Source organism: Lolium perenne, chromosome 2 (genome assembly GCF_019359855.2).
Source record: "Lolium perenne isolate Kyuss_39 chromosome 2, Kyuss_2.0, whole genome shotgun sequence".
NCBI classification, from domain to species: Eukaryota; Viridiplantae; Streptophyta; class Magnoliopsida; order Poales; family Poaceae; genus Lolium; species Lolium perenne.
In genome coordinates, this window is record NC_067245.2 from 281,289,049 (window position 1) to 281,351,803 (window position 62,755).

Sequence of the window (62,755 nt, forward strand, 5' to 3'; positions counted from 1 at the left end):
AGAACTTAGCAAGGACGCACCCAAACCATAGTAAAAACAGTCCCAAAAAACTGCTCAACTTTTTTTCCCCGGTAATGTATCTATAACTAACATATATCTGCATATCTCTATATCTTGATAAAATTTAAAAAACTAGACACAGAGGGTGTGCATTTTTTTTGCAAAGTAATATATTCCTTCCGTCAAAATAAGTTGTCTTAGTTTTATTAGAATTTTAACTTAAATATATTTAGACACTATGTAGATATATCTAAATTTAAACAAACTGGTGTGACAAATGAAGAGAGTATTTTAAACTACTCGTAGATAAAGTTTTCGCGGCTTAGGGCATGCCCAATGCACTGCTCTAGAGGTGCTGCTTCACACCTTTAGTTAGGTTCGGGTGGTCCAAAGTAGGTTCGGATGAGAAAGTAGCCTCCTCTTCAAGAAGTGGGATCTTAAGCCCCAAAAGCATGCTTTTTGGAGAGAAAAAGAGATACATAGTGTCATATTTGTGGGGTCCCTTCTCTTTTTTTGACTAAAGTTGTAGCTTTCATTGGAGAGATAAAATTCACCATGTTGCTTCTTACAACTTTTTTACATGAAGCAACTAGTTGTGTATGCCACCATTGCTCATGCCTAGGCGAGATGCCGCCTACAACCCTAGACTGGACCGCGTCTGCAAACTTTAATTGCAGCTTTTGTGGTACTTGATGGGCCGCCGCTATCTTTGCGTTGCATCACGTTCATTTTTATCTGCTTTGTCGGACCCGTGGCAGTAAAGCGAGCGATCCATTTCGAAAAGAAAAATGTTAAAAGAGCATCTCAATCTACATCCCTCAAAGCATCCTCTAGAGGTATTTGAGGTGCACCGGATATTTTTTTTAACCGCGCGTCCTAAAAGCTCTTTCCATCCGGCGCGGTACAATACGGTGTCCAGCGCCGCGAGCCCGTTCCGGTCCACAGAGGATGCTTCGGGCACGTCGGACACAATGAAAAGCAAGACGAGGAGACGCGAAACCGACACGGAAGTCTTAAAACCCGTCGCCTACCTCTGGTCAAGCGACATTAATGGCGCCTAGATTTCTCAGACGATGCAGTGACGCATCTCGTCGTGCATGGCTGCGTGACCATCCGCGCTGGTATTTATTGCGGCCAACGCCCCGCTGCCGCCTCGCCTGCTGCCGCTGTACAATAAGAGCGCTCCTCCTTCCTTCCCCATTCCAATCTCGCCGCTCCCAATCTCGCCACGACCTTCCGCTCGTCGCACCTCCTCCCTCGGCGCTCCCAATGTTGTCCTCCCGCAAGAACGTCACAAGGAACGGCTTCGGCCGCAGCAGCCTCACGGTGGCGGAGGCGTGGGCGTTGTACCGCGCACGGTACCTTGTCCCACCGGACAGGCGCCTGCCAAGCAATGGCGGCTAGAGGATGGCTGTCAAGGGGGTCGGTATCCCACCGCCACCGTCGGCGGGAACGAAACGCTGGAGGGACGTGATCAGGACCCAGCGGGCTCGCGTCAGCACCGAGGACCGAGCCGATCCGACCTGGGCCCCCACCGGTAATGATGACTGGTGGACGGACTTCTTCCAAGCGCAGCACGGCACCGAGATGAACAGCACCGACGCCCTCATCGGCCGGAGGAACACACGGCACCCCAAGGCTGGAGATGCCGCCTTCGCCGCCACCATCTCCTTCGCTCGCAGCGCGTTGGCAGCAGAGGAGGACGTACTCATCCTCCTCGAACTCTTCTTCCTCGGGGCCGACGCGATCGGCGCCTTTCTTGCACCGCGCCACGCCCTACAGCGTGTCGAAGCGCGAGGTGAAGGAAGAGCCGGAGTACACGACGCTGCCCGCCATTCGGAGGCGAGGCGGCAGCAGCGTCAACATCCGCGAACCAGCGCGGCGGCAGCAAAGGCGTGCCGGCGGCGCCCTCCTCCTCCCGAAGCCGGAGGTGAAGGAGGAGCAGGACGACGAGGAAGTCGCGAAGGCTGCGCAGTTGGCGGAGTACGAGCGGTAGCAGCACCTCATCGCCAGCAGCGATGACCCCGAGGACTGCCCTGGTTTGCGTGTGGCGTGCATGGCGTCGTTGAACGACAAGGACGCCTGGAGGAGCGACCTCGACGCGGCGATCGCCATGTCCATCTGCGACGCTGGGATGCCGCGACCTCACCGATGACGCTGAAGCTGAGCCAAGTGACGCGGTGAAGGACGAGCCCGTCGACAAACCCGACGAGCGCGGCAAGCAGGACGTCGTCGTCGACGATATGTACAACTTTCACCAGTATTACGACCCCTTTGGCAGCCGTAAGTACTATTAGGATTTAGGTTTAAATTTCATCGAATTTCGTTTGAACCTATGTAATATATAGCAAGTTTAAATAAATTTAATTATTTTTTATTAAATTTTAAAAATTTCAAATCCTCTTTGGGGGACGCGGCTGAGAAGCGACGTCCCAAAAAAAAGCATCCCCAAATGCTAAATTCGACCGTTTGGGGACGGTTTGGATGCTCTAACATCACGGCCTCGTTTGTTCGCGTCGGGTAACAGTGAACGGCATGTGCCGCCTCCGATCGGATTTGATATGATTTTATTTGTCTGCTCATTAGTTAATTTTGAAGGCTAGCTTTTTCTCTGCTCAATTTTTGTTCCGTTATGCACAGATGGCATGCGAGCGATTTGTTGTTACTCATTTGTAAGTACTCCCCTGCAAAGAGTATATATTGGGATTTGTGTTCCGAGGTGCGATTTGATTTGTTTGTTACTGATTTAAGCAACTGATCTCGCTGCTGAGCGTGCCTTTGCTTTCTTGTCTCTGTACCCGCTTCAAGTTCAGGCCTCGAAAAGAAAAAGGAGTCGTTTTGCAACCTGATCGATTGCGGCGATGCGTGAATGCGTCCCTTCACCGGCCACACTGAAAACAGATGGCCGAAATGGTAGATACACCTTCACAATATGGTACGCTCAATACTCTTGAGTGAACATCCATAGCCCAAAATGTGTGTTAAGTTTTAACCATCTCTTTTGAACAAGAACTAAGTTGAACCACGTTGTATCGTAGGGCAGGCTGCAATTTTAGTGTGAAGAAAAACTGTTCAGTTTCGGTGGGAGGGATATATCATCTAATTAATATACTCCATTCGTTCCAAATTAATTGCCACAGATTCACCAAGATACATGCAAATTTCGACGACGTGCAAATCTCAAAGAATATATATGGCAATAAATTTGAAACGGATGGAGTAACTAGGAACTCGTGGGTGCTTTTCATAGTGGAGCCCGGCCACTAATGGTTGTTCTATGAAAAAGAAAGAACTCAGCACCCCCAAACAACTCAGCACCAGATGCTACTGTTCGCAAATGGACTGGAAATGCATACGTACAGTACAGATCCATGCACTATGAATCTATGATGATGCACGAGTTAGCCGCAGAGCTTTCCAATGGGCGGCGCTGCCCTGGACCCTCTGCTACTGCCACAGCGTGCTATATTACACGACAAAACTGTAGCCATCAGGGTCTCGGGTCTCTCCACCTCCGATATATCACCATCGCCACCTCTTCAACCTTTCCCTCCCTCTCGCCTCTGTCCCGCACTCGCGTTGGCCTCACTGCGCCATGGAAGGAGGGTGGAGCCTGCACTCGCCTGCTCTCGCGAGGATCCACGACAGGCTGCAGGGCATGTTCCTCCTCCACACAGCGGGCTTCCTCGACGATTCGTCAGGTAAACCGATCCCCCGGCTCTTCATTCATACGCAGATTCTACGTCTCCTCTGGCTCCGCGGGATGTCCTTCACCCACCACACCTTTTGGTATTGCTTTTCTGGTTCCTGCAAGCCAATGGATTTTGTTAGAAATCCCGAGTACTATCAGTAAGGGTTTGCGTTTTTTTGTATTGCAAGATGGAGCAGGGCTGCAGAAGAATGTGCATGAAACCATGGCAGGATTTGTAGCCCGGGACAGGGACGTCGCCCATGATTTAGAGTAGCACTCTGTGGTTTTGTGAAATATATGTCCATCTATATAACTAAGTGAGATGTACCCACAGGGTTCAGATTTAGTTTCCAATGAAAAAAATGGCTGCATAAATTTACTTACGGTTTCAAACATGTTCTTGAAAGATTCTTTTTTAGCAAACTGGGATGACAACAGTAAGGTCATGGGCAATTATCACTTTATCAGCTTTCCATCTGCATCCTAGTCCCCTTTATGCAACTCCCAAAAGAAACCAAAGGATACATTTTGTAGACATTTTAACCTGCCAGTATCATAACCTCTCAAGAAAGCATTCATCTGTGTCATTAAGGAACAGTAATATGGAATACCAGTAGAATGTATGTTTTTAGCTTGTGGGGTCGCACTGTTGCTGGCAGAACTAGCCTCGAGAAAGAAAAAAAATCAATGAATCTAGTTTCTTAATATCGGCCAAGAGGATTCCAGTTTCAGTTTTTATAAAAAGATGCTCCTTTTTCTTTCCTTGAGAATTGGTAACATATCTGTAGCTAATGCTTTATATTCATAAGAGAAATAAAAATTGGATAAATAACCTATTATGTTACTGATTTTTGACTCGGAAAATTGCTGTACAACATTGCAGATTCCGTATTATCACAATACCTACGAAAATGGCCAGAAGTATATTCACCTTGCTTCTGGACGAGCACTTTTGCATTGATACAACTGGTATTTGTCATGATTATCGTGGGTCAGTTTCTGTTCAAGCGAATCAGACGGTGCAGGCAGAGATTGAAGACCGCAAGTCCTGAAAGCAACAAGCATTATAATCAGGAACAAAAGAATGGAGATATAAAGCTGGGTGTCTCATATCAAGCAAGCAAAGTTTGTTGTCTGCTTATATTAGCCAGTCATGTCATGAAGATACCGTTTGTGCAGTTACAAGGAAGAATAAGTGGTTGCAAGTACCCACCTTTTGTTCTGGGTGAAGGTTTACAGGTGCTATCCTGGATAATATTGTCACTATCAGTATTCAGTCTACAAAAGACAAAATCTGCAACGCATCCACTCACAATTCGGGCATGGTGGATATTTAACTTTCTGCAATCAATAATCAGTGTGATATTTGATCTCAGGTTCAGTTTATCAGATCATGAATATATTGGCTATGCAGAATTGATCGACCTATTCACACTACTTGTTAGCACGTATCTGTTTGCGATATCCGCCAGAGGAAAAACAGGAATCACCTTAATAAACAGCAGCACAACAGAGCCACTATTGAGTCCATCTGTAGGAGAGCAGGCAGAAAGTAAAAGGACATCCCTTTATAGTAGAGCAACTATTCTGGACCTTGTCACATTCTCCTGGATGAGCCCTATCTTTGCTATTGGATACAAGAAACCTCTAGATAACAATGATGTACCAGATATTGATGGAAGGGACTATGCCGATTTACTCTCTGATTCATTTAATAGGATTGTAGAAGATGTTGAATGCAGACACGGTATAAGTACTTTATCAATCTATAGAGCAATGTTCCTATTTCTTAGAAGGAAGGCAACAATCAATGCAACATTTGCAATTTTATACGCATGTGCATCCTATGTCGGACCATCGTTAATTAATGATCTTGTGAAATTCCTTGGGGGTAAGATGGAGTATGGACTAGAAAAAGGTTATTTTCTTGCTGTTGCATTTTTGAGTGCTAAAGTTGTGGAGACAGTATCTCAGAGGCAGTGGATTTTTGGAGCTCGACATCTCGGGATGCGGCTACGAGCTGCTTTGATATCCCGCATCTATCAAAAGGGACTCCGATTATCCTGCAGTGCAAGGCAGAAGCATACCAGTGGAGAGATCATAAACTACATGAGTGTAGATATACAAAGGATAACTGATGTTATATGGTACGCCAACTACATCTGGATGTTGCCAATACAGCTTTCTCTAGCAGTCTATGTTCTCCATCAAAACATAGGGAATGGAGCATGGGCTGGTTTAGCAGCAACACTGGCAATAATGGCTTGCAATATTCCTCTAACCAGACTGCAGAAAAGGTTGCAATCAAAGATCATGACTGCCAAAGACAATAGAATGAAGGCAACAACAGAAGTACTTAGAAGCATGAAAATACTGAAACTTCAAGCATGGGATACAGGGTACCTTCAAAAGCTAGAAGCATTACGAAGGGAAGAGCACAATTGGTTGTGGAAATCTGTGAGGTTGACGGCTTTAACAACATTCATATTTTGGGGGTCCCCTGCATTTATATCCTCCATAACATTTGGTACATGTATATTGATGGGGATTCCACTAACAGCTGGCACTGTTTTGTCCGCACTTGCAACATTCCGGATGCTACAAGAACCAATCTTCAACCTTCCCGATTTACTATCGGTGTTTGCTCAGGGAAAAGTTTCAGCTGATCGAGTAGCTCAATACCTCCAGGAAGACGAACTGAAATGTGACACAATTACAGAAGTGCCAAGGAATGAAACAGACTACGATGTCGAGATTGATAATGGAGCATTCAACTGGGAATTTGAGACCACATCTCCAACTATAACAGATGTGAATTTAAAAGTAAGGAGAGGGATGAAAGTAGCAATCTGTGGAATGGTCGGATCTGGGAAATCCAGTCTATTATCATGCATACTTGGGGAGATGCCTAAGCTAGCTGGGGCCGTGAGGGTCAGTGGGAGAAAAGCATATGTTCCTCAGACAGCCTGGATCTTGTCTGGGAATATCAGAGATAACATTCTGTTTGGAAACCCATTTGACAAGGAAAAGTATCAAAAGGTAATAAATGCTTGCGCGTTGACTAAAGATCTTGAGCTATTTGCAAATGGTGATCTGACAGAGATTGGAGAAAGAGGAATTAACATGAGTGGTGGACAGAAGCAGCGGATTCAGATTGCAAGGTCAGTGTACGAGGATGCAGATGTCTACCTCTTTGATGATCCTTTCAGCGCATTAGATGCTCACACTGGAGGCCAACTTTTCAAGGTTTGTTTATTAATTAACTTGCTAATTATCTTCCAAAACTTAGTCGCATATGGTATGGTTTAGAGAAACCCCTCTGTAATAACTGCTAATATAGAATGAACTACTATATTATTCTGCAGGATTGCCTAATGGGGATGCTTAAAGACAAAACAATATTGTATGTGACCCACCAAGTCGAATTTCTTCCAGCCGCTGACCTTATACTAGTAAGTATCAAAAACACCTGTCTGTTCGCAAGTACTACATGTATGTTAGTATTGCTAAGAATATGTAGAATAACCAACGGGGTACAAAATAATAGGTGATGCAGGATGGGAAGATTTTGCAGAAGGGAACATTTGATGATCTCCTTCATCAGAACATAGGTTTTGAAGCAATAGTAGGAGCCCATAGCCAGGCAATTGAGTCTGTCATAAGTGCCGAGAGTTCAAGCAGAATTCTGTCAACAGATAGCAAGAACTTAGCAGATAGTGATGATGAGTTTGTGAAAGAAAATGACACTGATGATCAACTTCAAGGCATAATTAAGCAAGAGTCTGCACAAGATGTCTTGCAAGGTATCAATGAAAAGGGAAGGCTAACACAAGACGAAGAACGGGAAATGGGAGGAATTGGCAAGAAGGTCTACTGGGCATACCTGACAGCTGTTCATGGTGGTGCATTAGCACCGGTAATAGTTGCTGCACAGTCATTCTTCCAAATACTCCAGGTAGCAAGCAACTATTGGATGGCATGGGCTTGTCCTCCAACATCAGCAACCCCCCCGAGGGTTGGATTAGACCTTCTTTTCTTCGTATACATAACCCTATCTATTGGAAGTGCATTATGTGTTCTTGGTCGGTCTACACTTGTGTCACTTGTTGGTCTACTAACAGCAGAGAAGTTCTTTAAGAATATGCTCCACTGCATCCTCCGTGCTCCCATGTCCTTCTTTGATTCCACACCTACTGGCAGGATCCTAAACAGGGTTGGTTCAGTTATTCCTGACATCATTTCATACTGTCTTATACCCACTCACCTTCAAATTAATAATTTTGTACTACACTTTGTAACAGGTCTCAAATGACCAAACTATTTTAGATCTGCAAATGGCAAACAAGCTTGGTTGGTGCGCATTTTCAGTTATACAACTTCTGGGGACCATTGGCGTTATGTCCCAGGTCGCATGGCCAGTTTTTGCCATCTTTATTCCAGTGACAGCAATCTGTTATATGTTTCAAGTAAGAGATCTTCACAATGATTCTTTTGCACTAGAGTTAACTTGTCGTAGTAAAATGTATGCATCAAGTAATTCTGTAAAATAAATTAGCAGTAAGCGCGAATTTCCTCCTTGATGATGATTGTTTTCACAAAGCACCGAATACAATGTTCTCCCTGTGCTATGCAGCGGTACTACATACCAACAGGAAGAGAGCTGGCTCGTTTGTCAGAAATTCAAAGGGCTCCAATACTCCACCATTTCGCGGAATCACTTACTGGTGCAGCAAGTATTAGAGCATATGGGCAAAAGGACCGTTTCAGCAAAGCAAACATCTGTCTTGTTAACAAACACTCACAACCATGGTTCCATAGCACCTCAGCAATAGAGTGGCTTTGCTTCAGGCTAAACATGCTATCTAACTTTGTCTTTGCCTTTTCTTTGACTCTCCTAGTGAGTCTTCCCGAAGGTTTTATAAATCCAAGTAAGTATTGTATACACACAAGTTACCGCTGATTTTTTTGGCAGTTCTATGTTCTCGTCACTATGTTTTGGTGGCTCCCAACCTGATATAATTGTATCATGTACAGGCATTGCTGGACTTGCAGTGACTTATGCCCTCAACCTCAATGGACAGTTGTCAAATATAACCTGGAACATTTGCGACGCAGAGAATAAAATGATTTCGGTTGAAAGAATAATGCAGTACTCAAGGATCCCTAGTGAAGCTCCTCTAATAGTTGATGATAACCGCCCCCCAAACAGCTGGCCAAAGGATGGTACTATAAATATAAGGAACTTAGAGGTATGCATTATGTTACTGTGATTTATAATTTATGACCAATGATCCTCTGGGCTTTCTTTTCTCACTTAGGATAGTTAAATAACAGGAAAAATTGGATGCAATTGTCAACCGGTCCTATCGAAAGTAGGATTGACTATGGATTCAAGCCATCGCACATGGTTTCATAAAATCTGTATAATTTGCACATTCTAAATCGAACAGGTTTTCCATTCAGTACATGTATGCGTATGAACAGTGTACAGCATAACATAAATTCTATCGCGGGGGCATGTAAGTCTAAAAATATAACTACTGAGTAAGTTTCAAACGGAATAGACATATGCTTAAAGCAGAGTAAACCAGATTGCACAAACACGCTCCATAACAAGATTCATATCAGTAAAGCTATAATAGTTTATACTACACAGTATATGTTCTATCAGAGAAAAGGGAAGCTCTCAAGTTTTAGTAAAATATAATCTCTTCAATATTTGCATTTTCTCAGAATATGTGCATGCTCAAAAGAAGCCAACTAATGTGGCTATTGGGTTTTGCAGGTTCGATATGCAGAGCATCTCCCATCTGTTTTAAGAAATATATCATGTACAATTCCAGGACGGAAAAAAGTGGGAATTGTTGGACGTACTGGCAGTGGAAAGTCAACTTTGATTCAAGCTCTTTTCCGGATTGTCGAACCAAGAGTAGGAACAATCGAAATTGACAATGTCGATCTCAGCAAAATTGGGTTGCATGATTTACGAGGCAGACTTGGCATCATTCCACAAGATCCAACCATGTTTGAGGGCACAGTGAGAGGAAATCTTGATCCACTGAATGAATATTCTGATCAACATATCTGGGAGGTAAATAAGTCAATTATACATGTCCCAATGATAAGGGAGGTAAATTATATAGCATGTGCAGAAGATAGCTTAACACCTCGTATCATTGCTCATTATTGCCAATAGTCCATGTTGCAAAACAAATGGTTCTGGGTATTTTTTCAACGTAAATATGCATATGCTAATAAAGTGTGATATCGTGATTAGGTATGCCAATCTATGAAAGGTCAAAACTTCTGAAATAGTAACTTAGGAAACATATGTGGTTGGTCTATTTTATAATTGCAATTACCAAACAGAAGGTGATGCATTCTTCATATAGATTGCAAGTTGGTTAAATCCATTCTTCGAAGATATGCATATAATGAATTAAAAGAAAAGGAGGAATTAACAAAAAAGGTAATAATTAAGAAACCCAATGGTATATTTCCTCTACTTGATCAGCAGTATACATTTCTTTTGGACAGGCATTGGATAAATGCCAACTTGGTGATATAGTTCGTCAAAGCCCCAAGAAGCTGGACTCAACAGGTAATAATAGCATTGTTCTTGTGTAAAGCAGCAAACATATGATAACTTGCCTAAGAGTGTTTGGATGTGCATTGAGATGATCAAATGAGATTTCTTCTGCAGTTGTCGAGAATGGGGAAAACTGGAGCGTCGGACAGAGGCAGTTGTTTTGCCTGGGAAGGGTTCTACTGAAACGAAGCCATGTCCTTGTCCTCGACGAGGCAACTGCTTCAGTTGACTCATCTACCGATGCAATCATCCAGCAAACACTCCGCGAGGAGTTTGGGAACTGCACGGTGCTGACAGTAGCACACAGAATTCACACGGTTATCGACAGTGATCTCATTCTTGTCTTCAGCGAAGGTAAGCCACATCATTGACTAGCACAAACCATTTATCCGCATTTTATTTGACCTAGCTGCCACGTCGCTAATGTTAGATATTTCTACCAACCAACCATTCTCTGATGAAAAGTTGTGCTATAATATACTTAACACCCCCTTTTCACATCCATGCTAAACATGTACTCTTTTGTGATGAGCAGGAAGAATTATAGAATATGACACGCCGTCGAGATTACTTGAGGACGAGAAGTCTGAATTCTCCAGGCTCATAAAGGAGTATTCACGGGGATCCAAGGGCTTTTAACAGCACCACAGACAAATCGATCCGTGGCCGAAGCCAACATGAAGCCAGCTAGGTGCACTGCAGAACCCAGTAGAAATACGACACGCACCATGATCTCTCCACATGCCAAGTAAGTACTGGCAGCAAAACCATCCATATAGAGACGACGGGATTAACAATGGAGGAGACTAGCTATATTCAGGAGATTCAGAAAAACTATTAAGCTATGTAATCTACTAGCACTGTGCAAGCTGCTCTGTGATGTGAGCAATATCAAGACGTGCAATGTAGCTATCCCGTGTAAGCTCTTAAATTTCCTCGGAACATGAGGGCATAAGAGAGGAGGCTTTGCGCGATTTGATTTTCAGTTAAAGTTCCTTAATTGGCGTTCGTAGCGGGGTACTTACACGTGCGGTGTGTCGAGTCAGGCATTCCGTCGAGCATGCGGCGCGCTTGCGCAGGGAGTTGAGTTGTGCAGGATCCGCGAGACTGCGAGAGCATCGCCCGAAGCCGTAGAGCAGCGTTGACGCGTACTGATTCAGCTGGGGCACTCGCTACCTTGCTGGGATTTGGAACGGTGGTAGTGCGCCGCCGGCCGTCGTGGGATCACAGACGACCCTTAAAAAAGCGATTAAGAGCATGTCTAGTAGAGCCCCTAAACCCCTAAAACTGTAAAAATAACCGCTTTTTTACAGTTTTTGACGAAAAAATCGCAAAGACTAGAGCCCCTAAAACTGTAAAACTGTAAAAAATTTCCCAGGTCCGACCTGGGAATCTATTCTTGGCCTGTACAAAACCGGGTTGGAGAGGGGTTGACCCTCTAAACTGCATTTCCAGTTCGTTTCGGGCGGGAGGGAAATTTCCCAATCCCACCCACCCGCCACCGCCGCCCGTCGCCCCGCCCCCGCCCCAGCGCACCGGCCGCCGCCGCCATGGCCGCCTCCCCCGCCCCGCCCGTGCCGCCCGTGGCCGCGCCGCCGACGGCCCCTCGGCCCGCCGCCCGCCCCGCCGCCTCGTCGCTCCCGCCCCACCCCCGCACCGGCCGCCCACCCGCACGTCGCCGCCGTGGTCGCTGCGACCCACGTCGGCGCGAAGCGGCGGCGTGCGGGCATCACCGTGCCGGCCGTCGCCCCCGCACCGGCCGTCGCTCCCGCCCCGCCCGCACCGCCGCACCACCCGCACGTCCCCGGGCACGGGCGAAGGTGTCCTCCGGTGGTCCTCGTGCGCCAAGGCCAAGGCGGCTTCCTCCCCGGCGCCGAGGAAGGCCGTGGCCAAGAGGAGGGCCCCGGCGAAGCTGCCGGTGGCCGCCGCCGTGCCGCCCGCCCGGCCGCCCGGAGGTGTTCGACGAAATGGCCACCCCGGCCGCCGCCGTGCCGCCCGCCCCGGCCGCCGTCGTGCCGCCCGCCCCGGCCGCCGTGTCCTTCATGGACATGCTCAATGAGGTGGAGGTGGACATCAACGCTCCACCGCTTGATCCCTATAGGGATGATGATTTGGAGGGAGGAGAGGATGCGGAGGGAGGAGATGAGGAGGAGGAGGATGATGATGATGAAGACATCACAGAGATACAAGAGGAGGCGTTCACCGCCGTTGCTCGCCCCCCCGTCCGCTCGTCGAACTACACCGACGCGGAAGATATACTCTTGGTTCGAGCTTGGGCGTCGGTGGGGTTGGATGCGGGCACCGGTACCGACCAAACCGGTAAACGGTATTGGCAGCGCATCGAGGACGCCTACCTTAAGATGAAGCCGAAGAGGAGTGGGTTCGCCTCTCGCTCATTCCGGTCGCTTCAAGGCCGGTGGGACTTGATGAAGCCGGCATGTGCGCGTTGGAGTGCCGCCATGGACCAAGTGATGGATGCGCCGCCGAGTGACTATGTAAGTTTGCAAACCTCACATCGTATGGTTTCTCTCATGTGTGTTGTATGGTTTCTCTCATGTGTGTTGTATGGTTTCTCTCATTGTAGGAGAAGATTGCCGGCTTGAGGTACAAGGAGATGGCCGGCTCCAAGGGCAAAGAATTCCCATTCAAGCATGTTTGGTCAATTCTTCAAACATATGACAAGTGGAAGTTGAGAGATGATGAAACCGCACCGAAGAAGTCCGCAATGCTTGACATGGATGATCCGGATGTTGAGGAGAGGAACTTGAACAAGCCCGAGGGAACCAAGAAGGCCAAGCTTAGGGTGAAGATGGAAGGAGAGGCGGCTAGCCTAAGGGAGAAGATGGATCATATGATGAAGGCAAGAGAGGCTTTGGCAACCAAGACGTTGGAGACAAAGCTTCTCATCACCGAGCAAAAGAAGGTGGTCAAGCTTGCACACATTGAAGCAAAGCGTGAGGAGGCAGCCCGCAAGGCCGACTTGGAGGAGAGGATGCTCAAGGTGAAAGAAGCAAAGGTATGGAAAGAACTCATGGTGGAAGAGAAGGAGCACATGATGATGTGCAAGAAAGACATGGATGAAGAGCAATTGCAATGGTGGAAGGAGTACAAGGAGGACATCGCCGAGAGGAAGAGGATGTTCCGAGGGTCCTCCTCTACCTTTGTAGTTGACACTACCATGAGCGATAGCGGTGTCGACAACTCGCATGATGGTGGGGTTTGATGGTGGTGGAGTGGCCTAGCATATGGCACCGACGTGTAATTTTTTGGTGATGGTGCCAATGAGATGGGCAAGATGATGATTATGTGATGTAAAAACTACTAAACCATGCATCCATGATTATTACTTTTGTAGTATGTTTGATGATTCATTGTGTTTTTGTGTCATATTGTGATGAATATGTGACAGGTTTAGAGGTTGGGGTTGAGGCAAAGAATAGAACCCCTAAACCCTCAAACCCCTAAAACGGTTTGAGGGTTTAGGGGTTCTATTCTTTGCCCCTGTTTTTCAACCTGTAAATGTGTCCAAAACTTGCAAATCTCGGCCTGTAAATCCTAGAAAACTTTTACAGTTTTAAGGGTTCTACTAGACATGCTCTAACGACCCTACTAGCTCGCCCCAAGCGCCCTTTCGGTATAACACAGTTTGAGCATCTCCAGTCTGGTCCCTAAAACGTCTCCCAAACAGATTTTAACGCGCCGGACAAAAAAAAAAAAAAACGCTTCCAGCCGTGTTTCCAAAGCCGATTTTTGTTCGGCGCGGTCCAATACGGTGTCCGGCGTCCCGAGCCCATCCCCGTCCCACAGGGGACGCACCGGGCACGCCGGACACAACGAAAAGCGAAGCGAACTGACGCGGGCTCGACGCATCAGCGGTACAGGGAAAATTCGTCTTCCACTCCCGCCAAATCCCGCCCTCCCGCCACATCGCGCCTATCCCGCCGCGCATTTCTGGCCTTCCAACACATATCCCGCCGCCGATTCATTTCTCCTATCCCACCGATTTGTTTCTCCCTCCCGCCGTCCACCCGCCGCCGCTACCCTCTCCCTACTCCATGGCGCCGCCGACAGGCCCAAAAAAGATGGCCAAGAAAGCGGCCAAGAAGCCGCCGGGCAATGAGACGAAAGGGGCGAAAGCGCCGTTCGCGAAGCCGCGGAAGGCGCCGACTCCAAAGAAGAAGCCGGAAGGATGGACCGATGATCAATGGCAGCAAGATTATCAGCGCCGGAAGATGGCGACGGCGGAGCGGGAAGGACGGAGGGCGGCGGAGCAGGAGAAGAAGGCTCTGGCGGCGCGCCAGCACCAGCACATGATGGCCGGGTGTATCGCCGCCACCAACGCGAGCCCATGGAGTACGTCCTTGCCAGCGTACGTTCCGGGAGTGATCTCTCCGTCGACATCCGCCTTCTACAACGACGGCCCCTCCGGCACTCCCGGGTGCGTGATGCCTAACTTGTCGCCCCAATACCAGGATGCGCTGCCGCATGGCGACTTCAACCCCAACAACCTCTATTCCCCGGCGTACGAGCAAGCGGCTCAGCGCGAGCCAGGACCTGGTTCGGACGGCACCCCGTTCACTAGCCGCAGGGGGCCGCTCGAATTCGACGGCGCCGGTGCTGAGGAGGAGGAGGAGGAGGAGGAGGAGGAGGAGGAGAACGGGGGTGAGGACGAGGAGGAGGAGGAAGAGGAGGGGGTGAGCGGCCTGGTGAAGGACGAGCCCGTCGACGAGCCCGACGAGCGCGTCAAGCAGGAGGTCGTCACCGACGACATGTACAACTTCCACCAGTACGCCTCCGGCCGCCGCAAGTACTTCTAGATTAGGTTTATTTTAAATTTAGTCAAATTGCGTTCGAATCTATGTAATATATGCCAAATTTGGATGAATCTAATCGAATCTCGCTTACGTTTAAAAATTCCGAAATTTTGTTTGGGGGACGCGGCTGGGGAGCGACGTCCTCCAAATACGACACGAATAAAACACGTCCCCCAAACGCTCAATCCGGCACGGTTTGAAAGACGCTTTGGGGGACGCGACTGAAAATGCTCTTAGCCCATCTCCAACGGATTCTGCATTTCGAACCGCTTCTCTTCTCGTTTGGGTTCGAATGTGGCGGCTCACGGACACAAAACAGGGCGCGATGGTCCGAATGCGGCGGCTCACGGACACAAAACAGGTCACGATCTGGATGCGGGCGGAGGCATTCTCAATGGGTCGAAAACCCTAGAAACAAAAATTAGGCACGGATTTAATTTATATATATTTGAGACCTGAAAGCTCCCAATTTTTCATTAAAAACAAAAAAATGTAAATAATAAATCCCCTCCGCAGGGATGTTTGCCGGCCGCGTCCTAGGCATTATCGTCACCGAGGTCGATGAAGACCTATGGTGGAGGCCACGGTGGAGGCGGCAGTAGGTACTTCTAGGTCGGTGGTGGCGGCGATGCCGCTGCGGCCTCCTGGGAGGCCTAGATGACCTCGTCGAGGAGGGGCCTGATGTAAGTTTAGATCAAATGATTTCCCGCCTAAACTACATGAGACAATACACAAAATTCGAATACTCCCACATTTCCAAACTTTAAATGAACATATATTCGGTGAATAATATAATAATAAATGAAAATGGACATAAATAAATTAAGCTTTACTTTGTTACACTACCTCTTAGGGGCATGTACAATAAGCTGACGTCAAATTCCTTTTAGAATTGGCATGTTGTATTTTTAACTTAGTTGGAGGAAAAAGAAAAGATTGTCATCCCTAAAAATGAAATAAGAGACGGGACTATTTTTTTCATTGCACCATATGTCTTTCATGGCAACATAAATTAAATTTTAATTAATTATTATTAGTTGCTAGGGTTGACAACATTGTACGTCTTGTATCTGTCGATTGCATTCTCTACTTTTGTGCATGCCCTCAAGTTTCATGCAATATGTTTTGGGTAGGTTCATCTAACACCTCGTTCGACGTTGTGGCATGTCTTCTGAAAATTCTTGATGAAATCTCATATTTCCATTATACTTGAGAAAGTTCGACATCTTTTCCAGTTCCAATCACATGAAAAAATTCAAAGCTATATATTCCATTTCTTCTTCCTCTTATAATATTCTCTGCTTTTTTTTCATGTCAGCGGGATTCTGATAGGCTCTACTGCATTGCCTTCATCAACCTTCCTTGTGTTCTATACATCCCGCTAATTGGAGTTAACACATTGCTACATATATATCAGTGAGCGAGGTGAAACAGTGTTCACTGCTCAGCATTCAGCAGTAGGCAAAGCTCTCTTTCTTGTGGCCGAAAACGAATCCTCCTCCGGCTGGATGCAGCACATCGCAACTGAGATAGCACATTTTACATAGACCCTCCACCTTGCTATCTCCACATGCACATGTCCTCTTCAGATCCATATGTGGAACATGAAATTGACGGTAGCATGTCTTGCAAACGCAATCGCCTAGCAAAATAAACACATGGCAGGCAGCAAAGAGACAAATAAGAGAGCAGTTGTACAATGCAACATGATTTTTTTTTTGAGGAACGCAATGCAACATGATATATATATATGTAGGTATACTTCATTCAAGAGAGAGAGAGACGTACATCTGCCATCACGACGAGTACCCCACCCAAGACGGAAACCATGAAAAATGTAGCCTTCAGTAACTGGCTCATCTGAAAACACAAGAAATAAATAGAACGTATTCAGCAGAGCACATGCTTTGAGCAAACTACTTAATCAGCCTTCTTTTATCTATCTTTCAGACAAGTAGCTTAGAAAAATTAGGTTGATCAATATGCAATAGTAACAACTTCTGTTGAATATCCATATAGCTTAGGTCATCGTACTAGAAGCTTAGGCTGTGTACGAAGTATAATGTCAGCAGTATTCCTTTTTGTTTCCAAGGAAATTACACGAGAAATTCTTAATCTCTTTCCCAAACCAAAAAAGAAAAGGAAAATACAATTTAGTTATCCCCATCCTAAAACAAGCGTATCATGCCCTGTTAATCTCTCTGTGTGCTAAGAATTGCAGCGCAAGTGCTACCTGCAATTCAATCACAGATGAATCTAAGTGCACATAAAGGTTAAGTAAAGATGCATAAAAAGGACCAGGGATATCTAGAATGGCTGGAAACAGTTGAAGAAAGACAATGCGAGACAATGCGCCGTGACAAAGTTTGATCATTCCCTCAACTGCTGAACTAATGAAATACAAGAAATGCAAGATAAGGATGAGAATCTTGAGAAGATGGCAGTGCTACAGAATATGGAGGGATCAGCCAGAAAGTAGGCAATTCAGACCAGAAGGACTTGGCGAGGCAGAAAAGGGAACCAATAATGCAGATGCAAGTAATGAGAGTTACAATGTACAGTAGGAAGGGTAGAGAATACGAAAATCATTTGGACCAAGGAAGAGAGTAATTGGTGCTTAGGTCTATTAAGGCAAACTAAGAGCAGGTCTAACAGATCCCGTAAAACACCCAAACCCGTATAATAACTGCCAGAATACGGGTTTGAGCTCTACCCGGCCGTCTAGCAGACCCCGTAAAAACGGTCCCCGCTTCGATTTTTGCTGTTTTCGATTACGGGGCGGGTCTTCGCCCCTTACTTGTACGGGGTGGGAGAGCAAATACAGGGCCAACCCCCCACTCGTGGCGGGCTGAAATTTCAGAAAATCTAACCATTTCGCGATTTGCCTCGCCGGAATCCGGCTAAATTCCGGCGAACTGCAGCCGGGGCGGGGCTGGGCGAGCGCCGCCGGGGCCGGCGCGAGCGCCGCCGGGCCGACGCGAGCACGGCCGGGGGCGGCGCGAGCACGGCCGGAGCGGGGCGGGGCTGGCCGGAGCGAGGGCGGCCGGGGCGGCGCAGCCATGGCCGGGGCAGGCGAGGGCGGCGCGGTCGGGAGCGGGGCGGCGAGGCGAGGCGAGCGGCGCGGCCGGGGCCGGGGCGGGGCGAGGCGAGGGCGGCCGGGGGCGGCGCGGCCATGGCCGGAGCAGGGCGAGGGCGGCGCGGTCGGGAGCGGGCGGGGCGAGGGCGGCCGGAGGCGGCGCGGCCGGGGCCGGAGCGGGGCGAGGAGAGGGCGGCCGGGGGCGGGGCGAGGAGAGGGCGGCCGGGGGCGGGGCGGGAGAGCACGGTGGCAGGCCGGGAGTTGGCTAGAGGAAGAAGATGAGGGGAGTTTTTTTTTCGATTCGGCATATTTTGGGAATATTCCATTTTACAGGGTGAGTTTACAGGTTCTGCTAGATTGGACGCGTTTTTGGCCGGTGAAAAACGAATACAGGGCCCTCTACTCGCGTTTTAAGGGGCGAAAAAATACGGGGCCTGTTAGACATGCTCTAAGGAAGATGGATCAGAGTGCAGAAGACAAATGTTGTGAACACGATGGAGACAGAGAGGAACTCATTGCCATAATCTGTATTATCTTATTGCCCAAATAAACAAGGTAAATGCACATAATCTATCCTGCTCGTAAAAGCATGCATGGGTTATGAATCTCTCAAATTTGCAGTTAAAAGAATCACCTATAAAATCTTGATCAAACTATTAGTTATGTTTCTTTTAGGTAGATTTGCTTGGCAATGGCAAAATAGAACAAGATCTTTCAGCGGAAACATTGTGCATGCAGGTTATGACAACAGAGAGGTATGGGTGCATCAAGCTGCTAGTACTAGCAAGTAGATACGTACATTTTTCGATAAAGGGAATATATTAATATAAAAAAGATATCAAATACACCCAGCCTCTGCAACAACGCACCACCCTAATGGCACTACGGATGCACACAGCTAAAAAAAAGGAAAAGAAAACTAAGAAATAAAAGTCCCGCTACAGCATCTCGGGCCTAACAACAACAATACAACCACCGCCAAGACAACACCTGAAATACAGACTCTCCAAAAACGACGCCTCTAAGAAGGGAACAGTGCTCTAACACCGTCGTCGCCCGATCAACGATCTAAGGTTTTCACCCTGAAGATAGTCCCCACTCTCAAAACAATGCCTCCAACAAGGTCATTGCCAGGCACAACCAGTTAAGGCCAGACATTGGGATTTCACCCTGAAAGGTAGGACTCTGAACTTCACATGTGTTGTCGCCTCCACTATCATACCGCTGTTGTGAGGCCCGGAACACCAAGCAAGTCCCTCAACAGCGCGAAGACTTGAACCTCCCTTAGCTAGTCCTCCCCTCCGGCCTTCATGTACTTCTCTTCTTCCGACTTTCATCATGGATCCATAGTCACTTGATGTCAACACAGAAAAAGAGCTTCGCGCCGCTCCCTCCAGAACCAATCGGTCGGAATAAAAGCATGGGTGCGCACGACCGAATACCACCGATCCAGCAAACTCCAGGCACAAAGCACTGTTACATTCGCCGGCGGAGCCTTCCGGAACTCAACACTCCGGCTAGATCACGAGTCCAGGCCTCCGGTAGGTCTTCCTCTTCACGCAAGAGAGACCCTAGGACCACGCCCGCCACCTGCCACCAGGTCGACGGCGCCACCGCCATCCAGGGCCGCCGCCCTTGGTGCCGTGGTCCCAAACCTTGAGGAGGAGCAGTGCGGGATCCGTCTCCATCATCGCTGGCCCAGCGATGCCGAGGCTAGGACGAAAGGAGAGGATCGCGCCGCCAGGTTCCGGGTTTGCTACGCCGCCTGATACGTCTCCGACGTATCGATAATTTCTTATGTTCCATGCCACATTATTGATGTTATCTACATGTTTTATGCACACTTTATGTCATATTCGTGCATTTTCTGGAACTAACCTATTAACAAGATGCCGAAGTGCCGATTCTTTGTTTCTGCTGTTTTTGGTTTCAGAAATCCTAGTAACGAAATATTCTCGGAATTGGACGAAATCAACGCCCAGGGTCCTATTTTGCCACGAAGCTTCCAGAAGTCCGAAGAGGAGACGAAGAGGGGCCACGAGGGGGCCACACCCTAGGGCGGCGCGGCCCCCCCTTGGCCGCGCGGCCCTGTGGTGTGGGGCCCCCGTGCCGCCTCTTGACCTGCCCTTCCGCCTACAAATAGCCTCCGTCGCGAAACCCCCAGTACCGAGAGCCACGATACGGAAAACCTTCCAGAGACGCCGCCGCCGCTGATCCCATCTCGGGGGATCCAGGAGATCACCTCCGGCACCCTGCCGGAGAGGGGATTCATCTCCCGGAGGACTCTACGCCGCCATGGTCGCCTCCGGAGTGATGTGTGAGTAGTCTACCCCTGGACTATGGGTCCATAGCAGTAGCTAGATGGTTGTCTTCTCCCCATTGTGCTATCATTGTCGGATCTTGTGAGCTGCCTAACATGATCAAGATCATCTATCTGTAATTCTATATGTTGCGTTTGTTGGGATCCGATGAATAGAGAATACTTGTTATGTTGATTATCAAAGTTATATCTATGTGTTGTTTATGATCTTGCATGCTCTCCGTTACTAGTAGATGCTATGGCCAAGTAGATGCTTGTAACTCCAAGAGGGAGTATTTATGCTCGATAGTGGGTTCATGCCTGCATTGACACCTGGGACAGTGACAGAAAGTTCTAAGGTAGTGTTGTGCTGTTGCAACTAGGGATAAAACATTGATGCTATGTCTAAGGATGTAGTTGTTGATTACATTACGCACCATACTTAATGCAATTGTCTGTTGCTTTGCAACTTAATACTGGAGGGGGTTCGGATGATAACCTGAAGGTGGACTTTTTAGGCATAGATGCAGTTGGATGGCGGTCTATGTACTTTGTCGTAATGCCCAATTAAATCTCACTATACTCATCATGATATGTATGTGCATGGTCATGCCCTCTTTATTTGTCAATTGCCCAACTGTAATTTGTTCACCCAACATGCTGTTTATCTTATGGGAGAGACACCTCTAGTGAACTGTGGACCCCGGTCCAATTCTCTTTACTGAAATACAATCTACTGCAATACTTGTTCTACTGTTTTCTGCAAACAATCATCTTCCACACAATACGGTTAATCATTTGTTACAGCAAGCCGGTGAGATTGACAACCTCACTGTTTCGTTGGGGCAAAGTACTTTGGTTGTGTTGTGCAGGTTCCACGTTGGCGCCGGAATCCCTGGTGTTGCGCCGCACTACATCCCGCCGCCATCAACCTTCAACGTGCTTCTTGGCTCCTACTGGTTCGATAACCTTGGTTTCATACTGAGGGAAACTTGCCGCTGTACGCATCACACCTTCCTCTTGGGGTTCCCAACGGAAGCGTGTTGAACGCGTATCAAGCAGCTTTTTCTGGCGCCGTTGCCGGGGAGATCAAGACACGCTGCAAGGGGAGTCTCCACTTCTCAATCTCTTTACTTTGTTTTTGTCTTGCTTAGTTTTATTTACTACTTTGTTTGCTGCACTAAATCAAAATACAAAAAAATTAGTTGCTAGTTTTACTTTATTTGCTATCTTGTTTGCTATATCGAAAACACAAAAAAATTAGTTACTTGCATTTACTTTATCTAGTTTGCTTTATTTGCTGTTGCTAAAATGGCCAACCCTGAAAATACTAAGTTGTGTGACTTCACAACCACAAATAATAATGATTTCTTATGCACACCTATTGCTCCACCTGCTACTACAGCGGAATTCTTTGAAATTAAACCTGCTTTACTGAATCTTGTTATGCGAGAGCAATTTTCTGGTGTTAGTTCTGATGATGCTGCTGCCCATCTCAATAATTTTGTTGAATTATGTGAAATGCAAAAGTATAAGGATGTAGATGGTGACATTATAAAATTAAAATTGTTCCCTTTCTCATTAAGAGGAAGAGCTAAAGATTGGTTGCTATCTCTGCCTAAGAATAGTATTGATTCATGGACTAAATGCAAGGATGCTTTTATTGGTAGATATTATCCCCCTGCTAAAATTATATCTTTGAGGAGTAGCATAATGAATTTTAAACAATTAGATACTGAACATGTTGCTCAAGCTTGGGAAAGAATGAAATCTTTGGTTAAAAATTGCCCAACCCATGGACTGACTACTTGGATGATCATCCAAACCTTTTATGCAGGACTAAATTTTTCTTCACGGAATTTATTGGATTCAGCTGCTGGAGGTACCTTTATGTCCATCACTCTTGGTGAAGCAACAAAGCTTCTTGATAATATGATGATCAACTACTCTGAATGGCACAAGGAAAGAGCTCCACAAGGTAAGAAGGTAAATTCTGTCGAAGAAACCTCTTCCTTGAGTGATAAGATTGATGCTATTATGTCTATGCTTGTGAATGATAGGACTAATATTGATCCTAATAATGTTCCATTAGCTTCATTGGTTGCACAAGAAGAACATGTTGATGTAAACTTCATTAAAAATAATAATTTCAACAACAATGCTTACCGGAACAATTCTAGTAACAACTATAGGCCATATCCTTATAATAATGGCAACGGCTATGGTAATTCTTATGGGAATTCTTACAACAATAATAGGAGTTCACCCCCTGGACTTGAAGCCATGCTTAAAGAATTTATTAGTACACAAACTGCTTTTAACAAATCTGTTGAAGAAAAGCTTGGGAAAATTGATATACTTGCTTCTAAAGTCGATAGTCTTGCTGCTGATGTTGATCTTTTGAAATCGAAAGTTTTGCCTAATGAAAATCATCATAACAAAATTGTTACTACAGCAAATGCCATCCAAGTTAGAATTAATGAGAATATAAGATTAATGGTTGAACTGCGTGCTAGGTGGGATAGAGAAGAAAATGAAAAACTAGCTAAAGAGAAGAATGTAGCTAAAGTTTGGACCATCACCACCACTAGTAATGCTAATGCTACACATGTTGCTGCACCTCCTACTATTACTAATAAAAGAATTGGTGTTAGCAATGTTTTCACTTCTAATGCAAAGCGCGAAAAACTGCCTGAAACTGCTAAAACTGCTGAAACTGCCTGTGATAAAGCTGCTGAAATTTTTTCCAACATTGGGGATGATGATCCCATTGCTTTAGATTATAATGGTTTGAATTTTGATGATTGCCACATCTCTGAAGTTATAAAGTTCTTGCAAAAACTTGCTAAAAGTCCTAATGCTAGTGCTATAAATTTAGCTTTCACGCAACATATTACAAATGCTCTCATAAAAGCTAGAGAAGAGAAACTAGAGCGCGAAGCCTCTATTCCTAAAAAGCTAGAGGATGGTTGGGAGCCCATCATTAAGATGAAGGTTAAAGATTTTGATTGTAATGCTTTATGTGATCTTGGTGCAAGTATTTCCGTTATGCCTAAGAAAATTTATAATATGCTTGACTTGCCACCGCTGAAAAATTGTTATTTGGATGTTAATCTTGCTGATCATTCTACAAAGAAACCTTTGGGGAAAGTTGATAATGTTCGCATTACCGTTAACAATAACCTTGTCCCCGTTGATTTTGTTATCTTGGATATTGAATGCAATGCATCTTGTCCCATTATATTGGGAAGACCTTTTCTTCGAACTGTTGGTGCTATCATTGATATGAAGGAAGGTAATATAAAATATCAATCTCCTCTCAAGAAAGGTATGGAACACTTCCCTAGAAAGAGAATGAAGTTACCTTTTGATTCTATTATTAGAACAAATTATGATGTTGACACTTCGTCTCTTGATAATACTTGATACACACTTTCTGCGCCTAGCTGAAAGGCGTTAAAGAAAAGCGCTTATGGGAGACAACCCATGTTTTTACCTACAGTACTTTGTTTTTATTTTGTGTCTTGTAAGTTGTTTACTACTGTAGCAACCTCTCCTTATCTTAGTTTTGAGTTTTGTTGTGCCAAGTAAAGTCTTTGATAGTAAAGTAAGTACTAGATTTGGATTACTGCGCAGTTCCAGATTTCTTTGCTGTCACGAATCTGGGTCTACCTCCCTGTAGGTAGCTCAGAAAATTAAGCCAATTTACCTGCATGATCCTCAGATATGTACGCAACTTTCATTCAATTTGAGCATTTTCATTTGAGCAAGTCTGGTGCCATTTTAAAATTCGTCAATACGAACTGTTCTGTTTTGACAGATTCTGCCTTTTATTTCGCATTACCTCTTTTGCTATGTTGGATGAATTTCTTTGATCCATTAATGTCCAGTAGCTTTATGCAATGTCCAGAAGTGTTAAGAATGATTGTGTCACCTCTGAATATGTTAATTTTTATTGTGCACTAACCCTCTAATGAGTTGTTTCGAGTTTGGTGTGGAGGAAGTTTTCAAGGATCAAGAGAGGAGTATGATGCAACATGATCAAGGAGAGTGAAAGCTCTAAGCTTGGGGATGCCCCGGTGGTTCACCCCTGCATATTCTAAGAAGACTCAAGCGTCTAAGCTTGGGGATGCCCAAGGCATCCCCTTCTTCATCAACAACATTATCAGGTTCCTCCCCTGAAACTATATTTTTATTCCATCACATCTTATGTGCTTTGCTTGGAGCGTCGGTTTGTTTTTGTTTTTGTTTTGTTTGAATAAAATGGATCCTAGCATTCACTTTATGGGAGAGAGACACGCTCCGCTGTAGCATATGGACAAGTATGTCCTTGGTTTCTACTCATAGTATTCATGGCGAAGTTTCTCCTTCGTTAAATTGTTATATGGTTGGAATTGGAAAATGATACATGTAGTAATTGCTATTAATGTCTTGGGTAATGTGATACTTGGCAATTGTTGTGCTCATGATTAAGCTCTTGCATCATATGCTTTGCACCCATTAATGAAGAAATACATAGAGCATGCTAAAATTTGGTTTGCATATTTGGTTTCTCTAAGGTCTAGATAATTTTTAGTATTGAGTTTGAACAACAAGGAAGACGGTGTAGAGTCTTATAATGTTTTCAATATGTCTTTTATGTGAGTTTTGCTGCACCGGTTCATCCTTATGTTTGTTTCAAATAAGCCTTGCTAGCCTAAACCTTGTATCGAGAGGGAATACTTCTCATGCATCCAAAATTCTCGAGCCAACCACTATGCCATTTGTGTCCACCATACCTACCTACTACATGGTATTTTCCGCCATTCCAAAGTAAATTGCTTGAGTGCTACCTTTAAAATTCCATCATTCACCTTTGCAATATATAGCTCATGGGACAAATAGCTTAAAAACTATTGTGGTATTGAATATGTACTTATGCACTTTATCTCTTATTAAGTTGCTTGTTGTGCGATAACCATGTTCACTGGGGACGCCATCAACTACTCTTTGTTGAATTTCATGTGAGTTGCTATGCATGTCCGTCTTGTCTGAAGTAAGAGAGATCTACCACCTTATGGTTAAGCATGCATATTGTTAGAGAAGAACATTGGGCCGCTAACTAAAGCCATGATCCATGGTGGAAGTTTCAGTTTTGGACATATATCCTCAATCTCAAATGAGAAAATTATTAATTGTTGTTACATGCTTATGCATAAAAGAGGAGTCCATTATCTGTTGTCTATGTTGTCCCGGTATGAATGTCTAAGTTGAGAATAATCAATAGCGAGAAATCCAATGCGAGCTTTCTCCTTAGACCTTTGTACAGGCGGCATAGAGGTACCCCTTTGTGACACTTGGTAAAAACATGTGCATTGTGATGATCCGGTAGTCCAAGCTAATTAGGACAAGGTGCGGGCACTATTAGTATACTATGCATGAGGCTTGCAACTTATAAGATATAATTTACATGATACATATGCTTTATTACTACCGTTGACAAAATTGTTTCATGTTTTCAAAATCAAAGCTCTAGCACAAATATAGCAATCGATGCTTTTCCTCTTTGAAGGACCATTCTTTTACTTTCAATGTTGAGTCAGTTCACCTATTTCTCTCCACCTCAAGAAGCAAACACTTGTGTGAACTGTGCATTGATTCCTACATACTTGCTTATTGCACTTATTATATTACTCTATGTTGACAATATCCATGAGATATACATGTTACAAGTTGAAAGCAACCGCTGAAACTTAATCTTCCTTTGTGTTGCTTCAATGCCTTTACTTTAAATTATTGCTTTATGAGTTAACTCTTATGCGAGACTTATTGATGCTTGTCTTGAAGTGCTATTCATGAAAAGTCTTTGCTATATGATTCACTTGTTTACTCATGTCATATACATTGTTTTGATCGCTGCATTCACTACATATGCTTTACAAATAGTATGATCAAGGTTATGATGGCATGTCACTCCAGAAATTATCTGTGTTATCGTTTTACCTGCTCGGGACGAGCAGAACTAAGCTTGGGGATGCTGATACGTCTCCGATGTATCGATAATTTCTTATGTTCCATGCCACATTATTGATGTTATCTACATGTTTTATGCACACTTTATGTCATATTCGTGCATTTTCTGGAACTAACCTATTAACAAGATGCCGAAGTGCCAGTTGCTATTTTCTGCTATTTTTGGTTTCAGAAATACTAGTAACGAAATATTCTCGGAATTGGACGAAATCAACGTCCAGGGTCCTATTTTGCCACGAAGCTTCCAGAAGTCCGAAGAGGAGACGAAGAGGGGCCACGAGGGGGCCACACCCTAGGGCGGCGCGGCCCCCCCCTTGGCCGCGCGGCCCTGTGGTGTGGGGCCCCCGTGCCGCCTCTTGACCTGCCCTTCCGCCTACAAATAGCCTCCGTCGCGAAACCCCCAGTACCGAGAGCCACGATACGGAAAACCTTCCAGAGACGCTGATGTCTACGTTCCCCCTCCTTTCCTGTAGACAGTGTTGGGCCTCCAAGAGCAGAGGTTTGTAGAACAGCAGCAAGTTTCCCTTAAGTGGATACCCAAGGTTTATCGAACTCAGGGAGGAAGAGGTCAAAGATATCCCTCTCATGCAACCCTGCAACCACAAAGCAAGAAGTCTCTTGTGTCCCCAACACACCTAATAGGTGCACTAGTTCGGCGAAGAGATAGTGAAATACAGGTGGTATGAATATATATGAGCAGTAGCAACGGTGCCAGAAAATAGCTTGCTGGTGTGTAGTTGATGGTGGTAGTATTGCAGCAGTAGTAACGCAGTAAAACAGTAAACAAGCAGTAGTAACTCAGCAGTATTCAGGAACAAGGCCTAGGGATTAGACTTTCACTAGTGGACACTCTCAACATTGATCACATAACAGAATAGATAAATGCATACTCTACACTTTTGTTGGATGATGAACACATTGCGTAGGATTACACGAACCCTCAATGCCGGAGTTAACAAGCTCCACAATTTGTTCATATTTTAGTAACCTTTAGTGTAAGATAGATCAAAAGACTAAACCAAGTACTAGCATAGCATGCACACTGTCACCTTCATGCATATGTAGGAGGAATAGATCACATCAATATTATCATAGCAATAGTTAACTTCGCAATCTACAAGAGATCATGATCATAGCATAAACCAAGTACTAACACGGTGCACACACTGTCACCTTTACACACGTGCAGGAGGAATAGAACTACTTTAATAACTTTGCTAGAGTAGCACATAGATAAATTGTGATACAAACTCATATGAATCTCAATCATGTAAAGCAGCTCATGAGATCATTGTATTGAGGTACATAGGAGAGAGATGAACCACATAGCTACCGGTACAGCCCCGAGCCTCGATGGAGAACTACTCCCTCCTCATGGGAGCAGCAGCGGTGATGAAGATGGCGGTGGAGATGGCAGCGGTGTCGATGGAGAAGCCTTCCGGGGCACTTCCCCGTTCGGCGGCGTGCCGGAACAGAGACTCCTGTCCCCAGGATCTTGGCTTCGCGATGGCGGCGGCTCGGAAGGTTTCGTGGTTTCGTCGAACGCCTCAGGGTTTCTGATCCAGGGGCTTTATATAGGCGAAGAGGCGGCGCAGGAGGGCTGACAGGGGGGCCAAACTATAGGGCGGCGCGGCCCCCCCTCTGGCCGCGCCAGCCTGTAGTTTGGTGGGCCTGTGGCCCCCCTCTGACCTCTCTGGTGTGTTCTGGATGCTTCCGGGGATTCTAAGATCTTTGGCGTTGATTTCGTCCGATTCCGAGAATATTTCGTTACTAGGATTTCTGAAACCAAAAACAGCAGAAAACAGGAACTGGCACTTCGGCATCTTGTTAATAGGTTAGTTCCAGAAAATGCACGAATATGACATAAAGTGTGCATAAAACATGTAGATAACATCAATAATGTGGCATGGAACATAAGAAATTATCGATACGTCGGAGACGTATCAGCATCCCCAAGCTTAGTTCTGCTCGTCCCGAGCAGGTAAAACGATAACAAAGATAATTTCTGGAGTGACATGCCATCATAATCTTGATCATACTATTTGTAAAGCATATGTAGTGAATGCAGCAATCCAAGACAATGGTAATGACATGAGTAAACAAATGAATCATAAAGCAAAGACTTTTCATGAATAGCACTTCAAGACAAGCATCAATAAGTCTTGCATAAGAGTTAACTCATAAAGCAATAATTCAAAGTAAAGGCATTGAAGCAACACAAAGGAAGATTAAGTTTCAGCGGTTGCTTTCAACTTGTAACATATATATCTCATGGATATTTGTCAACATAGAGTAATATAATAAGTGCAATATACAAGTATGTAGGAATCAATGCACAGTTCACACAAGTGTTTGCTTCTTGAGGTGGAGAGAAATAGGTGAACTGACTCAACATTGAAAGTAAAAGAGTGGTCCTCCATAGAGGAAAAGCATCGATTGCTATATTTGTGCTAGAGCTTTGATTTTGAAAACATGAAACAATTTTGTCAACGGTAGTAATAAAGCATATGTATCATGTAAATTATATCTTACAAGTTGCAAGCCTCATGCATAGTGTACTAATAGTGCCCGCACCTTGTCCTAATTAGCTTGGACTACCGGATCATCACAATGCACATGTTTTTACCAAGTGTCACAAAGGGGTACCTCTATGCCGCCTGTACAAAGGTCTAAGGAGAAAGCTCGCATTGGATTTCTCGCTATTGATTATTCTCAACTTAGACATCCATACCGGGACAACATAGACAACAGATAATGGACTCCTCTTTTATGCATAAGCATGTAACAACAATTAATAATTTTCTCATTTGAGATTGAGGATATATGTCCAAAACTGAAACTTCCACCATGGATCATGGCTTTAGTTAGCGGCCTGATACGTCCAATTTGCATCACTATTTTATATCATAATTTGCTGTTATTCATTGATATATTTCATATTGGGACACATTACTTATGTTATTTCATCTATTTTGCATGTTTCATCGTTATTGGAGGATCGAACACCGGAGCCAGGATTCTGCTGGAAAAAGCACCGTCAGAACGCAATATTTCGGAAGATCAACTCTGGAAGGAAATTATACCAAAAATCCTATTTTTCAAGATGACGAAGGAAGCCAGAAGGAGGAGCCAGGAGCAGCCAGGGTGGGCCCACACCCTAGGGCGGCGCGGCCCAGGCCCTGGCCGCGCCGGCCTGTGGTGTGGAGGGCCCACGACCCCTTTCGCCTCCTTTTCTTCGCCAAACCCTTCGTCCCGAAGACCTAAGCCACAGAGGGTACCTCGCGAAGAGTTACAGCCGCCTCTGCGGGGCGGAGAACACCAGAGAGAAAAGAGCTCTCCGGCGGGCAGGAATCCGCCGGGGAAATTCCCTCCGGGAGGGGGAAATCGACGCCATCGTCACCGTCATCGAGCTGGACATCATCGTCATCACCATCATCATCATCTCCACCATCATCACCGCCGTCATCACCGCTGGACACCGTCACCGCCATAGCAATTTGGGTTTGATCTTGATTGTTTGATAGGGGAAACTTTCCCGGTATCGATTTCTACTTGTTGTTGATGCTATTGAGTGAAACCATTGAACCAAGTTTATGTTCAGATTGTTATTCATCATCATATCACCTCTGATCATGTTCCGTATGATGTCTCGTGAGTAGTTCGTTTAGTTCTTGAGGACATGGGTGAAGTCTAAATGTTAGTAGTGAACTATGGATGAGTAATATTCAATGGTGTGATATTTAAGTTGTGGTGTTATTCTTCTAGTGGTGTCATGTGAACGTCGACTACATGACACTTCACCATTTATGGGCCTAGGGGAATGCATCTTGTATTCGTTTGCCAATTGTGGGGTTGCCGGAGTGACAGAAACCTAAACCCCCGTTGGTATATCGATGCAGGAGGGATCGCATGATCTCAGAGTTTAAGGCTGTGGTTAGATTTATTTCTTAATTACTTTCTTGTAGTTGCGGATGCTTGCAAGGGGTATAATCACAAGTATGTATTAGTCCTAGGAAGGGCGGTACATTAGCATAGGTTCACCCACACAACACTTATCACAACAATGAAGATTATTTAGCCGTATGTAGCGAAAGCACTAGACTAAAATCCCGTGTGTCCTCAAGAACGTTTGGTCATTATAAGTAAACAAACCGGCTTGTCCTTTGTGCTAAAAAGGATTGGGCCACTCGCTGCAATTATTACTCTCGCACTTTACATACTCGTACATTATTCAACTGTTACATCAAACCCCCCTGATTACTTGTCTGTGAGCATTTACAGTGAATCCTTCATCGAAACTGCTTGTCAACACCTTCTGCTCTTCGTTGGGATCGACATTCTTACTTATCGAAGATACTACGATACACCCCCTATACTTGTGGGCCATCAAGACTATTTTCTGGCGCCGTTGCCGGGGAGTGAAGCGCTATTGGTAAGTGGAATTGGTAAGGAAAACCTTTACTGTTGTGCTGATTTTATTTCTGCCTGCTGCTATAAGTCATTATGGAGAGATCTTCTCTTCAATTTCTATTTGGGAAATCTACTACTACTGCAACGGTAGTGGATGAAGCGCCAGGTGAGGAAGTAATACCATATAAAATACCTATGAAAATTATTGAACGTGTTATGGATAACCGCTATGAAGGGGATGGAACTGTCCATCCCGGTGATCATTTACTGTTTTTGCATGAATTATGCGGGTTATTCAAATGTGCAGGTATTGCTATGGATGAAGTGAGGAAGAAACTATTCTCTTTATCGCTGTGCAGTAAAGCGGCGCATTGGTATAAATTACTGGATAATGGGGATTCTCTTGAATGGAATGATATTGTGCCCCGGTTTTATTCTAAGTTCTATCCTCCAAGTGAAATTCATAAAGATCGGAATCGCATATATAATTTTTGGCCTCATGATGGAGAGAGTATTGCCCAAGCTTGGGGGAGATTGAAGTCTTTAATGCTCAAATGCCCCATTCATGAGCTTCCTGGTAATGTTATTATTGATAATTTCTATGCAAGACTTTCTTTTCAAGACAAGACCTTGCTGGATACTTCTTGTTCTGGATCATTTACACGCAACAAAGAAGAGTTTAAAAGGGACCTTCTTGATCGGATCCAAGAAAATACTGAAGGTTGGGAGAACGACAAGGATAGAGAATCAGGTATAATTTATGATTATAAATGCATTGAAGCTTTTATGGATACTGATAAATTTCTTAATATGAGTGCTATATATGGTCTTGATTCTCAAGTTGCTGTAAATCTTTATAAAGCTTTTGCCTCTCATTATGAATTGCCAAAGAAGAATTTTGATAAGTATCATGAACCGTATAAAGATAAAATTGATTCATCTATTAATAAATGCGTTGTAGTTGAAACTGCTGATCATGTTATTCCTGAAGTTTATATTGAAAAAACTCCTTTCCCTGCTAAAATGAAGGAGTACTCTGTTATAAATAGTGCGGTTCATAAAAGTGAAAAGAAACCTGTAGAACCTGAAGAACAAATAAAAGTTGAACCTGCTGTTGCAATAGTTAAAGATCTTGTGACTGAAAATGTGGAGGATGGTCATATTATTTTCTGTGAAGATGCTTCACATATTGTTTCACATCCTAATAAACCCAAACAAGCTAGTGTTCCTATGCTATCTGTTAGAATTGGTGATCATTGCTATTATGGATTATGTGATATTGGTGCAAGTGTTAGTGCTATTCCGTATGAGCTTTACACGGAGATTATGCACGAAATTGATTCTTGTGAACTTGAAGATATTGATGTGGTTATTCAGCTGGCTAATAGAGAAACTATTTCTCCAATTGGTATTGTTCGAGATGTGGAAGTTTTATGCGGTAAGATTAAATATCCTGCTGACTTTTTGGTACTTGGTTCTGCTGCTAGTGATTATTGTCCTATTATTTTTGGTAGACCTTTTCTAAATACTTGTGGAGCTATTATAGATTGCAAGAAAGAGAAAATTTTGACTAAATTTGCTGGTGAATCTTATGAGTTTAACTTCTCTAAATTTACTAAAACTCCTTATAAAGCTGATTTGCCTAGTAATGATTTTAAAATGGAGCAATGTGCATCTATTGTTCTTGTTCCTAATAATCCTTTGCAGCAACATTTGGAGGATAGCGAGAGCGAAATTTTTAGGAAAGAAAGAGATGAGCTTGAGGAAATTTTTCTTCGCCAACCTATTCTCAAGCATGATTTACCGGTGGAAGATTTGGGTACAACACCGCCACCAAAGGAAGATCCTGTTTTTGATTTAAAGCCTTTACCTGATAATCTTAAATATGCTCATATTGATGATAAGAAAATATATCCTGTTATTATTAGTTCTAAGCTTTCAGAGATTGAGGAAGAAAGGTTATTGGAAATATTGAAGAAGCATCGAGGCGCTATTGGCTACACTCTTGATGATTTGAAGGGGATTTCTCCTTCTATATGCCAACATGCTATTAATATGGAAGATGATGCAAAGCCTGTTGTTGAACCTCAGCGTCGTCTAATTCCGAAGATGAAGGAAGTGGTAAGGAATGAGGTATTACGACTTCTTGAAGCTGGTGACAAGGTATCAACTTGTCAATGCCTATGGATTGTAGGCTAGGGTTTAGTTGGAAGTAGAGGGTAAGTAGATCTCGAAGGTTTCAGCCGGAAAGTACTCGACGAATATGAAAACTTGGGTTTGCAGACAATGATTCGATTGATTCTTTGTCCCTCGACTCCCCCTTTATATATGAGGTGGAGCCGAGGGATTCGTGCTATACAAGTTTACAGAGTCCGGGACGGTTTCTAACTCATCCCGCCAGATTACAAATAACACTTCCTATTATAGCTCTACCTTTTCCTTAAATACATCTTGGGCTCTCGAATCTTCTTATTCTTCGGGTAGTGGGCCTTCATTAAACCCCGGGTACTATATTCGGCAGGCCCATTTGGGATGCCTATGTCAGTAGCCCCCGAGATTTTGCTTGAATCGTAGAGTCAGGGAAAATCTCCACTGTTTACGTTTACCCGAAAGCTTTAACTTTTTTTTTATATTTCTTCACATAAAATTCTATATTGTACAGGGGATCTGGTAATTGGGGCTAGTTCATCTGACGGATCAGGTACTAGTTAACTGCTCTAGTGGCAATCCGCAAAAACCTACTTCAAAATCACGTCCCTGGACATGATCTCGGGATACTGGTGTAAACTTCGACAGGTGCCGCTTAAGGTCTTACCATTCTGTCGAGTCCCAGTCAAATTTATCGGGTACCTAACGCGTCCGTTAGGATTTTTCTTCGTATCTGTTGATACGGATACAAGTAGCAGAGCGCAGTCTTCGGCGATGCCACGCCCAGCAGAACGGATCTGGGGTCTTACCTTCGCAAATTTGCGGCATTCAGAAATTGATCGCAACTTCGGCGTTCTGAGAATATATTATCGAGTGCTTTTCCGGCTGTTGGAATGGCACATTTTATCAAGTCAAATATGACTTATACTGCTCTCCCGATGGGAGTATATGTAGAGTTAACTACAACTCGAAATATACTCTCTTGCTTTTCTATTTTTCCTTTGTTAATTTCATCGGGCACGCGAACAGCGTTCCCGATGGGAGTAGCCCCCGAGGCTACAGCCAAGAACTTGTGCTTGGTTGTAGGCTCAACATTTTAGTCCACCTTGTCGCTATATTGTCATTATTTCTCAATATGATCTTTTTCCTTCTTCTTTTTTTATCCCTCGGGTGCGCGAACAGCGCTCCCGATGGGAGTAGCCCCCGAGGCTACAGCCAAGAACTTGTACTTGGTTGTAGGCTCCGCAATTTCTATATTGTCATAGTCGAATTTTTACTTTTTGTCGAAGTAGCCCCCGAGCATTTGGGGAAAAACTTGTTTTTGATCAAAGGCTCCCGAAGTATTGAATAATTCTTCCTGTCGCCAATCTTCTTTAACTTTTCTTATCGACATGCTTCCCTTAACCAAATTTACTTCATCCTTCTCGAGTAGTCGTGATTTTACTGCCCTGTGGGTCCATTGCTTCCACCACGTTGACACGTCGTGCAAGTGGGGGACACACGTCCTCCGCTTTTCCATACGATTTCTTCATCCAACGGCACACTGCTTCACCCGATTCTTATATAAACCTTTCTTCAACCTCCGTTCATCCCCTCGCTTGCGCCGCTCACCTGTTCCTCTTCGCAAAACTTCTCCTGCGCCCAATCTTTCTCTGATTTTCCGCACTCACACACATTGCTCTGTCATTGCCGTTGATGCCACCGCGCGCGCGTCTGACTCGCCACAGCACTCCGGAATCCAAGATGGCCGCCGAGGATCTTGAGTGGGAGAGATCCAAAATCTCCAACCAAGACACCAACATGCTGAAGAGGCTTGGCCTCATGAAGAAGGAGGACGCCATCCGCTTTCCTAGCGAAGAAAGCTACCCCAAGCCTCCAATGGAGTATCGGGTTAGTTTTGTTGATCATCTTATCCGCGGCCTCTCGACCCCAATCCACGATTTCCTCCGCGGTCTTCTTTTTGTTTATGGGATTCAATTGCACCAATTGACTCCCAATTCCATCCTTCACATTTCTATTTTCATCACACTTTGCGAATGCTTCCTCGGAATCCCTCCCAATTGGGCTCTGTGGAAACGCATCTTCTGCCTCCGCCGCAATGGCTCCCACAACGTCACTTATAACATAGGTGGCGTTGTTATCTGTGTTCGCACTGATGTCGACTATTTCGACGTCAAATTTCCTGATTCTGTCCAAGGATGGCGCAAAAAGTGGCTCTACATTCACGAAGAAAGCGCCAACTCTGTTGAGCACAACATAGTTCCTTTCGACGGAAGTGCCAAAATTCAGCGCCGCCGCTCCTGGGATGCCGAAGCTTCCGAGGAAGAGAAAAAGGCGACAGAGGCGCTCATGTCTCGTATTCGCCAGCTTCAAAACACTCGAGGCAAAGAGCTTTCTGGTGTTCAAATCACTGCCTATTTCCTTAGGATTAGAGTGCAGCCTCTTCAGGCTCGCAAAAATCCCCTTTGGACATATTCTGGTAAAAATGACGCCAACAGAATCTCCGGTGATCTTTCCACCAAGGACTTGGAGAAGTTGATTCGAAGACTTTCTCGTCTGGGTAAAGACCCAATTCCTTCCTCTTGTCGCGTGGAACCGTACAGCGCCGCCAATCCACTCCCCGAGGTATTTTGTCTTGCCGAGTTTTTATCTTATTTTGCACTTTCTCTGCACCTCATTATATTGTCATCTCTTTTAATTTTCCTTCTGGTCACTATTTTTTACAGAACCATCCTACCATGACTTCCCTTCCTCCTCTTCCGGAGGGTGGAGAAGTCGAAGAACAGGCCATCGTTGCCGAAGATACTCAAGGTTCTTCTATTCGTGAAAGTGAAGTCGCGGGTTCTCACAAATCTGCGGCTTCTCATGAAAAAGAAGTTGAGTCTGAAGCCAGTGAATCGACGCAATCCCTTCCTCCTGCTGTTTCTCCCAAGAACAAAAGGAAAAGGACTGATGTTGAAGATTCTGGCACCTCTAAGGCTGAAGAAGTTGTTCCTTCTCATCCGAAGGCAACTTACGATCTTTATGCTGAATCCCTCATCAGCTCGTAAGTCGTCTTTATTTCTCTCTATTTTTGTATTCGAAATATTTAGCTTGTCTTGCTTTTTATGCTGCCGATTTTTTGATTATTAGCGATGACGAGGGAGAAGTTCCAACTACTGACGTGGCTCCTCGGACAAGCACGTCACGTACTGTACTTGCCTCAGACACGCTAGTTGAAGGGGAAGAAACCTCGCCTCCTCAACAAAACGTCGTCACCACTACTCCGCCATCAAGCCCCCTTGCTCCTTCACCAAAAAGGGCAAGGGTTGAAAAGATTATTGAACCTGCCCCTCAGTTGGGCAGTTCGTCGACTCTGCTCCTAGATGATGTAAGCTTGTCGACATCTATATTTTCCTTATTTTGTTTTTTCACACCTTTTCTCTTTTTCATGCCGATGTTTTTCTTTCTGTGTTCACGTTGAACAGCCTATGATCAAGGATCTTCTCCGCATCGGTTCCCAATTTATTGGGTACCGTGAATATGCTAATAGAGCCGAAGGTAACGACTTTTGTACTTGCTGTTTTTCCTTGATTTTTTACTCTTGGTGCTTGTCGCGATTTTTTATCTTTCTCCTCTCTTTTTTTTTCATATCTCGACAGAGAAACTTGCAGAGGCTAACGAACGCGCCGACGCACTTTCTCGAGAACTTGAGCAAAGTGAGGCGGCTCGCAAGAAAGCGGACCTCGCTGCTAGCAAAGCCAAGACCGAAGCTGATGAAGCCAAGGCGAAAGCTGCTGGTGTCGAGGAACTGCAGAAAAAGCTTAAGGATGCGACAGCTGCTTTAGATGAGCACAAAGCTGCGCAAGCTTCTCGTAAAGAAGGAATCCTCAAGCGCCTGAAGACTCAGAGTCGCCGTACTTTCGGTAATTTTACTGCTCCCTTCTATTTTTAGGAGAATCTTTGTTTCTTGTCTTTTCACTAATACTTTGCTTCCTTGACAGTCCAAACAAACCAGGATTTTGACCTGACAAATCCTGTCGATGATCCGGTCCTTGACGCACTTTCCTATCTGGAGCTTCATGGGTCCGAGATTCGTGAAGGTGTATCGAACGCTAATGCAGTATTGTCGGCATTGTTCCCCTACTTCTTCCCGAAGAAGGAGGAGCCTGCGACTTTCCTCAACCTTGCCAAGATGTTCAATACACCGGAAGACCTTGGACTGAAGATGCGCCAAGAGAATATGAAGGTTGCCGTTGAAAACACTGTCGCCTTGGTTGCGACGATCGACAGACTATCGACTGGATGAAAGTTGGCGACACCGAGCAAATAGAACAATCAAGGTGGAAGTCGCTGATCAAGGCCGCCAAGCCCAACACGAAGAAGATCTTGGCCTATCTCGGGATTAAGCCAGCGTCGACTCCTAGCTCGTCAAGGCCGGAGGTCTAGTTGCATGCCTCTGTTTTTCTTTGTTTCTTTTGCTTTTTGTCGCCAAAGTAGTCGTTTAGCGACACGTATTTCCTTAGCTCCACTGTAATGCCCTTGTAATTATTCCAAGAGATTAATGAAAAATTCCATCTTTGCTTGTCGTTTGATTTTATCCTGTTTATATTTCAGTTGATATTTGATAACTATACTCCAACTTCCGCTCCTTCCAATGTGTCGCCTTCTTCTTCTCACGCGAGGAGAGCTTTTGCTGATACTGCACCTGTCGACGATACCTTGTCGCAAGAACTGGACGAACTTCGACAGCAGCTTCAGTATGCAAAGAAGCAAACACTTGTGATGATGGAACAATCTCGCAAGTCATCTGAAGCCGAAAAAGTTGCTCTCCAGCAAGCTCGCGAGGCCGTGGCTGCCAAGGAATTTGCTGCTTCCGAGGCTGAAAAGGCGACTACTCGAGAAAATTTCATGCTCGAATTAATGAATGAAGCCAGTGCAGATATGTCGGGTATGCCTGTTTCATCCTCTGATATCTTTCATCTTCATGATATTGTCTCTTAAAAGTTTCCACTTCTTTGTTTTGATAGGTGCCTTTACTAATGCTGCTGCCGAGGAAGAGAGAGTAAGTGCTAGGACAAACCTCCTTGTTAATCTTTCCCTGGATCATGGTTCTTTGTTTTGGGCTACCCCGGAGAGGACCCGCCAAATTGTCAGATTTCAAGATCGCACCTCTCAAACTCGCGATTTCCTTGACTTCTGTACCAAGACCTTGTCCATGGTTTACAACTCCATGTTTCCTCGGAACGTCCAACCAAAAACTCTTCCTGAATTGATGGAAAGGTTTAAGGATGCTCGCAGTATCCATGATTTTGTCAAAGCTCAACTAGTAGCTGGCGCCAGATTTGCTCTTATCATGCTCCAGATCTGCCACTCGAAACTTGACCTTACCCAGGTTGTCGAGAAGGTTCACCAAAAGGTAAAACGTCGGAGAGTTGGTGTTGACAGGATTAACACGAAGGTTACGCCCATAGCCGAAGAAATGATTGAGGACCTGCTTCGGATGGATGCCGACTTTTTTGCCGATGGCCATTATGCCGATTTTCTTGGTGCTGCTCCTGAGGAAAACAGAGTTACTCTTGATGACATACTGAATCAAGACTAGTTATTTTCTTCTTGTAGATATTTCTTCTTTGTAATCCATGACTATATTGTAAAGCAATCATTATATTTCTCTATTTGTCTAGCCCCCGAGTGTTTCGGTGACTCTTTACTATATTTGTATATTTGCGAGGTTTTAAACCAGGGCATATATATATTTAAGGTGAATATGAGCCCCCGAGCTTTTTACTGAGTACTATTTTGTATTTTCATTGACTCACGAGGTATTTGAATACCAAGGCAAGGTTTTTCTTTTGTCGATGAACTATATTGAAATTCGTCGGAGCAAAGATTTTGGTCATGTCGATAAAGAAGAAAAGTTATATTGTCACTATCTTTATTATATTGCAGCACCGCGAGCCCGCCTCATTAAAAACCTTCTCCGGCCCCACTCGGTGCCCCGAAAAAGGAAAAGAGTGCGTCTGAAAACTCGCGGGCGTTTCAGTACATTGAAGTTTTACAAGGACTATATTTCGACTCTAGGCGTAGAACCGCCTAAGTTGCGCCACGTTCCGGGGGTTTGGCTCCTCCACCTGTCTTCTTGTCCTTTATCCTATATGCTCCTCCTCCGATTACTTCCGTGACGATGTAAGGGCCAAGCCATGGTGACTCGAGTTTTTCATGACTTTTTTGCGTGAGCCGAAGAACTAGGTCGCCCACCTGAAAAGATCTTGGCCGCAAACGTCGACTGTGGTAATTCTTCAAGTCCTGTTGATATTTGGTTACCCGAGATAATACTTCATCTCGAGCTTCATCAAGTGCGTCGACGTCGTCCTCTAGCGCTCTTCTCGATGTTTCTTCATCATATTCAGCGACACGTGGAGAGTTGTGCTCTATCTCGATTGGTAGTACTGCTTCTGCTCCATGAACCAGAAAAAACGGAGTTTCCTGCGTTGTTGTATTTGGTGTTGTTCGGATGCTCCACAACACGCTTGGTAGTTCTTCTGGCCAGGTATGTCGAGCTTTTTCCAGTGGTCCTAACAAGCGCTTCTTGATGCCATTGCAGATGATACCATTGGCTTTCTCGACTTGCCCATTGGTTTGAGGATGTGCAACTGACGCAAAGTTCAGCTTGATACCCACCTCTTCGCAATAATCTTTGAATTCATGGGATGTGAAGTTACTGCCGTTGTCTGTGACGATGCTATGGGGCACTCCAAATCTGAAGACGAGGCCTTTTACGAATTTTACTGCGGATGCTCCATCTGGTGAATTTATCGGCTTCGCTTCTATCCATTTTGTAAACTTGTCGACAGCTACTAGCATGTACTCCTTTCCTCCTGGCCAGGATTTGTGTAACTTACCCACCATATCAAGTCCCCATTGAGCAAAGGGCCATGACAATGGTATTGGTGCTAGCTCTGCTGCTGGAGAGTGAGGTTTTGCGGCAAACCTTTGACACGCGTCGCAAGTTCTTACTATGTCCTTGGCGTCCTCGATTGCTGTCAACCAGTAGAATCCTGCTCGAAAAACTTTGGCGGCGATAGCTCGACTACTTGCGTGGTGGCCACATATTCCCTCGTGTACATCCTTCAGAATTATTCTTCCTTCCTCTGGTGTGACGCATCTTTGCAAGACGCCTGAAATACTTCGCTTATACAATTCTCCCTTGACCACCGTGAAAGCTTTGGAGCGTCGAATTACTCGCCTTGCCTCAACTGGATCGTCGGGTATTTCTTTCCTCAGGATGTATGATATGTACGGCTGCATCCACGGTATCTGTATCACCATGACCAGGTCCTGATCTTCTTCTTCGTCCTCTTGCTTTTCCTTGGTAGCCCCAGATGGTTTATTCTCCTTCTTTTTTGATTTTGTCGACTTAGTGGATCTCTCTGTTATTTCTTCCCAGAATACACCTGGCGGGACTGCAAGGCATTGCGACCCGATGTTTGCAAGAACATCGGCTTCGTCGTTGCTCAATCTGCTAATATGGTTTACTTCGCATCCATCGAACAACTTCTCGAGTTCGTTGTATACCTCCTTGTATGCCATCATGCTATCATTGACTGCATCACATTGGTTCATAACTTGCTGTGCCACCAGCTGTGAGTCGCCAAAGATTTTTAGTCGAGTTGCTCCGCAGGCTTTCGCCATCTTCATTCCATGTATGAGAGCCTCATATTCTGCTTCATTGTTAGATGCGTTAGGGAACGTCATCCGGAGGATGTACTTCAACTTGTCGCCTTCAGGTGATATGAGTACTACTCCTGCGCCAGCTCCTTCCAGTCTTTTGGACCCGTCGAAGTTCATGGTCCAAGTTCTCGATAAATCTGGAGGTCCTGTATTTTGCAACTCCATCCACTCTGCGATGAAGTCCGGCAGTATTTGTGATTTTATTGCTTTTCTTTTTTCATACGTGATGTCCCGAGGGGAAAGTTCTATTCCCCAAAGGGAGACACGACCCGTAGCTTCTGGGTTGTTCAGTATATTTGACAAGGGAGCTTCATTGACCACTATGATCGGATGTGCCGAAAAATAGTGGCGCAATTTTCGTGCTGTCGTGAATACTCCATATGCTATCTTTTGGTACTGCGGATACCTTTGTTTAGATGGCGATAAAACTTCGCTGACGAAGTATACTGGCCTCTGCACGCCGTGGAGTTTTCCTTCTTCTTCCCTTTCGACAACTAGCACCGTGCTCACCACTTGGGGTGTGGCTGCGATATATAGCAGGAGGGGTTCCCTTTCTTTTGGTGCCACCAGAATTGGCGGTGTCGAAATTGTGCGCTTCAAATCCTCGAAAGCTCTGTCGGCTTCTTCGTTCCACTGAAATTTATCTCCTTGTTTTATCAAAGCGTAGAACGGCAGTGCCTTTTCTCCCAGCCTAGCGACGAATCTACTCAAAGCTGCGACTCGCCCCGTTAGCTGTTGTATCTCCTTCAACTTTGTTGGCTTCCTCATTGTTACGATAGCCTGTATTTTGTCGGGATTTGCTTCAATCCCTCTTGCTGAGACTAGAAACCCCAAAAGTTCTCCTGCTGGGACGCCAAAGGAACACTTCGTCGGGTTCAGTTTGAGGCAGAACTTATCAAGGTTGTCGAAGGTTTCCTTGAGATCCTCGATCAGCGTTGCCCCCTTTTTTGATGTTATGACGACATCATCAATGTATACTTGCACGTTCTTCCCAATCTGTGTCGCCAAACACTTCTGCATCATCCTTTGATATGTTGCTCCCGCATTTTTTAGACCAAAGGGCATTGTTCTGTAACAAAACACGCCGTAAGGTGTAATAAATGCGGTCTTTACTTTATCTTCTTCTTTCAATCTGATCTGGTTATAACCAGAATATGCATCCAGGAAGGAAAGACGTTCACATCCAGCCGTGGAGTCGATAATTTGATCGATCCTCGGGAGGGGAAAGTGATCCTTTGGACAATGTTTATTGACACACGTAAAGTCGACGCACATGCGAAGGACCTTAGTGTTTTTCTTCGGCACCAGCACAGGATTTGCTACCCATGTGGCTTCTGTGAATATTTCTTTGATAAAACCAGCTTCTTGTAGTCGATTAATTTCTGACAGCATGGCTTTGCGGTTTGGTTCCGAAAAACGCCGCAAAGGTTGTTTGATTGGTCTTGCTAGTGGATCCAAGTTTAGGTGGTGCTCGGCAAGTTCCCTGGGTACTCCTGGCATGTCAGCTGGACACCATGCGAAGATTTTCCAGTGCTCACGGAGGAACTCGACGAGCGCGCTTTCCTATGCGATATCCATGTCGTTTGCGATAGATGTCGTCTTTTTTGGGTCTGTCGGGTGAATCTGCACCTCTTTTGAATTTTTCTCGGTACTGAAAGTTGATTCTTTGTTTGGCCTTCCAACGTCTGGCAGTACGTCGTAATCAGTCATGCTTTTTGACGCCAAGTACTCAGCTTGCATCCCGAAGGTTTCTGACAACCGGTGGAAATCCTTGTCGCACTTATCGGCTAAGGCAAAGCTTCCTTTAACTGTGATTGGTCCCTTTGGTCCAGGCAACCTCCACAACAAGTATGTATAGTGTGGCACTGCCATAAATCTAGCATATGCTGGTCGTCCCAACAGAGCGTGATATTGCGACGGAAAATCCACGACTTCAAACTCGAGCCTCTCGATTCTATAATTTTCTCGGGTCCCAAACTGAACGTCGAGATTGATCTTTCCCAATGGATAACTTGGTTTCTCCGGTGTGATGCCGTGGAACCTTGTGTCTGTTGGTTTCAAGTTTGCTAAGGATATGTTCATCTTCCTCAATGTATCTGCATACATAAGGTTTAAGCTGCTGCCGCCGTCTATGAACACTCGAGAGACATCAAATCCCGCGATAACTGCTGGCAGAATAAGTGCTGACTGCCCTGGTCGAGGAACTTGCTGCGGATGATCTGCTATTGTGAAGCCGATATCTTGTCCTGACCAATTAAGGTACTCAACTGTTGGTGGAGGCATTTTCTCTGCCATAAACACCTGTCGTGAGATTACTTTCTGAGCTCTATTGGACGGTCTTCCCTTCTGGATCATCAACACTGCTCCATTGGAATTAGGATCAACATAAGGTGGTGGTGCAGGTGCTGCCGCTATTCTGAGCTGATGCTGATTGTCGTCTGTAATCGCGGGAGGAGGCGGCAAGTGAATCTCGCTTCTGGGTTCTCGAGGATTTCTCTGTGCTGCCCGCGCATTAGCGTTCTCTGCATACCGCAACATTGCTTGAAAATTTCGACAATCCTTCTGCAAGTGCCCTGACTGTCTTTTTCCGTTGCTGTCGAGAAAAAAATGCATCTGGCACGGTCCATTCATCATCTCTTCAGGGGACACGAAAGGTCTTGGGAACCTAGGCCCGTTATTTTGCCTGTTGCGTGAATCATCCCTGTTATCACCTCGCTGCTCACTGCTTCTCTGGTAATCATCTCTGTTGCTTCCTCCTGTATTTGTCCGAAAACCTGCCGAAATTTGTCCTGGAGCGTCGTAGTTCTGGTACGTTCGAGGAAATCTTTGCCTCGGTTGATAGTTTCGACCGCGGTCCTCCTCTGGCGACCTGTGTCGTTTGTTGTGGACAGCGTCTTCTCCATCTGCCCATTTATTTGCTATCTCCATTAACGCGGATACTGTCTTTGGATTGGTCCTTCCCAAGTCTTCGACGAAATCTCCACGCCTGACTCCTGCGACAAACGCATCTATTGCTCTCTCGTCAGATATATTTTCTGCCGAGTTTTTAATGATATTCCACCTCTGGATGTACTTCCTCATTGGCTCATCTGGCTTTTGTCGACACGCTCTCAACTCCTCTAACGACGCGGGTTTTTTGCACGTGGATCTAAAGTTCTTGACGAACACATCCTCGAAACTTTCCCAGCTGTCGATGGATCCTGGAGCGAGTTTCTTTATCCAAGATCGTGCGGCTCCACTCAAATGCACCTGGATACTTTGCATGGCTGTTGCCCTAGTTCCTCCTGTGAGCTTCACCGTCTCTAGATAGTCGACTAGCCAATCCTCTGGATCTTGAAGGCCGTCGAACTTCTTGAAATTATCGGGTAACTTGAATCCTGAGGGGACTCGAGTTTTCCGGACTCTCCTCGTAAAGCATGGCAAGCCACACATATCTTCGTCGGTCAATTCCGGAGATTGCCGATGATCCCTTCTGCTTTGCCGCGCTCTGTCGACTCTTGCTTGTGCTGCTGTGTCTCTTGCTCCACTTGGCCCTTCAGGTGCTGCCGCTGTTGCTGCTGCAGGTCGTGGACTATTTTGCCTTGCCGCTCCTTCGGGAGGCGTTGATACAAACGCTGTCCCCATAGCTCCAACTCCTGCTACCGCCATATTGTACAATGTTTCCCTTGGATCACCTGGAGGTGGTTTAGACGCAAGGATAAAAGCATGTGTCGCCATATACCCAGCCTCTGGTGTCTTAGGGATGATGTTTCCTCTTGTATCTATCGACATGAAGGACATGTCGAGGTTCTGGACCAAGTGCTCTCTTTCTGCTTCAGGTATGTGTTGCAGCCTTGATCTTGCTCTGTTCCGCGCCTCCCGATGGCTATCACCCGTAGTTCTAGATTGTCGACTTAAATCTGCCCTTCTCCTGCTGGATGCAGAAGCTGCCTCCTTTCTCCTGTTCAACTCAGCTGTCTGTTTTTCCAATTCCCTGGCAGCTCGTGCGAGCCTATATTGATATGCTTGCAATTCTTCTGGTGTGGCCGTGGTAGCCATTGGTTCTGTGCCGTTCATAGCTCTCGCGGCTCTGTCCCACGCTGCTTGTGAAAGTTGAACTCTATCTCGCGGCTCTGGCCCGACGTATTTGTTGCCCAGGCCTTGCCGCAGATTAGAGGGATCGACGTATGGATTTCCCAGACTGTCGAAAGCCTCGGATGTCTCCTCTTGATCTTCAATGGCGTAAATCTGATGATACTTTGTACTCAGATCTACGTTGGGTTTGGTGACATCATCGTTTAGATTGATGAAGACCTTGCCCACTGTGATAGATTTGTCGATAAAGTCATAACTGTCGACATTGCTTGAGTCATCGCTTATATATGAGTCCGCAGATGACTCGAACGACATGTCGTTGAAGATCTGGGCGAGTTTCTCTCTTGTTCTGGTGCTGACGTAACGTGTCACCGAGGTTTCTTCTCCTGACTCGGTTGACGATGCATAGCTTGAAAAATCTGAATCGATCACCGACGATCCCGACGAAATCGGAATCTCGACACGATACGATCCTTCCTTCTCAACGCGAAAGTGAAACCTTCCGAACGTCATCTCCATGGGCTCCGCCAGATACGCATATGCATCCAAACGGGAGGGTGGGTGAGGAACAAAATCGACAAGACCAGCAGCGATCTGTTTACCTCGATCCATTGTGTTGCTTGCGGTTGACGATGTCGAAGATCTTGAGCGTGCCATCGAGATCAGCTCCTTACGCCTCTAGTTCCCACAGACGGCGCCAATTGACAAGGTATCAACTTGTCAATGCCTATGGATTGTAGGCTAGGGTTTAGTTGGAAGTAGAGGGTAAGTAGATCTTGAAGGTTTCAGCCGGAAAGTACTCGACGAATATGAAAACTTGGGTTTGCAGACAATGATTCGATTGATTCTTTGTCCCTCGACTCCCCCTTTATATATGAGGTGGAGCCGAGGGATTCGTGCTATACAAGTTTACAGAGTCCGGGACGGTTTCTAACTCATCCCGCCAGATTACAAATAACACTTCCTATTATAGCTCTACCTTTTCCTTAAATACATCTTGGGCTCTCGAATCTTCTTATTCTTCGGGTAGTGGGCCTTCATTAAACCCCGGGTACTATATTCGGCAGGCCCATTTGGGATGCCTATGTCAGCTGGTATTATATATCCTATTGCTGATAGTAGATGGGTTAGTCCTGTGCATTGCGTTCCCAAGAAAGGAGGTATGACTGTTGTGCCTAATGATAATGATGAGCTCATTCCTCAAAGAGTAGTTGTAGGGTATAGAATGTGCATTGATTTTCGAAAAGTTAATAAAGTTACTAAGAAAGATCATTACCCTTTACCATTTATTGATCAAATGCTAGAAAGATTGTCTAAAAATACTCATTTTTGCTTTCTTGATGGTTATTCTGGGTTTTCACAAATTGCTGTTAAAGCTAAAGATCAAGAGAAAACCACCTTTACTTGTCCTTATGGAACTTATGCTTATAGACGCATGCCTTTTGGTTTATGTAATGCTCCTGCTACTTTTCAAAGATGCATGTCTGCTATTTTTCATGGTTTTTGTGAAAGTATTGTAGAGGTATTCATGGATGATTTTTCCGTCTATGGGAATTCTTTTGATAGTTGCTTGCGAAACCTTGATAAAGTTTTGCAGAGATGTGAAGAAACTAACCTTGTTCTTAATTGGGAGAAATGCCACTTTATGGTTAATGAAGGAATTGTATTGGGACATAAAATTTCTGAGAGAGGTATTGAAGTTGATAGAGCTAAAGTTGAAGCAATTGAGAAGATGCCCTATCCGAGGGATATTAAAGGTATTCGTAGTGTTCTTGGTCATGCTGGGTTTTATAGGAGATTTATTAAAGATTTCTCCAAGATTTCAAAGCCTCTTACTAATCTTCTTCAAAAAGATGTACCATTTGTTTTTGATGACGATTGTAAGGAAGCTTTTGAAACTCTTAAAAAGCCTTAACAACTGCTCCTATAGTTGAACCCCCGATTGGAACTTACCCTTTGAAATTATGTGTGATGCTAGTGATTTTCTTGTAGGCGCTGTTCTTGGACAGCGAGTAGATAAAAAACTGAATGTTATTCATTATGCTAGTAAAACTCTTGATGCTGCTCAAAGAAATTATGCTACAACTGAAAAGGAATTATTAGCTGTAGTCTTTGCTTGTGATAAATTTAGATCTTATATTGTTGATTCAAAAGTTACTATTCATACTGATCATGCTGCAATTAGATACCTAATGACAAAGAAAGATGCTAAGCCGAGGCTTATTAGATGGGTACTTCTTTTGCAAGAATTTGATTTACATATTATAGATAGGAAAGGTGCTGATAATCCTGTTGCTGATAATTTGTCTAGATTGGAAAATATTGCTTATGATCCATTCTGTTAATGATAGTTTTCCAAATGAACAATTGGCTGTAATAAAGGTGAGCTCGCGAGACAGTCCTTGGTATGCTGATTATGCTAACTTTATTGTTTCCAAGTACTTGCCTCCAACCTTTTCAGCTCAGCAAAGGAGGAAATTCTTTTATGACTTGAGGTATTATTTCTGGGATGACCCACACTTATATAAAGAAGGAGTGGATGGTATTATGCGAAGATGTGTTCCTGAGTATGAACAACAAGAAATATTGAGTAAATGTCATGGTAGTGCTTATGGAGGACATCACGCTGGAGAAAGAACCGCGCAAAAGGTTTTACAATCAGGTTTTTATTGGCCAACTCTCTTCAAGGATGCGAGAAAGTTTATTTTATCTTGTGATGAATGCCAAAGGGTTGGTAATATCTCCAGACGCAATGAAATGCCTATGAATTATACTCTTGTTATTGAACCATTTGATTGTTGGGGATTTGACTTCATGGGACCTTTTCCGTCTTCGGAAGGTAACACTCATATACTTGTTGCTGTTGATTATGTTACTAAATGGGTGGAAGCTATACCTACAAAAAGTGCTGATGGTGAGACCTCTTTAAGAATGCTCTTAGATATTATTTTTCCTAGATTTGGAGTACCTAGATATATTATGACTGATGGAGGTTCTCATTTTATTCATGGAGGTTTTAGAAAAACTCTTGCTAGGTATGGTATTAATCATAGAATTGCTTCCGCTTATCATCCTCAAACTAGTGGTCAAGTAGAATTATCAAATAGAGAGATTAAATCTATTTTGGGAAAGACTGTTAATAAAACTAGAAAGAATTGGGCTAGTAAATTGAAGGATGCACTTTGGGCTTATAGAACTGCTTATAAAAATCCCATGGGAATGTCACCTTATAAAATGGTTTATGGGAAAGCTTGTCATTTACCTTTAGAACTAGAGCACAAAGCTTATTGGGCTGTTAGAGAATTAAATAAAGATCCTAAACTTGCCGGTGATAAGAGGTTGTTGCAATTGAGTTCTCTAGATGAATGGAGAAGTGAAGCTTATGAAAATGCTAAACTCTTTAAAGAGAAAGTTAAAAAATGGCATGATAGAAGGATTATCAAAAGAGAATTTAATATTGGGGATAAAGTCCTATTGTATCGGTCTCGTCTCAGATTCTTTGCAGGGAAATTACTCTCGAAATGGGAAGGACCATATGTTGTCGAGGAGGTGTATCGTTCAGGAGCAATCAAAATTAGCTCTCTCCAAGGCAATGCTACGCAAGTGGTGAATGGACAAAGACTCAAGCATTATATCTCAGGTGATTCCTATAATGTTGATGTTGATATTATTCAAGTGGAAACACCGGAAGCTTTCATCAAAGGGCAAATTGACAGTCCGCCAGAACTCGACTTTGAATAAGTAACAGTACTGGTAATGAAAAGTACGCAATTTACTTTCCGAACAATATTTTTGCTGTTTCTGGAAAATATGAAAAATTACGAGTTCGAAACGGAGTGGAAAGGACGCACGAGGGGGTGCCACCATAGGGCGGCGCGGCCTGACCTGGGCCCGCGCCGACCTATGGTCTGGCCGCCTCGTCGCCCCTTTCCGACTCTGGTTCGATCTGGTACTTTCCTTGTGTCGCGAAAAATTTTACTATATAATCCCCCGGACCCCTGGAGGTCCGTATATCGTTTTCTCAACATGTTTTGTTTCGAGTTGTTTCTGCCAGGATTTGCTTCGGATCTAGAGTCATCATGTCTTCGTCGGAAACTCCGAAGGACGGCTCCAGCAAGGATGTTGGCAACTTGTACATGGAGGAGCTGAAGATGCACCCCAAGGAGTTGCTGCTCGTTGAAGGAGAACTGCAGGTCAAGGATGTCCAGGGTCCTAAAGGAGAAGGAAGCCTGGAAGACAGGATGGAGAAGTTAGAACAAGAGGTTTTCAAGTACAAGAAGATGGCTGAGCGTGAGGTGGATATCTTCCACAGGATTGTGTCTGAACTCATTGCTGAACATGAGAAGGAAACTGCAAAGCTTTGGAGCGACATCCTCTCGCTTCACGACACCACCAACAAGCTCCAAGCACAACTCTATGATTTTCAGAATCAGAACTGTGAGTATGAAAACAGGTTTAAATACATAAGCCGTGCTGCTAGTTTCAGGATCCCCGAGACCAAGACGTCGTTTCTTGATGGAGAGCCTCTTCCTTGGAAGTTTGATGACGGGAGTTCATCACCACCATCGCCGCAGGAGTAATTCATCATCGGTATTGGCATCCCCTTGGTTTGTTCCAAGCTTGGGGGAGTGCCGCGGTATCACATTATCACTACCTTTTACTTTTATTGTCGAGTAGTGTCATATCATGAGTAGGGAAGTTACCATATAAGATGGGTTGCGTTTGGAAGTATCTCTCCTTTAGTTGGTTGTCTATGTATCCCTTGGTGTGAGTTATCGTTATGGAATATTAATGAGAAGTCTTATCATTTACATATTGCACATCTTATTTTAGTTTGCAATCTTTACTATATGATTCACCTTGTTGTTAGTATTGGTATCACTTTGGGAGCATTGAATAAATCTATTTGGTTTTGGCAAACTTAGCATGGGTCAATAGCAACAACACTTTAAGGTTTAAATAGAAAAGAGAAATACATGTAGATGTTTCATTGTCTTTCTTGTTAGCTCATAGCTTATTATTCTGAAGTTAAAATTGTTTGTGCTTACAAGGAAGATGCATGATTGTTTCTATCACATGTATATTTGTTTGTTTCCCTCGACTCTTATGCTTGCTAATTAACCTTGCTAGCCAAAGACCTGTACTGAGAGGGAATACTTCTCGTGCATCCAAACCTTAACCCAAACCTATGCCATTTGTGTCCACCATACCTACCTACTACATGGTATTTTCTGCCATTCCAAGTAAATACTTCATGTGCTACCTTTAAACAATTCAAAACTTAGTATCTCTTATTTGTGTTAATGTTTCATAGCTCATGAGGAAGTATGTGGTGTTTTATCTTTCAATCTTGTTGGGCAACTTTCACCAATGGACTAGTGGCTACATCCGCTTATCCAATAATTTTGCAAAAAGAGCTGGCAATGGGATTCCCAGTCCCAAATTGATTAAACTAAATAGACACTCCTCCATGGTATGTGATTGATGGACGGCACCCGAAGGATTCGGTTAGCCATGGCTTGTGTAAGCAAAGGTTGGGGGGAGTGTCATCATCATAATAAAACTAAAATAAAAAGGCACTCCTTCATGGTATGAGATTGTTGGCAGGCACCCGAGGATTCGGTTAGCCATGGTTTGTGAAAGAAAGGTTGGAAGGAGTGCCACACAAAATGAAAATAATATGGGAGCCGCTCTTAGGAGGTTGTCTGGCAAGGGGGTTAGAGTACCCGCTACCAGTCGTTGACAACAACAAACACTTCTCAAAATGTTACTTTTATTCTCTTTATATGATTGCAAAACTGAAAAAGCTCTAGCACATGATTTAATCCCTGTTTCCCTCTGCGAAGGGCCTGTCTTTTACTTTATGTTGAGTCAGTAAACCTATTTCCCTCCATCTCAAGCAAGCATTTGAGTAGTTGTGATCAAACCATAATATTGTGATTTGCTACATCATGTCTTTTATTCTTCCTTGTTTAGTACAAGTTTTATCTGAATGAATATAGCTTTGCAAGTTATCAATGACCATGAGAAGACCATTATGATTGAGTATGCAAGTTGTGCCTTATAAACTCTAACATGAGAGCGCTGCTCAATAAGATAAATATAATCTGTTAGTTGTTCTCTGACCAAGAACGAAGTTTGCCATCACCAGTCATGATTTCTCATGCACCTTTACTTGTGATTACCCTATACTTGTTTCAATATGAGTTATAAGAGGTTGTTTACTATAATGTCCTGTGTGAATGAATATGATGCTTCTTGTCCGTATTTTATTTATCAACTCTTCACTCCATAAACATGTGGTCATGTCTATCGAGCTCAGTTTCGCTTGGGGACAAGCGAAGTCTAAGCTTGGGGGGAGTTGATACGTCCAATTTGCATCACTATTTTATATCATAATTTGCTGTTATTCATTGATATATTTCATATTGGGACACATTACTTATGTTATTTCATCTATTTTGCATGTTTCATCGTTATTGGAGGATCGAACACCGGAGCCAGGATTCTGCTGGAAAAAGCACCGTCAGAACGCAATATTTCGGAAGATCAACTCTGGAAGGAAATTATACCAAAAATCCTATTTTTCAAGATGACGAAGGAAGCCAGAAGGAGGAGCCAGGAGCAGCCAGGGTGGGCCCACACCCTAGGGCGGCGCGGCCCAGGCCCTGGCCGCGCCGGCCTGTGGTGTGGAGGGCCCACGACCCCTTTCGCCTCCTTTTCTTCGCCAAACCCTTCGTCCCGAAGACCTAAGCCACGAGAGGGTACCTCGCGAAGAGTTACTGACCGCCTCTGCGGGGCGGAGAACACCAGAGAGAAAAGAGCTCTCCGGCGGGCAGGAATCCGCCGGGAAATTCCCTCCGGGAGGAAATCGACGCCATCGTCACCGTCATCGAGCTGGACATCATCGTCATCACCATCATCATCATCTCCACCATCATCACCGCCGTCATCACCGCTGGACACCGTCACCGCCATAGCAATTTGGGTTTGATCTTGATTGTTTGATAGGGGAAACTCTCCCGGTATCGATTTCTACTTGTTGTTGATGCTATTGAGTGAAACCATTGAACCAAGTTTATGTTCAGATTGTTATTCATCATCATATCACCTCTGATCATGTTCCGTATGATGTCTCGTGAGTAGTTCGTTTAGTTCTTGAGGACATGGGTGAAGTCTAAATGTTAGTAGTGAACTATGGATGAGTAATATTCAATGGTGTGATATTTAAGTTGTGGTGTTATTCTTCTAGTGGTGTCATGTGAACGTCGACTACATGACACTTCACCATTTATGGGCCTAGGGGAATGCATCTTGTATTCGTTTGCCAATTGCGGGGTTGCCGGAGTGACAGAAACCTAAACCCCCGTTGGTATATCGATGCAGGAGGGATCGCAGGATCTCAGAGTTTAAGGCTGTGGTTAGATTTATTTCTTAATTACTTTCTTGTAGTTGCGGATGCTTGCAAGGGGTATAATCACAAGTATGTATTAGTCCTAGGAAGGGCGGTACATTAGCATAGGTTCACCCACACAACACTTATCACAACAATGAAGATTATTTAGCCGTATGTAGCGAAAGCACTAGACTAAAATCCCGTGTGTCCTCAAGAACGTTTGGTCATTATAAGTAAACAAACCGGCTTGTCCTTTGTGCTAAAAAGGATTGGGCCACTCGCTGCAATTATTACTCTCGCACTTTACATACTCGTACATTATTCAACTGTTACATCAAACCCCCCTGATTACTTGTCTGTGAGCATTTACAGTGAATCCTTCATCGAAACTGCTTGTCAACACCTTCTGCTCCTCGTTGGGATCGACATTCTTACTTATCGAAGATACTACGATACACCCCCTATACTTGTGGGTCATCACGGCCCAATGTTCTTCTCTAACAATATGCATGCTTAACCATAGGGTGGTAGATCTCTCTTACTTCAGACAAGACGGACATGCATAGCAACTCACATGAAATTCAACAATGAATAGTTGATGGCGTCCCCAGTGAACATGGTTATCGCACAACAAGCAACTTAATAAGAGATAAAGTGCATAATTACATATTCAATACCACAATAGTTTTTAAGCTATTTGTCCCATGAGCTATATATTGCAAAGGTGAATGATGGAATTTTAAAGGTAGCACTCAAGCAATTTACTTTGGAATGGCGGAAAATACCATGTAGTAGGTAGGTATGGTGGACACAAATGGCATAGTGGTTGGCTCAAGTATTTTGGATGCATGAGAAGTATTCCCTCTCGATACAAGGTTTTAGGCTAGCAAGGTTGTTTGAAACAAACACAAGGATGAACCGGTGCAGCAAAACTCACATAAAAGACATATTGAAGACATTATAAGACTCTACACCGTCTTCCTTGTTGTTCAAACTCAATACTAGAAATTATCTAGACCTTAGAGAAACCAAATATGCAAACCAAATTTTAGCATGCTCTATGTATTTCTTCATTAATGGGTGCAAAGTATATGATGCAAGAGCTTAAACATGAGCACAACAATTGCCAAGTATCACATTACCCAAGACATTTTAGCAATTACTACATGTATCATTTTCCAATTCCAACCATATAACAATTTAACGAAGAAGAAACTTCGCCATGAATATTAAAAGCTAAGAACACATGTGTTCATATGCAACAGCGGAGCGTGTCTCTCTCCCACACAAGCATGATGTAATCCAATTTATTCAAACACAAACAAAAATAAAAGCATACAGACGCTCCAAGTAAAGCACATAAGATGTGACCGAATAAAAATATAGTTTCAAGAGAAGGAACCTGATAATTTATCGATGAAGAAGGGGATGCCTTGGGCATCCCCAAGCTTAGACGCTTGAGTCTTCTTGATATATGCAGGGGTGAACCACCGGGGCATCCCCAAGCTTAGAGCTTTCACTCTTCTTGATCATAGTATATCATCCTCCTCTCTTGACCCTTGAAAACTTCCTTCACACCAAACTCGAAACAACTTATTAGAGGGTTAGTGCACAATAAAAATTAACATATTCAGAGGTGACACAATCATTCTTAACACTTCTGGACATTGCATAATGCTACTGGACATTAGTGGATCAAAGAAATTCATCCAACATAGCAAAAGAGGCAATGCGAAATAAAAGGCAGAATCTGTCAAAACAGAACAGTTCGTATTGACGAATTTTAAAATGGCACCAGACTTGCTCAAATGAAAATGCTCAAATTGAATGAAAGTTGCGTACATATCTGAGGATCATGAACATAAATTGGCTTAATTTTCTGAGCTACCTACAGGGAGGTAGACCCAGATTCGTGACAGCAAAGAAATCTGGAACTGCGCAGTAATCCAAATCTAGTACTTACTTTACTATCAAAGACTTTACTTGGCACAACAAAACACAAAACTAAGATAAGGAGAGGTTGCTACAGTAGTAAACAACTTCCAAGACACAAATATAAAACAAAGTACTGTAGCAAAATAACACATGGGTTATCTCCCAAGAAGTTCTTTCTTTATAGCCATTAAGATGGGCTCAGCAGTTTTAATGATGCACTCATAAGAAATAGTATTTGAAGCAAAAGAGAGCATCAAGAGGCAAATTCAAAACACATTTAAGTCTAACATGCTTCCTATGCAAAGGAATCTTGTAAATAAACAAGTTCATGAAGAGCAAAGTAACAAGCATAGGAAGATAAAACAAGTGTAGCTTCAAAAATTTCAGCACATAGAGAGGTGTTTTAGTAACATGAAAATTTCTACAACCATATTTTCCTCTCTCATAATAACTTTCAGTAGCAACATTAGCAAACTCAACAATATAACTATCACATAAAGCATTCTTATCATGAGTCTCATGCATAAAATTATTACTCTCCACATAGGCATAATCAATTTTATTAGTTGTAGTGGGAGCAAATTCAACAAAGTAGCTATCATTATTATTCTCATCAAGTGTAGGAGGCATAGTATAATCACAACAAAATTTACTCTCCATAGTAGGTGGCACCAAAAGACCACTATCATTATAATCATCATAAATAGGAGGCAAAGTATCATCAAAGAAAATTTTCTCCTCAATGCTTGGGGGACTAAAAATATCATGCTCATCAAAGCCAGCTTCCCCAAGCTTAGAATTTTCCATATCATTAGCAACAATGGTGTTCAAAGCGTTCATACTAATATCATTGCTACTAGCATGCAAATAAGATTCCATGGGTTTTTTAATTTTCGCATTAAACCATTCATGTCTTGACTCAGGAAATAGAATAAAAAGCTCACAGATGTTGTCCATTATGCCTTACTAGTGTAAACAAGAAACAAAAAGATGCAATTGCAGGATCTAAAGGAAATAGCTTCGAGCACAAACACAATGGCGCCAGAAAATACTTTACCTGGAACCGGAGTATGAGTGCCTTTTACCTTTCCTCCCCGGCAACGGCGCCAGAAAAGTGCTTGATGTCTACGTTCCCCCTCCTTTCCTGTAGACAGTGTTGGGCCTCCAAGAGCAGAGGTTTGTAGAACAGCAGCAAGTTTCCCTTAAGTGGATACCCAAGGTTTATCGAACTCAGGGAGGAAGAGGTCAAAGATATCCCTCTCATGCAACCCTGCAACCACAAAGCAGGAAGTCTCTTGTGTCCCCAACACACCTAATAGGTGCACTAGTTCGGCGAAGAGATAGTGAAATACAGGTGGTATGAATATATATGAGCAGTAGCAACGGTGCCAGAAAATAGCTTGCTGGTGTGTAGTTGATGGTGGTAGTATTGCAGCAGTAGTAACGCAGTAAAACAGTAAACAAGCAGTAGTAACTCAGCAGTATTCAGGAACAAGGCCTAGGGATTAGACTTTCACTAGTGGACACTCTCAACATTGATCACATAACAGAATAGATAAATGCATACTCTACACTTTTGTTGGATGATGAACACATTGCGTAGGATTACACGAACCCTCAATGCCGGAGTTAACAAGCTCCACAATTTGTTCATATTTTAGTAACCTTTAGTGTAAGATAGATCAAAAGACTAAACCAAGTACTAGCATAGCATGCACACTGTCACCTTCATGCATATGTAGGAGGAATAGATCACATCAATATTATCATAGCAATAGTTAACTTCGCAATCTACAAGAGATCATGATCATAGCATAAACCAAGTACTAACACGGTGCACACACTGTCACCTTTACACACGTGCAGGAGGAATAGAACTACTTTAATAACTTTGCTAGAGTAGCACATAGATAAATTGTGATACAAACTCATATGAATCTCAATCATGTAAAGCAGCTCATGAGATCATTGTATTGAGGTACATAGGAGAGAGATGAACCACATAGCTACCGGTACAGCCCCGAGCCTCGATGGAGAACTACTCCCTCCTCATGGGAGCAGCAGCGGTGATGAAGATGGCGGTGGAGATGGCAGCGGTGTCGATGGAGAAGCCTTCCGGGGGCACTTCCCCGTTCCGGCGGCGTGCCGGAACAGAGACTCCTGTCCCCCAGATCTTGGCTTCGCGATGGCGGCGGCTCTGGAAGGTTTCTGTGGTTTTCGTCGAACGCCTCAGGGTTTCTGATCCAGGGGCTTTATATAGGCGAAGAGGCGGCGCAGGAGGGCTGACAGGGGGGCCAAACTATAGGGCGGCGCGGCCCCCCCTCTGGCCGCGCCAGCCTGTAGTTTGGTGGGCCTGTGGCCCCCCTCTGACCTCTCTGGTGTGTTCTGGATGCTTCCGGGGATTCTAAGATCTTTGGCGTTGATTTTGTCCGATTCCGAGAATATTTCGTTACTAGGATTTCTGAAACCAAAAACAGCAGAAAACAGGAACTGGCACTTCGGCATCTTGTTAATAGGTTAGTTCCAGAAAATGCACGAATATGACATAAAGTGTGCATAAAACATGTAGATAACATCAATAATGTGGCATGGAACATAAGAAATTATCGATACGTCGGAGACGTATCAGACGCCGCCGCCGCCGATCCCATCTCGGGGGATCCAGGAGATCACCTCCGGCACCCTGCCGGAGAGGGGATTCATCTCCCGGAGGACTCTACGCCGCCATGGTCGCCTCCGGAGTGATGTGTGAGTAGTCTACCCCTGAACTATGGGTCCATAGCAGTAGCTAGATGGTTGTCTTCTCCCCATTGTGCTATCATTGTCGGATCTTGTGAGCTGCCTAACATGATCAAGATCATCTATCTGTAATTCTATATGTTGCGTTTGTTGGGATCCGATGAATAGAGAATACTTGTTATGTTGATTATCAAAGTTATATCTATGTGTTGTTTATGATCTTGCATGCTCTCCGTTACTAGTAGATGCTCTGGCCAAGTAGATGCTTGTAACTCCAAGAGGGAGTATTTATGCTCGATAGTGGGTTCATGCCTGCATTGACACCTGGGACAGTGACAGAAAGTTCTAAGGTTGTGTTGTGCTGTTGCCACTAGGGATAAAACATTGATGCTATGTCTAAGGATGTAGTTGTTGATTACATTACGCACCATACTTAATGCAATTGTCTGTTGCTTTGCAACTTAATACTGGAGGGGGTTCGGATGATAACCTGAAGGTGGACTTTTTAGGCATAGATGCAGTTGGATGGCGGTCTATGTACTTTGTCGTAATGCCCAATTAAATCTCACTATACTCATCATGATATGTATGTGCATGGTCATGCCCTCTTTATTTGTCAATTGCCCAACTGTAATTTGTTCACCCAACATGCTGTTTATCTTATGGGAGAGACACCTCTAGTGAACTGTGGACCCCGGTCCAATTCTCTTTACTGAAATACAATCTACTGCAATACTTGTTCTACTGTTTTCTGCAAACAATCATCTTCCACACAATACGGTTAATCCTTTGTTACAGCAAGCCGGTGAGATTGATAACCTCACTGTTTCGTTGGGGCAAAGTACTTTGGTTGTGTTGTGCAGGTTCCACGTTGGCGCCGGAATCCCTGGTGTTGCGCCACACTACATCCCGCCGCCATCAACCTTCAACGTGCTTCTTGGCTCCTACTGGTTCGATAACCTTGGTTTCATACTGAGGGAAACTTGCCGCTGTACGCATCACACCTTCCTCTTGGGGTTCCCAACGGACGCGTGTTGAACGCGTATCACCGCCCCCATCACCGCCCGCCCGAAGGCCGCGACGAGGAAGAGGAGAGCTGCGCCCCCAGATCAAGGCCATGCCGCCGCCACCATCACCGGCCGCCCGGAGAGGGGCCGTGCCGCCACCACCATCCACGGTCCGGGACCATCCCCCCCGTGCGGAGGCTAGCCTCCTTCCGCCGCACGGAGGGATCACGCGAGGAGCCCCGCCGCCCCCATCACCGGCCGCGCCCGGCTTCGCCGGCGACGACCTCCGGGGACGACGAGGAGGGCTGGAGGAGGAGGGGAGGACGGCGGCGGCGGCTAGTAGATACGTACATACCTAAGGGGGTGCATGTGATAACTTCATCGACATCATATCTATCAAGTAGCTCAAAAAAAAAGAGAGTTCGTGGCGCAGGCAGGAAGGAGAAGCAGCCAGAGCGCTTCGGACGAGCCACAAAGTTGCCGTGAGTCCATAACAGAGACTCGTTGAATTCGCTGCGTCTGGTCACCACCCCTGGGGCAGGTTCGTACTCATTGCCCTGATCAACCAAACAGCCATGGAAAAATACATTGGTTAAGTTAGCAAGGTTGTACAAAACAAAACAAAAAAACAAAAAATTTGCTACTGCCTCCTATACACACATTTATTTTAGTTATGACCGAACAAAGTCTATTTAAAAGGTAATTACATGAAAGTACTTCTTCATAACAAATTTTCAAGTGCCAGCTTTTGGTTAAGCCATGGAGTATGCATGAGAGACCAATTTTTTTTAAGGTTTAACTGCAGCTGATTGCAAGAAAAAAAACTGATCGAGTAAGGAAGAACATATCACCGGATGCTTGGAGTTGTACCACTCAAGGCATTGCAGCACAATCTTGTGATTAATAGCTCTGAGTTCCGAGCGTGAGATCGAACACCTGACATAGAACATATGCACGGATCAATGACTCGTGAGAGTAGGAAAACATGGAAATTGGAGGGGGGAGGGGGGCGACTAATTACCTGAGGACCTTCTGATCATGCAGAGCAGCCACCTCAGCGTCCAGCTCCTCAGCGGAAAGGGTGGGTTCGGGAAGGGAAACGACCATGGGTAGACCAGCAGCCGCAGCCAGTTGCACGAGCGGCGAGGCGCCGCCCTCCTAGCAGCCGGCACGGGGCGCCCAGGCGCTGCAGGTTCGCGTTCAAGGAGGTGACGACCAGACTCCTCCTCACCCGATGCGGTGCCAACGGCGCTGCAGTAGGTCTTCATCGACGCGGGAAAGCCCTCGTATGCTTCAATCCTGGATCCGCACGGTGCGGGATCTCTCTTTCCAACTCCTTAAGCTGAGCGCACTTCTGACTTCCCCTTAATTTTCCGGCCGTATTTGTTTGGGATACGGCTAGCGGGCGGCCGCATGCTCGTTTGCAGTGTCCAGCATACACTAGGTATTAGGAAAGTTTTATCCGCTCTGACAAAAACGGAAAGATTCCACAATTAATTAGCTGGTTGGCACGCCGCTGACACCTTTTTCTTTCCTAAACGTGCATGCAACCAGTAGGCTAGCTAAATATTATAGATCTATTTCAAAAAACTATAACTTTTAAATCGTGTATCGAAATTATGATTCGTTTTCACATTTGAAATCGTCGGGACAAGATCTTCAAAACTAGATCTCGCTTGCATATATTTTGATAAAAAATATTAAGAAGCAACTTTGGTTCGCTACAAAGCAACTTAGGTGAGCGACTAAGCAATTTTGGTACGCGGCGATTTTTTTTTATGTCGGGCATTGTCAACACTAGAGTTGCACACTAAGGTACCTAAGTTATTCTGTCGGACACCAAAAATATGTCGCACGCACCAAAGTTGCTCTGTCCAGCACCAAAGTTGCTCCGTCGGGTTTCGAAGTTGCTCTGATGGGCAGCAAAGTTGCTCCGTCGGGTTTCAAAGTTGCTTCGTCTGGTTCTGGCGGCTTCATAATAGTGGTACCAGCAGCTTCTCCCCCTCTTTCGCAGCTTCAGCACAGGTGGCTGCTACCCGAAATCGTGAGCACCAAATTTGTTCTAACGGACACCATAATTGCACCGACGGGCATCAAAGTTGCGCTATTAGGCACCAGAATTCTACTATTAGGCACGGAAGTTGCTCTTTTGGGCACCAGAATTGCGTCGTCACCCAACGTTGCTCTTTAGGGCACCATTAATTGTGTTGTAAGGCAACAAAATTGTATCGTCATGCACCAAAGTTGCTATGTTGGACACCAGAATTGCGTCGTCATGCACCAAGCAACAAAAGTTGCTCGGTCGCGCATGATAGTTGCTGTGTTGGCACCAAAGTTGTGTCGCCAGCCACCAAAGTTGTTGTGTTGGCACCAAAGTTGTGTCCCCAGGCATCAAAGTTGCTCTGTTGGCACCAACGTTGCTTCCTCACAGATTGAAATTGCTCCGATGGACACCAAAATTGTTGGTGGGCACCAAAAGTTGTGCCTTCCTGTACTAAAAAATGTACATGTTCGTTGCACACAAAAGTTGCTTTAACGCACACCAAAGTTGTTTTGCTACACAACAAAATTGCTCCGTCGGGCATCAAAGTTGCTCGTTAAATTTTTTTTTCAAAACATATGAAAATGTGGTCTAGTTTCGAAGCTCTCGTCGTGGAGATTCTAGAAGTGAAAACGGATTGTAATTTCGCCACACGATTTAAAAATTATAGCTTTTTGAAAAACAAAACGTGATATCAGCTAGCCTGAACGCACGAAGCTATCATGTAGTATGCCCGCCCTAAATTTTGGTTTGGCACGCGCCCGTCCAGAAGAATTCAGGATTTGTTTGTCGCCGGGAGCCTGAGCTAGCACTTTGGAAAGGTTGTCTTTTTTTCCTCCCGCATAGCGATCCCGACGCCGACTCCTTGTCCACTTTGTTTCCGATCCAATCTCCGGTCTGCGTGTTGCTCCGAACCTGTCCCCGCTTCCTAATCGAGTGCTTCCGTTCTCGGCCGGTGTTACAGCATCTACACCGGCGGCCTCGATAGCGGCCTCGATAGCATTTTAGGGGCCGGTATCGAAAATGGGCTCGCACCAGCGCACCTCAAAAAGCGCCGGCGCTTTTTCGAGCCACGAAGGGGCGCGCCGGCACCTCTTGGCACGTCGGTTTTTGCGGTGGAGCCGCCTTGGTAGCGAGAGGACGCGACGGTACGCGTTGGAAACGACACGAGAAGGTTGGTCGTCGACGTTAATGGCCTCCCGCGCGGAAACCGAAGCGGCGACGAGGGCGGTGACTAGCCACCCGCCTCCCCCACGCGTCTCCAATACGCGTCCGCCACCTCTCTTAAAACCTCACCGGCGCACACCTCTCTTCTTCCCCATCTTCCAACCCAAGCCACCGCCACCGCCATTGTCGCAGACGCCGCACCAAACACACACCTCCCCCACGCACCCCACCGACGTGATGGCGCACAACGACGAGGACGGCGGCGGCGTGCTCCGCTCCCTGCAACTAACGTACACCATGCCAGTACAGTACAAGCTGCCGCACGGGTGGCAGATCTCCAACGCTGGCTTCGTCGTGCCACCACCGCTACCGACAGGACCGGAGCTTCGCGCCCTCATCACCGAGCAGCGGAAGCATAAATATGACACCGGCGGAGAGGAGCCTGCCGGCGAACACGCTCAACATCCCGGCGTGGTCGCGTCGATTCGAAGAGGAGCGCGCCATCGCTCTCGCGTGGGCGGCCGGCCGCGCGAACGGCCGCTTCAACAATGTTGGCTGCCGTGTCTGGTGGCTCGGCCGCGACGTCGACGCCACACTGCAGCAGTACGGCTACCGCTAGCACGTCCGCGGCGACCCACCGCGCATTCCGTTGTACTACCCGCAGGCGGGGTGCATGGCGCCGGTGGCGCCACCGGCAAGGACGATGGCGTCTGGGAGTTCGCGCACCGGGTCGTCCGTCGCCGGCGACCACGCGCGCTCGGCCGCGCACGCGTCTCCTTTGGGTGGGGGTCATCATCGACGATGGGGCGACGCGCTCGTCTTCGGCTCCGGCCCGTCGGACGACGGGGTCGTCCCAACGCCGCCGCATCAAGGAGGAGGACGCCACCACACCACTTCCGCCGGTGAAGAGGCAATGGTGGGAGATGGAGGCGGAGGCGCAAGTGGACCTCCGTGGCGGCGCGACGACCCGGAGGAATTCCGCCGGCAAAACTTCATCGCCAGCCGCTCCGTCGAGGAGGACTACCGATAAATGACGATGGACCCGCGGCAGGCGGTGGTGTGTTCCGCCAGGGACCATGGCGCCAACTTCATCGACCTCGTCGGACCTTTCGAGCCGCCGGCGCCAAAGGAGGAGGAGGACGACGACCGGTCCTTCGGCACGTCCAGCGACGACGACGGCGACGATGGCAACAAACTCGACTTCAGCGCTTTCGATGCACGCCGCTGCTAGTTTTTTTAAAGCTTTTAGTTTAAATTCGAGTCACTTTGTATAAAACTAGTCAATATTAGTATGAATTTCGATTTTTAAATGTCATTTTAAATTTAAATTTCTATTGTGGTTGTCGTATAGGGGGCCGGTGTGGGAACATCATCCCCAAATAGAGAATGCTCTGACGACACCCCTATACGGCAGTGCCGCCTCTGCCGACGCCTATTTGGGGGCCGCCGGTGGAGATGCTCTTAAAAGTGGGGTTTTGCCCCTTCTCTTGCTTGTGTGCGGTTCACTAGCTATGGTTACTGGTTAGGGCATCTCCAGCGGGCTACCCATCCTGTCCTGCGTAGTTCGGAATGGTCCGCGCGGACAAGCGGATAAAAAAAACAGCCTTCAACAAAACTACCTAAACGGACCGACTGTCCGCGCGC

General features: G+C 45.2%; 2 protein-coding genes across 2 annotated transcripts; one reads left to right on the forward strand and one right to left on the reverse strand.

Annotated features, from left to right (window-relative positions):
* The first annotated feature begins 3,567 nt into the window (after positions 1–3,567).
* LOC127336543 (putative ABC transporter C family member 15) lies at positions 3,568–11,265 on the forward strand. The gene is made up of 11 exons (XM_051363370.2): positions 3,568–3,701; positions 4,575–6,937; positions 7,057–7,143; positions 7,239–7,904; positions 7,993–8,157; positions 8,325–8,619; positions 8,726–8,940; positions 9,477–9,782; positions 10,229–10,292; positions 10,395–10,634; positions 10,816–11,265. Exons 1-11 carry the CDS (start codon positions 3,596–3,598, stop codon positions 10,917–10,919), a joined length of 4,611 nt encoding a protein of 1,536 aa, XP_051219330.1. The 5' UTR covers positions 3,568–3,595; the 3' UTR covers positions 10,920–11,265.
* A 5,137-nt stretch (positions 11,266–16,402) lies between these two features.
* Positions 16,403–59,010, reverse strand: LOC139835821 (uncharacterized). Its single transcript, XM_071825692.1, has 5 exons — positions 58,925–59,010; positions 58,755–58,839; positions 58,259–58,460; positions 16,883–16,954; positions 16,403–16,736 (listed from the first exon to the last, which is right to left on the reverse strand). Exons 1-5 carry the CDS (start codon positions 59,008–59,010, stop codon positions 16,546–16,548), a joined length of 636 nt encoding a protein of 211 aa, XP_071681793.1. The 3' UTR covers positions 16,403–16,545.
* Positions 59,011–62,755: the final 3,745 nt, after the last annotated feature.

Excerpts from the sequence above, each read along its gene's own strand:
- LOC127336543 (XM_051363370.2), top strand. The coding sequence starts at position 3,596 with ATGGAAGGAGGGTGGAGCCTGCACTCGCCTGCTCTCGCGAGGATCCAC. Across the intron at positions 8,941-9,476 it reads TAAATATAAGGAACTTAGAG|GTTCGATATGCAGAGCATCT; the intron begins GTATGCATTATG and ends TGGGTTTTGCAG. Across the intron at positions 10,635-10,815 it reads CATTCTTGTCTTCAGCGAAG|GAAGAATTATAGAATATGAC; the intron begins GTAAGCCACATC and ends TGTGATGAGCAG.
- LOC139835821 (XM_071825692.1), bottom strand. The coding sequence starts at position 59,010 with ATGGTCGTTTCCCTTCCCGAACCCACCCTTTCCGCTGAGGAGCTGGAC. Across the intron at positions 58,461-58,754 it reads GGTACAACTCCAAGCATCCG|GGCAATGAGTACGAACCTGC; the intron begins GTGATATGTTCT and ends TTGGTTGATCAG. Across the intron at positions 16,955-58,258 it reads TATCACATGCACCCCCTTAG|ATGAGCCAGTTACTGAAGGC; the intron begins GTATGTACGTAT and ends TTGTGTTTTCAG.